The sequence below is a fragment of the Genypterus blacodes genome, unplaced genomic scaffold (genome assembly GCF_046128005.1).
Source record: "Genypterus blacodes isolate CSIRO-AG114 ecotype Tasmania unplaced genomic scaffold, CSIRO-AGI_Gbla_v1 ptg000021l_1, whole genome shotgun sequence".
Classification (NCBI taxonomy): domain Eukaryota; kingdom Metazoa; phylum Chordata; class Actinopteri; order Ophidiiformes; family Ophidiidae; genus Genypterus; species Genypterus blacodes.
Window position 1 is genome coordinate 6505397 of NW_027466834.1, and position 65412 is coordinate 6570808.

A 65412-nucleotide genomic window follows, 5' to 3' on the forward strand; every position below is an offset into this window, starting at 1 on the left:
CAATCATTCTCAATTCACTTTAAAAATGGATACCAAGTCATTAGAAATGTTGTATCTAATGATTCTTTCAAATGAGTCACTACAAAGCCTGTACTGTCTGTGGCTGATGATACAATGACATTATTAGTTAATTGTTAAATCAATCGAAAAGACTAAACAAATAGAATCACATGCTTACGAAAGAAAAACTAAATTAGGACCATAATTTAGCCTGCTCAGTGCAGTCTTTGTTGGACAGTTTACGTTCTCCACCCCGTTACTGACCAATGACAGGTGAGATACGATCGCGCATGTGCAGTGCAATGGCAGATTTCTTTAAAAAGATCCCTTGCCTAGCAACAGGAGTGTTCTGTGAAGGCTCTGAAATGTACACTTTGGAAGTGAACACAATCCTATTGACAGACTGGATTTGTGAGAACACTGAGCAGGAAATACACATCTACTAAGTATGCCTCGATTTAGATATTTTTATTTAGACTTCAGCTTAATATTTAAATACATAACAAGAAAGCATGCATGTCAACATTATGGTGGTAGTTGCATATTTCTCACCTTACTAGGCACCTGAAAATGCATTTCTGACAATCAGATCCAGATTATCCAAATCCAAATCAGATATCACCTGTTGAAAGTCTGTCATGGGACAAACAAGTCTGGTCATTTCAATTAATGTTGACATTTTACTTTTGGTGAACTGAACTAAAATGTCAGAATTGTGATCTGCTTCAAAATCCAAAAATCCAATTTTCATACATATATGTCAGTAACCTAACTATGTCTGTACAGATTGGGAATGAAATTGTGTTTTTATTTCCACAATTGGAACAAAAGTGAATCAATTTCACCCCTCAACAGTCTAGTTTCCCATGTTTTATGTCCTGCTGTAAATGCTTTTCACCATTTAACCTTTCCTCATAATAACTAATTTGATTTGTTGTTGTTTTTACTTTGTATTTGTCATATTTGTCACATATAAGTGTCTCATGGATCAACAATGATACTATGTACTCTTTCTTTTTTTAAATGACACACAATGTGAGAGAGAGGAAAAGGTAGTGTGTGTTGCTTACACTAACCTGCAGCTAGGGTCTGACATTTGTAATGAACATTTCTTTGGCAGAACAAGAGTGCAGGAACTACTATTCACTCAGGCGTCTGCACTCTCATTCCTGACTGGTGACGTGTAGACAGGAAAAACAGATTACACAAGAACAGGTTGGTTGTGTCCTAATGTTTGCTGTTGCCTAACTCATCCTTCAAAAAATGATGCCATGAGCTCTAATGACCCTGCTCATGATAACACACATTCAATGAACCAATATTTAGAGATAGGTGGTAAGTGTGTGTAGAACTGAAAGCAGGTATTTGAGAACTTCAATATCAGTAAAGTGCCATGGCCAGTGTGATTTAAATGAAAAAGAAGAGCTACTTAATGAACATGTATGGTTATGGTTTGTGGTTTATAGCCTTAGAGCATAAACTTGATTTTAAAGAGATCTATGTTTGACTCTCAGTATATCAAATTGTGATTATATTATTTGATGGTTTTGTGTGCATATTAATTATGTTGTGCATACCAAAATTGATCTTCTAATACAAAGCTGGCTGTTATGTGTCGTTGTGTGAACAGATCCCAGGCACAGAAGCACTCTGCAGAAATTCTACGAGTGTAAGAACAGGGCAAGCACTGTTGTTAATGAGTGCTGCCACCTGGTGGGCTTTGATCAAATTAAATACTTATACTTATACGTATATCTATATCATTTAATGTTGCCCAAATCCTGTGCAGATCTCACCGCGAAGTTTGTTGGAAAATAAGCTGCAAACAACTGGTGACAATTACAAATTGTTGTTTTTGTCGATGAGAGAGATACACCCAGAAAGAGGGAGGAAAGGAGATAGAGAGGAAGATTGATTATGTGTTCTGTTTTTGCCAACACATTTGCAGAAAGACTATCGAAAGGCGATCAGTTGACTTCTTATCTCTGTGCTGCCAGGTTAAGATTTCCTTGGAATGCGGTTGTGACCTGCTGGTCTGCTGCCCTTGGAAAAGTGTGACTGCAATCGGTAAACAGAGAAACGATGCATTCATGTGCCGTCGGAGATTTGTACTCAACGTCGACATTTAATTCAATCATAATTTAATAAACGCATTTAGATGTTCGAACTATGGCCTAGAAGGGAAAAGGCTAGTATGGACACAACTGCTCCCTAAAATGTCACTAGTAAAATTAATGAAAATGAAGGACTGTTTTTTTTTTAATTGTTTTATTATTATTATTATTTTTTTTGCAATATTTTAATAGTTGAAGAATTAACCGTATATGTTATATTTGTGCTATTTCTTCAAGGTTTCACAATACAAAAACCAACAAAGGAATAACAATAACACAACAACACTAACACATAATAACATGCAGTAGGTTTTCGCCCAATTCAACACAATAGTCTCTGGCTTGATTGTTTCATCTTGGATGGAGGAATACATAGCACACCTATTTCCCTGTTTTCTCTGTTCAAATATGTCTTCAGTTTTGATTTGTATACTTGAACCAAAAACAATCGAATAGTTATTTCCTGAGAGTACGCAGTAGCGAACGCGTGGGAGTGGGGCGACGTACGAGGAGGCTTTGAATGCATCATCATTCCAGTATCCGCTCCTCTTCAGCAGCAGGATCAACGGGCAGCCTGCAGAGCTCTTCCGGAGTTGGGTAATCTTCATCCTCATTCAGACCAGGATCTAATGCAGCCAGGAGGGAACTGTTTACAACCCACATCAGAGGAAACAAATGCAACTTATCAACTAGAGGAAAAGCGCGCACAAAGATGGACATTTGCTTCATGGTGTTTATTTATTGCACAACTAGCTAAATGTGACGTCGATAAGCGGATCCTGTATAATGTGACAGCTGTTACCACAATTCCTTTAATTTACCACTGAAAGAAAATCTACTTCATATTTTACCCCAGCATCATGTCGACATACAATCTGGTTTTAAGTGTAATTATTGCGACGGTTTGGCGGATCAGTGGGGAACAACAAACTCTTTCTTTACCAGCGACGCACTTAAATTCAACATCCTCCATCCTCCACGGTGATGAATTCAGGAATAACGTGACAGATGCATCCATAGGATCCAGGATGTCATCTCTAATGACGAATCTGACAACTCTGAAAAACATTGTTATTTTCGTCTGCGTGCTAACAGCTGCTCTCATCATATGCCTGGTCATCAACGTGTTCAGGTAAGCAGCGATCGACTGATTCTACAACAAGGCCTTTAGAAAACCTCACAGTCACAGTGGGATCGCAGCGTTTATGTGCCTCGTTTGAAATCTCTCTAGTTAACTCGTGAATTCATTAATTGGGAGCTTGTGATCGTGTTAGACTCCATGTTACAGTGGAAACAGTGGAAAGATGTTTCTAAAAAAAAGCCATATTGCTCCAAAGGGGAATTATTTCCCAACCTGGTTTAACTATACAGAATGTAATCTGCTTTCATCCTATACATGAAGTAATTCTATGTTCCATTACAATCTCTGACAGTAAGTGCTGAATTTGTGGGGGCTTAATTGCTCTTAGTCTACCTTTTTATGCCTCAGATCATTACAGATCTACCAGTGATCTCCTGAGGGCAACGCCAAAGGTGACTGTAAAGAAGTAATCCTAACCCTAATGTTATTATATAGTTATGTGTAATATTAGAAGTTTATGAGTTAAATCTTTTCCATCCATCCAATCGTATTGTTCAGCCTACTCAGTGTTGCTTTATTTCTGTTTGGACCAGATCTGGAAGGCGGATTAGAAAAACACGGAAATATGACATTATAACAACACCTGCAGAGCGTGTGGAGATGGCACCCCTCAATGAAGAGAACGATGATGAGGAGGATTCAACCCTCTTTGATGTCAAATACAGGTTGGTTCATAAATGAAACTTGATGAAAAGTTAATAAACCAGATACTTGTATTCTGCAAGCCCATAGGCTCCCTAAGTTTCCAGTTTACCTACCAGCTACCAGGTTGTTTTAGACTTCTTTACTACAGTAAGATTGATTGCTTACAGAATTACAAGGAAAATGCTCCATACATAATAAAAAATGTATGACTTTCTTCATGAAGACTGTAGTGGTAACAGCTTTCACAGCTTTCACAGTTTCTTAGCACCACTCTGTTTACTTAGTACCACATATTATACCACACCCCTATATTTCACAGCTATGTTTTTATCTACACAAACCCACATATACCTGTATACAGTATGTACCATAAGGACATATAGAAATTATCCAGTATTTATACATAACAGCTTCTCACACATCTATTTAACATCAAAGCTTCATTCTATATGACACTTAACTTCAGAGATAAGACTTCAAAATGTGAACCCATAATGAATATAATCTTTATGTTCATTATTTTGGTCACTTTGTCTTGAAAACATAAAATATTTGTGTGCAATACAAAGTAACATTAAGAGAATATGCATGGCTTTACTGAACTACACAATTACAAATAGTATTTTAACTGTTCTTGAAGTGACTCATTGTTTAAAGAAAGAATGTTTTATGTTAAATCTGGTGTTGACATAAGGTTTCACCCTTCCGTTCTTTCAATTGTGTTCCAATGCAGAACCACTTCCTCATAGGAGGAAATGACCTTCTGTTTAACTCACATTCTTGACTTCCAACTTAAGACAATGCATTCTTAATTCCTCCTTCACCATCTAGACACTACCAACAATACAGTTGGTTACAGTCAAAATTGTAGTAACTTTGAGTTTTCACTTTTTTCAGGTGAATCCCAGCATGGACGTTGATATTTGATTTTACGGCTCCTTTGCTCGGGACAAGTGGCTGAAGTGATTTGTAAATGTTCTCCGATGTTTTTGTGTCACCAAGTCTTATCAAATCATCAACGTCATACATTTTTTGTCTTTGTTCGAAGGACATGAGAACCATGACTGTAACTGCTGGCTGCATTACTGAGGCTTCTATCTCATGACCCACTGGTTTCTATTATCTAACACTAGATTGTTTCATGTTGTCATCTTGATAACATTTCTTTTTCCACATAGAAAGAATTGCATTGTTTCTACGTTCTACTCTGTCCCACAGTTGTCATTTATATGTCATTGATACACTCGGCTATTTGTTGGGTTGAGGCATGAATCAATGCCTGCATCAAAACTATGATCGAGGCATATCATAGTACAGGGTTCACCATGATGTCACATATTTTGGGAAATGAGTGAATAGATATTCTTCAACTACTAATAATACTCAACTATATTAGTCGAGAAACTCTGATGGCCACAGAAGACCATCATTTGGCACATAGAATGCTAATGTTTTGCCGTGAGCAGCGCATTCAAATAAAGACTTTGGACACTATGAAGTGCAGCTATCCAATGATATAATTAATATTTTTAACTAGACTTTTATACAAAATATTATCTATCTACTAACCACTCTATTGTGCATATATACTACTGTTTGAGGCTTAATGAACGGAGTGAGCATATATTTTTGTACTGTGTTGTAGACTTAATTATTGTGCTGCTATCTGAGCTGAAATTTAGATTCAGATTTGATTAAAAGCTGTTCATGATTTATTCGCCTCCTGTGCCCACCGTTGTCATGGAGGATAGCAATCACTACATCTGCCAGATGATGGAATTCAGTTTTATTTAATGACTACTTTAAAACAGTATATATTGACTCTAGGACTTAAGAGTTGCCATGCTATAAGAGTTGCAGCGAGTATTAATTTGTTCTTACTTTAAACGTTTCTGCATGTATCTCATACTTTGTTCAATGTGAATTAAAACATGCCTTTGTTTATTTCATGGTCTTGGCTTGACCTTACCATAGTCACCACTGCAGTTGAATTTTGTGAAGACATTTCTAATTTAAATGTGCGTATTTATAAGGTGTTTATGCAATAGGCCTCCATGATATGAAAGGATGTAATTTTTGACAGAAGGCTGTGATCGAGTATGTTAAAATGTTTTATTGAATTAAGTTACAGAACAATATAAACATCAGGTCGTAGTGACAGTCACTGACACACACATTGACCCTGTTAATTTTCTAAATGAAATCAAAACAACACTCAATATAATGCCTAGTTACAAAGATATGACAAAAGACGTAAAAACTTTTCATGCCCAGATGAAATGATTCAAAGTTTGGTATGTCTCGACTCCTTAACTCCTTATCTGCTATTATGTATAATCCTAGATTAAGTAAAGTCAACTGTTTTCTATGAATGGATAACTGACTCTTGCCATGTGTAACTTCATGATTTGTCGCTATTGAGCTATTTGAGCTGCAGACTGCCTCTCTGTTTAAATAATAATACTATACAATGTGGCATACTGAAGCAAAGTAGGACATGCCCATCAAATGTCTTTTTTTCCACCACATTCAACATTTAATCCCTTAGCAGTTGACCCTTACAAACCCTGGTATTGCTCTCATTGGATGTCATTCCTCATTCAGCTCTGTAATGTATTTTATCTGACATTGAAGTAAGGAAGTGGATTTGCAGGGAAGCTCACAACAATCTCCTTGTTTTTGTTTCTAAATATGATTACAGCATATTAACAGCACTGCAGAGCATAATTAGGTCTATTTTGTGCCAGAAATACAAGTTCCTGTATTCAAATGGAATGGAATACATTTTATCACTGTATGGTAACTATGTATGGTTTCTGACATGGTTTTTTAATCTATATTTTACAAATTATGATCTTCAGTATACATTTTGTAATGGGACATAAACAATACTGGTAGATTGTTTTTCATTAGGGAAAAGTCCTAATCTTTTTGTGTATGCAGAGACTTACAACAAATGCAACAAATTTGTTCTTGTTAGTCTGCTAAATTAGTCTCAGATGATCACCATTGTATCCTCCTCCATCTCAGTGGTTTCTCTGTTTTATCTTTAGTTTTGAGTGCAACTGTGAAAACCCCTCCTGGTTTATGACGCTCATGTGGGACTTTAATTAAAAATTATTCAACTGCTGAATTGCTTTCCTCCTAATCATCGTGGTAGTTATTTGTAGACTGTAGCCAATTTCCCTAATCCCACATAAACGCTTAATGTTCAAACTGTTTTTGGAAGTTTATTGCGTACATGTTTCTTCTTGGTTTTCTGACACAAAGTGCTGTTACTGTTGAGACGTTATATTTATCCATGGCTGGTCCCAGTTTCCATTCCTTTGTAATACAATTGAATAAAGCAGTTTCCTTTAAAGTGAATACAAACACCTTTACAGGAGAGATTTGGTGTGATTTTTTTCCCTTATTTTAGCTTCTTTTGGGGGGGGTGCACTTTCAGCTATACAAAAATACATTCATTACGTCCTAACTGCACAATATGTCGTTGAATCATTTCATAATGAATGTTTGAAAAAAACAAAACATGCAATGCACTTAAATTGTTGCATTGTTTTTGCTTGGAACTTCTGACATTCAAGGTTAACATACACAGTAAACATGAGATAAAACATTAGCACACATTAGTTTCACATCAGAATCAACATGTCGGTAAAATGTTTTCCAAACTGGCAAATTCCAGATTCTGGGTAGATTAGTTTTAAGTGTTATTACGGAGCGTTTTCATTTTTGCCAAACACAGACAAGCTTTTACAAATGAACCATAATCAAATCATTGCTTCAGACTGCTGACGTCAATCTTCGTTGTCTATTCTTAACTTAATTGGCAGTATCATAAGGCCAATATGCAAGTCAACATCATTCTGTCAAAACACAGCTTTTTTTGGACAAATCACATGGCTGAAAGCACATGAGAAGCGACTTGTTATTGCTGTAGAGCACTTTGAATATCATGAATACTTCTGTTCATTTATATCAACAGAGGCAGTTTCTTGCAGAGAAATAGAGTATACAAAGTACATGAGAAAAAGAAGTGGACTTAGAGACGGATACAAAACATTCCCCCCAAACTAGGGTTAGACAAATACATTAGTTTGCTGAATATTCAATATTGGTCTTTTATTAAAAGTTGAATATATCCACCTCCAATATGACAGAGGTTCTTCCCTGAATGCACTCACGTAAAAAGCTGCAGTCAAGCAATAAAACTGTATTTTGTTTACACATTCTTTTCAGTCATTTCAGTGCTTATTCATATGAGAGATTGAGAGGAGAATGTAAGTATTTACAACAACATAATTCAATCCTGTCAAGAAGAACATTCCTGGATATTCTGGGTACGGGAATGGTCAAATTTGTAAATATTGATTATAGGCACTAAATATTGGCTACTGGCAGTTTCAATTCATCCACAAATATCTCTATGAAATTATAATTTAAACATCATCTCAATCGGTTTACACTAAAAAGGCATACGTTGCTATCCCCTGTGTGTGTGACACTGTGCTGGAAACCGTTAATGGTGACCTGAAATTGTGGAATTGTTGAAATAGGAATTGTTATTTACACATACAAGCACATTACAGGCCTTGTTTCTTACAGCATTAGTAAGGAAAATACAATACATAGCAATACATTCATTAAAAAAAGCTAAATTCTTCTTACTACCATGATACAACAACGGCCTGACCTCGGCAACAAAAACCAGAGACGTGCTGACTCTCTGTGAGAAACGTTTACACAGCGAGATGCCTGTTGGCCGAGTCTATGTGAACAGCTGCTGCACGTCTTATCCTTAGAGACATTAAACACTTTGACGAAGTTTCATTGTCTCGTCTGGCTCTCGAGGTAGCTGATCATTATTAAATGTCAACTTGGATTTAACGCGAGTTTGAGTTCTCCTCAAGTTTACACATTATTCAATTCGACACATGAAACGCACAAGATTATTCTAATACCTTAAAAGAATAAACTAATCTGATATCTAAATCGCTACCATCAGGGCAGAATCTGTCCTTTTTTTTTAACCTACACTAAGGAATGTTTTCACCCATGTTTGCCATTTTGACGAATTTGACAAAATGTGGTGCAGAATTTCAAAGACTTCTTAATATTGTGACATAGGACATTTGTCAATCATTTGGTCCGTTTTCTCAAAATCAATACATCAATCTCAATCAGGCAGAATTATCGCATCATAGACGACCAGTAAGTGCAATGTGGTACAGATCCAGAAAACCCTTCAGATCTGCTGGGCTAAAATACAAGTTTGGAAGGGGGGGGGGGGACAATAATGGAATGGCTGTACAGAAACATACGACAGAAACATGCAACACATATCAATTTGAACAGGAGGCGATGCTGATTCAGTAGCATCCAAACATTCTGACATATGTTTACTAGAGATACATTTTTTTAAAAAGTCATTCATTGTAGTATAGTTCTTTCTCTTTGGGCTAGTATATAATTACAAGAAAAACTGAGCAAATTTTGTCTCATCCTGTTCTGTCTTGGCGGAGGTATTTGCCCCAATGGATGCCCTTCTAGTTTCACAAGGCAACCATATCAAACCTGTAAAGGGTCTAATGACAACATCGTAAGTGTTTATGGAGCCTGACAATTAAGTGCTTCCATCTTGTGGCACAAACGGTGACTCACACAAGCCATAATTCATAACTGCTCCACTCCAACAACAGCATGCACTTAATGAAGCCCTGTCGTAAATTGGGAAGTTAAATGATTATTAAATTAAATGAGGCCAAGAGACAAACATGACAATATCTCTGTGGTCAGTTTGGTTACACCAGGATAAGTGAGACGATCAAATTGGCTCTCTCACCACTGTAAAGGCTTAAGAAATTAAAGGTTTGTTAAAGGTAAAACACATCTTATCAGAGGCAATGAGTCTCTAAAGGCGCTCACAATTGAAAACATACATTCTAAATACTTGAGTTCTAAATAAGTTAAGATAACTTATGTACGATAAGAAGACAGGTGTACAGTCTGCTCAGTGTGTCATGACTAACTTCACTGCAGCTGTTTCCGTGGCGCCTTCTCTGCGCCACACACTCCAGTGTGAAGCCGGAGTGCCCCCTGTCTGTGCAATGTGTTCAGGGTCCTGAACTCCAAAGGCATGGTGTGTGGACTGGACCTGGAGGTATACTCATATTTGAGAGCATCATAGTAGTGGTATTTGACCGCTTTGCCTTGAGGGTCGAGGTGAAAGGGCCAGAAGCCATAAAGATGAATCTCGTCGCAGAAGCGAGTGGCCATGGTGTACATCAGGAGCCCTGTGGTTGGACGCTTAATGTGGACATTGTTGGTCAACCAAAACCTAAGGACAAGGAAATGTGTTATTTTATGGTAGCTGGCTATTTTATGGACTATAAATACACCATACAAAAAGATTGAATAAGAGACTTAAAACACAGCTCAGTAGTAACTCCACTACTGACACTGCTGGAATAACGCCATGACGAAATAAAGGGCATAACTGAATTATTTTACAACTTTTGTAAAATGTGTACTTTAAGGAAAGATAGCGGAGCCTATATTGGATGGATGGATATTTCCTGTTGGAAACCCTTTCACAGTAACTCCAGACTAGGTTTGCTTATGACTGAAATGTTGTCCTCCGGTCCAATTTCAGTGAGGCTTGGTGAGGCATTCACTGTCCTTGCACTTGTTTTTCCCTTTTCAGTCACTGGCCAATCTTTCTGGCCTTCAGGCAATCATCGCCTCCTCTAGCACTCTGTGCTTAGCGTGGAAGGGCATTTTGAGCTGCAGAGGTTGTGCTATTAATGGAAATAGTCTCCCACATACTTTGAAGTCCACTAGGTTTTTTAACCAGAAACCACAGCAGCTGATTAGCATGCAAACCAAAGAACCGGATACGTGCAGACCATCCGTTCTCTATCACACAAATGGCAGTCCACACTCAGAGGTGAACTGTATGGAGCAGTATGATGCTTATGATAATGTGGACGCCTGCGAAACACCATCTAATATTATAGAGAATTCTTTCCGACAGAGCTCCTGACTTCACAAAACAATAAAATGAAAGGAGCGAGTGATGCACAGAAAGAAAAATCCATAGCTCACATATCAACATCAGACACCATTATAATGCCAAAAAGTGATTGGAACTGTGGAAATTTCCTCGCCTTTTTTGTTTCCCCCCTATCTCTCCCCCCTTTTGACCCTTGCCACAGCCCATGATGCATTTTGCAACTACTGGTACGGTGGAATGATGTTATCATGTTACAACTGCGCCTATGAGATCATCATTAAAGCAACACTGATGTCATTTGAGTCTCCACGGTTACATTGTCTCCTCATTTCAACTATCTTTTCTGGTTGTGGTTGGTTGCTGTCGATGTGCTTGTTATCCTTTTGCCTTAATGGCTGTGACTCACATGTTCTACCTCACACATTTTTGCTCTCTACATTGTTTTGTCTTGTTTTCTTCCCTTCTGTATGAAGAAAACAATCTCAAAAATTGTCCCATAACTGAATGGTCGTTGTAATGCCTGATGCTGTCTCCAATAAAAATATTTAAAGAAACCTTGACGGACCTGCAGCTTCAAGATATCTTTAATTAGGTGATAAACTTTCCCTCATACTCCTCTGGGGATTCTTTGATGAATTGCTGAAGCCTGGAATGTAAATTGGACAAAGTCTGTGTGTGTGTGTGTGACGAGCATCCACTGCTGAGGCTCGTTATTTGAGGTTCGGGTTTGGTGGTCGGCAAACATGTAGCTCTGCAGCTCTGTCAACAAAAGCCCGGGAAGGACCCTGAGACAACGCGCAGTGCCGGTCCACTCAGGAGCAGCTTTTTATTACTACCAATGAATCACTCACACTCCTGGATATATAGCAGCATGTCCCTGCACTTCTGAGCATAAAACACTGATTAGCACCGCATGTAACTGAAGCGCTCCACCTGTTTTACAATGACACTCAAAAAGAGCATTCTTTATGAATATCTAATAAAATGTAATACCATTTTCTTGCTTTAGGAAGCTGATATGTCAATCAACATGTCAATCAACAGAGTATTAAGCAGTTCATACACATATATTGATGTTTTAAGCCTAGGATGTCCTTTTCCTGTTTTTATTGCTATTCTAAGTCACTGTGTCAATATTAAATTTAATCCAAATAATACATTTCTATGTAAGGATAAGGACATGTGCCGCTTCTTGGAGAAAATGTTGAGTTGAATAATTTTCTCTTGTAAAACACTAAGTTTATAATCTTCAAATGAAATCCCATGGGAATCATTTTGTGCAAGCTGCTTAATACTTAATTCTAGTTGGGGCATATAAAATGGAATAACAGTGAGCAGTGGTGGTTGGTAGACTTTTAATTGTGCGTGTAATGTTCAAAGCTACACGTCTGGTTGTGATGAGAGCCACAGGCAGCACAAGAGGATTTAATAAAAGCATGAAAGCACTGCGGGCTGCTATCGCTAAATATCCCAAAAAAGTATTCAGCAAAAACAGTCTTTGACTTCACAATTCTTTGCAAATGTCTACTTTGAAGACCAAAACCCTGCTAAAAAAAGACCAGATTAAACCACAAATGGAACTGACACGCACTCGAGCTGCCCTTCATCTTCCCTGTCAATAACCTGATTTCAGAGTCTCGCACACAAAGACACGTTTCACAGTCGTGACAGATTTGGTGAGCCGACTTGTGAAGACAGACTGTAGAACTTTCTCACACCGGCTGGCCACGGCGATCGGCTTTAACGCTCTGTTTAAAAATAGCCTGCGCGGCTGCAGATTAGACTTTGCCAACCTCTTGATTACGGCGCTCACAGGTGTTCTAATGAGGCACAGCATGGCCAGTGTGGCGGTTTGTGATTGTGAGCGTGAGCAGCATCTTACCCTCTGACGGCGTGGAGAAGGCGCAGTGACGGGAAGGCAGTGCGCACGTCCACGGTGTGCCGCAGAATGAGACGGAGGGCCCACTCCACGCGCTCCTCTCCCCCCTTGGCCATGAAGGCCGGGATCCACAGCACACTGCCGCTGAGGCTTTGCAGCCGCTGCAGGAAACGCTCCCTCCACTCTTCACTGACCAGATCCTGGAAGGCTCTCTGCACCACCGACGGGTTCATGGTCACCAAGTTGGTCCGCAAGCCCACATCCTGAGAGTATTCCTGCACGGGTGCCAGGTTACACCTAAGGACAGACAGGCACACAGCATCTAGTCTGTGAAATCTGCTCCTAAATATCTGTTCTGTTTGGCTATACCAACTCCAATAATACACATCTAACAGCACATTAAGGCCCCACTAGTTTGATTTGGTCACTAAATGGTGATTCCCAAAACCAGCTGACTCACACAGTGCTGATGTATTATGTTTCCTGTAAACTTGTTACGGTTAATGTGTTTTAAAAAAACGATCTACCAACGCTTTGAACTGCAGACACTGAGAAACACTTAGCGGCCGACTGGAGTCGTGTTTCTGTCCACCCAAAGTCCTATTCACTCTACTTCTGGCTCCTTTTTCATCCCCTTATCATCCCAACTGCAAAAACCGTCTGGATCTTTAACTTTCTATCGTTTGATACTGATCGGGAAGCATCATCTTATCACAGCTTTTTGTAAAGGAATCAAAACCAAACGGCTGCCTAACGTTGGAGACTGGGCTGCAAAGATTCCACTACACAGTACAGGCGCCAAAACACAAGCTAAAGCTGCTAAAATCTCAGCAGAAGTGTGAAATAGTATGATTATTCCGTGTGGGTTTTCTTTGACATTGGTTCATTTGAGTTAAAGCTACTACCAAATATATTGGCACTGTGACCGATTAGCACAGCTCCAGTTGCTTCCATGTGGCGTTTTAACTGTAGTGAAAAATGTGACTTACTATTATGACTTTGAATTTCAACCCAGTGACTGATGAGGCTGTAACATAAAGCCGTTTTAAGAATATTTGGTGATGAAATTTGATTCTTCATCGTACCCGGGGAGGAGATGCTCTTCATAGATGGCGACCTTGACCTTTAAGTAAATGTCAGAAAACACACAGCCCCTGACAGTCTTCATGCTGTCTGACGCATACTAGGACAACACACACGCTTCATAACCTGTCCATCTGTACTCAAGTATTCCCTTCATCCATGTCCATTCACAACAGATGTATGCTTGGTCAATATGATATAACAGCTAATAAACAGCAAGGCAGCGGCTGACTGTGTCACATCAAATATAAATTTCACCACAACATTCAGCTGATGCCCCAAACAGTAAAAAGCTAATTGGTAGTTTGGCTTGTGTGCTATATTTAGCAGGGACATTATCCCTCGTTCTAATATGTGAATGCCAGTGCAAATTCCTCAGCTCCTCAAAATGCCAAATTCCTTGTTGCCATAGGCCAACCATTGCAGCCCAGCCTAAAAACGATGACCTCGCGCGACAGCACAACGCCTAAGAGAAAAGAAACCGATGACTTTCAGGATGAAAGGCACACTGAAGGATTTCAGAGCTATTCAGCCCTGCATGAGCTCACTGATGTATTGTCAAAGACAAAGTCTTCCTGCTTCATTTATACTCTAACTTTCAACACATTGATTTATACCAGATCTTGCCAAAGCCTCTGCAGACAGAACCCTTTTTGTTGAATTGGATTTAGGCCTTCATTTGCACATGGACTGTCAAACTAAATAGCCTTCTATCTCCCACTGCAACATTACTACAAACAGCTTCATTATCTCTCAGTGACACGCAGATATGAGAAACTGATCAATACAGCACTCAGCAACTCCTCTGCTCACACGCAGGGACAAAACAGAACGGACTGATGGTTGTTCATGCATAATTCTCCAGTAAACGATTGGGCCCCTCGACAGTGCTGCTTCTCCAAAAGTTGGTGGAATTTCTCACTCATGAAAACTCATTTTAAAGGCAATTTCACATATAAACATGCATTTATAATTGCCTTCACTCAGGCTGTCCACTTCCAGCTTTAAATTCTTAAAAAGCTTTGACAGCGTCTTCAAAAGGGCAATTACTATATTCTCAGCTGTGAGAGTCAAAGTGCAAAGCTGAATTGAACTAACAATTTGAGGTGAATGATTTATTTCTATATGAATTATGCTCTTTAGAAATCATGGTCCACTATATTTAAAAAATATACATTACACTTCATTTCAAGTGGAAGACTTCTAACACTCAATCGATTTATTTTGTTCTGATTAACAGTGACTATGGAAATACCTGATGACAAAGTCATGAGAGTCAATCTCTGGTCCACAGCTGCTGTTCAGCAGGATACCAGAGTTTCCCACGATGGCACAGGTTCTGTGATGTTGGTTCTTCATGGGGGATACAGTTGGCAAAAGCCGATACAGATTTTCAGAGATGTTTGTGGTGCTGTGGCGATCAAAAACATAGTGGATGATATCTCCCAGTTTAAATGTGCCTTTCAGGATAGAGATGTCCCTCTCTGGGTCCAGGAACTTCAAAACATTCTTCCTACAAAAGCAGAACATGACATTTAATCATAAAAGACTTTTCTTAGTCGAGAATACAATCATGCTCAGATAATCATGGTCATACCTGATGATTTTGGAGAGGGTCCTGTTGAACGTCCAATTATCCGGATATACTTTGGCAGTGTTATTGTTACGGTTATGATGATTTAAGTCCTTGCCCAGTCTTGGCAAAGCAGTAGGATCCACTTTTGCTGCAGCCTTTCTAAAAAAGAATATACAGTATACATGCAGAGTGAAAATCGAGCAGCTTACACACATTACTGATCACTGAAATGTGAAACCATAGGAAATGAGAGCCTTGCTTTTAAGATTGATTTAACAAAATGATATGGGGGACAATAGAAGTAAAATTGTGGTGTTCTAGGTATTTGCAGCAGATTTCTTCTGCCGTCAAAAGTAAAGACACTCATTAAGGCTTCACTGAATTACAAAGGTGTGAAATTTTACAAAAACTAAATCAGAGTGATTTGACCTAGAAGTGCCAATTCACTTCCCAATGGTGGTCTCTTGGTTTGTGTGCGTGTGCGTGTGTGTGTGTGTGTATGTATGTAATTGGATTTTCAGACCTGTGTGGTTTGGGGATGAGCTCGGGTGAATTCGTCTTCCGTGCATGTCCAGTGTTCCTAGACAAAAACCATTTAGATTCAATGCACAATCACATTTTGCGAGGCAGAGTTCCTGAGTGCATAATGCACAGACGCTTCTTTCACTTCCCAAAATCATATTATATCACCATAACGCACCTCCCGTATGGGGTATACGACACACTGTATGCACTTTAAGAAGAAGAAAGACATGGAGGTATTTTTAGAGCAATACACTGTGGGCCCATTTGGTGATGTAATGAGAGGTAATGTGGCCTTAACGCTAACACTATTATCCTGAAACGAGCCTTTCTTCTCACAGGATTGCGAGAAACCGTTGGAGTGGTGTTGAATATGCCAGTCAGTGAACGTGCATTGTATACATTTTAATTTTGAGCATCACCTAGAACCAAGACCAAGATCACATCTGATATAAAATGTGATAACCCCTTCAACAACAGTTTAAATGTAGAGATGACAAAGTGATCAACTCAAAATGAAGAGAAGTCCTTGAAGAGAGAGATTACTGTGGGACTATGGGAAAATTCTGCAGTCATTGCAGTTTTAAATATATATGTATGTATTATAGTGCTCCTTTTATAAAAAAATATTTCTGTCTTTAACTAATATGACATCATTACATCATGCACAAACTCTTTATATCTGTGATTATAACGCTTGAAAATATTTGGCCCTGGATGTTCCTGGATGTTGCACAGTGCAGCGGCTGTGAGTTTACATTTATTTGAAATACTTTGATGCTGAATTATGACCACGATATACATGAAAGTATTTTCTCACAGGTCCAATGGAAGTGGGACGCATTGTGTTCGACTTGAAACACTTCGAAATCTGCAAAATGAATAAAACAAAGCAAGCCTTCCTTTGTCTACAATCTGTTGTCCCCTCTCTCCCTCGCTCGCTCTCTCTCTCTCACACACACACACACACACACATACGCACACACACATATACGGTGTAAATGTATCCCATCCCGCATGCAGGCTGCTGCTGCTGCAAGACAAATATCCGAGTCCTTGGAGACTCGAGCAGGCTGATGTCTGAGCAGCTGCTACTGCTGCACTCAAGTGTTACAAATGTGGAAACAAACTACACTCCAGCATCCACAGCCAGACTCCAATTCATTAATTAATCAACGTATTCGCTTCTTTTACTTTACAGACGATGAATTAGATCATATTGGATCAGCTTGGAGGAAATATCCCTTTGCGGTGATGGGCAAAAAGAAAACAATGGGGCTGCGGACGCGCAAACACACAGATATCAGATGGATGGAATGATAAGAATGGGCTACTTACGCAGTTTTTCTTTCCACTTCTGCGATATCGTCAATGATCAAAAACACCACCAGCAGCGTTACAATGCCGAACAACAGTGTGCGTAAGAGCAGCGGCATGGCTGAGGGAGGCTGCAGCCACCGTCCCTCTTTCCTGCAAACACTCCTGCATTCACCTTCTTCTTATGCAATTAAAACACCGCCGATCGGCTCACTTATCCCCGCTGCGTTCGTTCCATCGCTCGGGTCGGCGCTGGTCCACGTGTAGCGGCTCTTTGTCCGAGTGTTGTCTGGGTCCGCTTTGCTGCTTTTGCCGGCGGGTCGGTGTAGAAACGTCCCCCCCACTGCTGGTTCTATTCCCCAGTCAAACTTTGAAAGCGTGCACCTCTATACAGCGACTGGCACGGAGCAGCAAAGATGAAGAGCACATGCAGCCTTAAAGGGGCAGACACCCGGCTCTCTTCCTCATCCTCTCTTCTTCGTGGGTTGTCCATCATTGTCTCTCCGCACTTTGTCTCGGATGGTCTTTTCCACTGGTTTACTCCACAAAATACACGTTTACTTCAAGCAACAGTCAAAGTAATGGGCTTTTAATGACCGATTTTACAAAATGACACGATATTCCAGGTCATTTAAATCCAAACTAGGTCACTGAATTTTTTTTTTTTGTAAGTTGGACTATGAAAGACATGTGAATTGACTCTTATCGAGAGTCAAAGTATATGATGAACACCTCCAAAGCCTCAAAAAGCTCCTCTACATGAAGCTATGAGTCTAGTTAGATACAAATATGATCACCATTGCTTTGGAAAGTCTTCTGACACTGACAAGATGAAGGAAATCATAATAAATTGCAACCACATGTTACTTAAACTCAACAGTACTCAAAACAGAAATACTGTACATGTCTGTCCAATGGTTACAGTTTGAATCAAACCAAATCATAACATAAGGCTCACCTTTTTATTGATCACATCAGTGTCATCTGTATCTTAATGTGTTTATCACAAATTTGATCCGGTCATAATCTGATGATGTTCTGTGATCTGTAATCTGTCCATTTTTCTGTTTCATTACTTTTTACTTTCTATTTTAGTCCAGTTACTACAGTTTTATTATTGTGTCCAAAGTGTGCATAGTATCTATTCTTGTATATGGATCCATAGGTGTCCATGTAAAGGCCTATAGACCTGATAACTGAATGCCAAATAGCTCCAGAATGCTTTAAAAGTCAATGACAGTTTTTGATGTAAGTGACCAGAAATCATAAAACCTTGTGATCTTAAAAGACCTTTGATGTAACCTTTTACATATTTATGTCTTCAATAATTTTCTTATGCCCCCCTTGTGGCTTTCAAACACTTCTTCCCAGCTATTGGAGTAAATGGGGACATGTATTTATAGCTGTGGCTTGCTCTCTACACTAGCAAACTCTTGATCTATGAGGGTAAACATTTGAACCTGCACTCTATACAGAGTAGAATTGCAGTGAGTGATTGTTTTCATTGTCAGCTGATTGTGGCCAAGTCTTAAATGGTCTCACCAAAAAGCCCAGTGAAGATTTTTTTTTTGATTTATTAGTTTACTTAGTTTCTTAACAGCTGTGGTTCTCAAACTTTGGTATCCTGTTTGTGTCTCTGGCAGTACTTGAAGTGCCCCCTGGTGGTATACAATACAACTTTATTATCCACCATGGTATATGACAAATAAGATGTGGTAAATGCGTTAAGAAGTTCTATTTTCACGGAATTATGCTCATTTAAGGGTGTTGAAAAATAGCTTACATTGTCCGTTGTGTACACTATGCATATGGATGTGTGTACCTTTGTTGCTCATACTGCAAACTTTTCACTTTCAGTACAGTACAACTGCACACAAGATCTTTTTCTGAGTTTTCTCAAAATGTTGTTTTGTTTAATTGACCAGTTTTTCTATCACGAGCGTCCACCAAAAGCGGTGAAGAAGTTCAGTAGAAGTACATTTTCAACAATCTGCAGATGTCTTCATAAATGTATTGGCAGTCATTCCTTTTTTTTTGCTTTTGGATTAAGGTCAATAAGTAAAGTTGTTGCCTTCCCTCCAGCACTGTTCTAAACCTAAACTCCAAGCAAACCAAACCAAACCAAAGCCAAGGGAAAATCACAGAGAAGCGTGTGTGCTGAACTGGAATCAATTAGTATCGATCAAATTCTGTACTTGTAGAAAAAAAGTTTCTTCCCAACACAGAAATGTCAAAGGCCGTAAGTGTTTTTTAACCTGCTAGAAATGGTTTTTGGTTTGGGCCATTAGCTCAGTATTTTCACTGTAGATGAGCAGATTTTGTGTCTCCATGTTGCCTCAAAGTCTGTGGAATGATCCTGACACACTGATGACAATGAGGATGAAGTTACATCTTGCAAGAATAGCTTTATTCCCTTGATTGCCAGTGTCATTTAGTTTGACAATCTCCAAACTAATCGCAGCAGAAATGCTAGAAAGCATCTAAATCCAGTAGAAGAGTAAATAATGAGAATTTATTTGGCCTTTTCTTTATTGCAGTGTACGAATTAACCTCAGTATCTGATAGATTTGCTGACAAACAGAAGATTTTGTGTTTATCTGATATCTTGTTTTGGTCCACCAAATGACATCTTACTGATGTCTTAATATTTCAAGACATGAAAACCTTAAATGTACAACGATCTTCAAACAAAGACAGAAATGTGTGTTTTTCTGAAAAATAATTTATTACCAGAGTAAAATAAACGATATGTTGCCATACAAAAAGTGTAAGAAAAGTGACACTGTCAAAACTGGAACTGTATAGAAATCAGTAAAACTTATATATGCCGAGTTGCAGTAACCAATTCTTCAGATATGCTTAAAAATGTTTAGGAATAAATTCAGTGTGTTGCTCGAGTTGTTCGTCACGTTTGACGCTGTGCACGCACACACATCACACACACATCCTCCTGTATCATTCTGTAACTCCTCCTCTAGATATTACAGTTCAAATTAAAGTACACAAATTGCTCGTCACTGCTTCACTGCTACAAATTGTCCCAAATCTTTAATATCAGATGCGCACATTTCATATAATTCCATTATATATACTGTATTTTTCTTTATACAAACCTTTCAAATACAATCTAATAAAAAAAGTCTGGGCCTACTGAAGCAAATATATTACTCCTCATCTGTTTTACTCAAAACACAAAGATATTACTGTTTTTTTTGCTATTGCAACAGGTGCAAATCAAAAGAAAATATAAATAACATTCTCATTTGAATAATCCCTTATTAAGACAAATTAGGCTGATTATTCTGTCGATGTCAGAACAAACATAGATATAGAACAAACTGCTATGATCGAAAACACACCTGCAGTCTGCGACCAGGCAAGTGATGAACAGACGTATGAAACGTGAATTGCACAAGTTTGCACCTTGCAGACGAGACTTCAGTCTAGTCTAAACAGTATTAAACAGTGTTTACGATGTAGCACCAGTTAAAATCTGAACAGTGCATGATTACATGAAAACACGTATTTATTTAAAGTTATTAAGTCTTTATTTTTTTGGACAAAAACATCTAATAGGCCACTATCATAACCCACTGAAAATGATTCTGTTCTCTTTTACAGTTCTTTCTCAAACAACATTAACAAACGAACTATTAGTTTGTAAACACTTGGCAACATTTAAATATGAATAAATGAACAACCACCCAACGATTTCTTAAATAAAAATCTTATTTCGCAGAGGAACGTGACAGACAGAACACACAGTGCACTGACTGAAAGGAAACTGTCAAATCACCGGAATCATGACAGACCTACAGAATATGGCAACTACTGTATCGCTGTAATGGCATCATGTCCATACACTAATAATCAACCAGGACTGAGCCACACAGCACTGCAGTTGTCTTCTACCACCAAGTCAAGACAGGAATTTACCAGCACTGGACAACACGCGCTGATAAGTAAACGTCTGTAATGGACCCTTTCAAAAGTTTACCAAGAACAGCAGCGGTGGTCTTCTGTGACCTCAAGGGGCTATTAAATAGATCACCTATATCAAAACATCAGTTTTATATGTCAAGAAAAAGCAAAAGATATTCCTTTGAGACAATATGAATGTAGCACACTGTCCTTCTCTTGCTTAGCAAACTATAAAACTGACTCCATATTTTCGCAAAACTCGTGGTCCTCTAGGTTATATATAAACTTTGTCCTGTCTACGAGTTTGGGGCCATCTGTGAGAGAGGGGTAGAACTCAGTAGGCGTCTTGATGTACTTCTTATAGTTCCTTCGTAAGCAATACCATGTAGTGGCGTATAGAAGGAAGGCGATGCTTTTGAGAATAATGGCGAGGCTCACGTACAGATGCCTGTAAGATACATTGTCATACAGCAAGCAGGCACCCCTCTCCCCGCAGTCTGAGCTCCAGAAAAGGCATGTTGAATCGATCCCAGCACCGAAGATCAGAGGCGGGGGGATGAAACCTGTAAGACAGAAAACAAAACATCAGCTCTTTGTCATCAAGGAGAAACATCCTTACATTAAAATATGGTGTCCGTGTCTGAATATGTTATGTGGAGTATGACATGTGCTGTGATAATGTGATGATGGAGCATCTCATGAAGGTGTGATACTATACTATCAAAGCCCTGATAGTATCGTTTCATAGGCCACCTTCATCCATTTTGTAATAACTAATATAGATGTAGAAGTAGAGTATCGTCGTATCATTTGTAATCTAATAAAAGGCTCTCACCAAGCAGTCGGAGCAACAGAAACAGAACTCCAAGTGCGTATGACTTCAGCTCGGGCCTCACAGACCTTCAAGAGAAACAGAAACGCATTAAGTCATACGTTGTTGTTGTAGTTTTCCAAAATGTGCACACCCATTGCCCTACATCCTGAGACATACCTGATTAAGATGATAACAGAGGGAGTCTGGGCCATGGCTCCAATCAGGCTGCAGGCGCAGATGACACACAGGAAGATGAGGAACGCTTCCTGACAGCCTGGAGTGGGACATTTACCTGGAACCGCCGTGGCAAATTCACTCTCGGAGGATATGCACGAGCATCCTGTCAGGTTCTGTGAACATCAACAATAGGAACATTTAATATTTATGTGTAAAATTTTAGGTGTGTTTGACCATTTTGTCTGATCAGATAGACGTAATAAATATCGACATCCCATTTTAGTGTTCATCTATCAATGCCACAACACAGACAAAAGGGGGAATGCATGGGGGAGAAATGAAGTAGAGACAAGACCTGAGTGATGGCGGATGAGGTTTTTGAGCTCACTTTTCGAGTGCAGCCAGCAAAGCAGGAAGACAGGTAGGTGACACCGTTGGAGCCGCACACAGGACTGATGGAGGAGGTGAAGCAGTTGCAGTGATTCATGCACTGAGCCTCTGGTTTCTCTCCCTGCCGTAGCGTCCTGAACAAGGGGACACAGAGAAACCTCAACATCCATCTCAGCTAAAAATATCAATTATATCTATGACGGGAACAAACAGAATAAAAGGAGCTCGGAATAACACTCTCGCTCGCAGAGGCACGGCCCTTTATCAACAACTCTGACGGTCCCTGGCTCACTTTTAGCGGCATAGATCTCCATGGTAACTTGCACTGCGCAGCTGCTCTGAATCAGGTTAAATTTCTAAGATGAAGATTAAGATTAAGTTTATTCATCATGTTGCATGCAATTCACGCACAAATTACATGCAATTGAAATTTATCTTGCACCCCCTCTTACATATCACACGCACAAACACATGCATTTCAGAGGGGGTGCAGGGCAGCCATTTTTCAGCGCGCATGGAGCAGGTGGGGGTTCGGTGCCTTGCTCATGTGCACCTCGGCGGTGCTCTGGAGGCAAACTGGCAACTCACCAGCTACCAGTCTGCTTGCTTGGTCCACACAGGGGACTCAAACCGGCGACCCTCCGGTTCCCAGCTGTCGACCCAGCAGACTGAGCTACTGCCGCCCCGAGCGGTGTGATAGAAAAATATGAAAGTGGCTCTTGCTGATAAAGCTCTATCACTATGAGCACAGGATCCACATATAAACACAAATATTGCATTTCTATTCAAGCGACTAGTAATCAAGTCGATCTGGCCAGGGCGATGTGTTTACAGAGTGATTATCATAGCAGAGATACAATAAGGACATTTGTCTCTGTGAACAAAACAGCAATTCTAACAAGCAGTCAGTACCTACAGTTGTCCACTGTTATTTAAATTCTTTATTAGCACTGGCAATTGTTTGTGCCTTTTGCATTCATATGAGGTCATATTCTCAATTGTAGCTTCAGCAACAGAACACTGCGGCAATAAATAGCACAACAGCAATGATATTCATATTCATTTACACATTTACACTGTTTACCTCCAATAAATACCTTCAGCTTTGGCATCACCTGTTAGTTTTTACTTCTGTACTGCGCATAGGATTCCTAACACTCGCTTGTTTCTAATGAACGCTGAACAGAATGGACATTAAGGGATATAATAGTTGCACCTTTATTTGTAGTCATTGCTTTTAGTTTTCCTCTCAGTTATTCATTTGCACTCCAGCTATGTCTTTCACGCCCGATCTCATTAATCCTCCCTCCTGTTGGACTGATCAAGTTTGCCTTATCTTATCTCAACTAAAATACCTTCATGATTTGTTGTAGTAGCGCCAACACTAAATTGAAGGGTTAGTCGTTACAAAACCTGCGTTTCATAAAAATGATCATCTTAAAATGGAAAGTACCAGACTATAAGTCGGATAACCAGCAGTGTTAGACTGGTTATTCAGGAAGTTTGGAATGGTTTGTGAAGTCAGATAAAGTTGGGCGAGAATGTTGAACTCATTTCCTCACTGTGGCCAAAAGAACCTTGTCACCATTAGTCTTGTCAAAGGTCTAATCAATGGGAATGAAATGATTGTGAACAGCCTGACGATTTTAGGATGTCCTTACGTATTGCTGTAGCTGACTGTCACTCCAGCGACAGGACCTGTGTCACAGCCAAGGAAGAGGAAGGAGACGTAGCAGGCCGTGGAGATCAAGTTGACCATCATTGCCATGCGGATGGCTCCCAGCGCCGTCAGGTTCAGCTTCTTCACCAGCAGGCCGCCCATGAAGATCCCCAGGCATGCACACGGGATGGCTGTCATACCTGCAGAGAGTGGACCAAGACTTGTTAATAATACTGAGATAAAATAGGATGATGTTCAAGTGCGTGTGTGCGTGTGTGTGTGTGTGTGTGTGTGGTGTGTGGTGTGACTGTGTTTGGTATGAATACAAACCTAACAGCTGGTTTGCCGAGGTAGTGGTGAGGTTGAACTGCTGCTCCAGGTATTTCCCCAGAAAGGCAGCAAAGCCAGCAACCACCGCAATCTCCATACAGGCAGCCAGAATGATACAGGTGAACACCGGGTTTGACAGGAGGTGCTTGGTCACCTTAGGGATCACTGGAGTACATGGAGGGACAAGAACAAAGTTAGTCAAGGAGTAAATGTAATGTTCGTGTAATCAGGAGAAATTGTCCTGTTCAGAAATCAATCATGAAATCAGAAACATGATCATGACATCGCATACTTATTGTTCTTCTTCTCATTAGATTACATTTTTAAATTAAAGTCTACAAGCAATTGATAAATGTAGATAATCCATTATAAAAATCAGTAACTTTTGAGAATCAATTTGATCAGACATTGTGAATTCCCATCACAAAAACCATGGAAACGCTGCACCGCATCCTGCACTCTTACCCCTGAGTTGCTGACAGCAGGTGGCGTTGTTGGCAGGCTCATAAGTGAGGACCCCGTTGCTGGGCTTTGGAGTCTCAAAGTCTGAATTGAGAGCGGGAGGAAGCATAACTTGCTCGCTCTCCACTCCCTCCTCCTTCTCTCGGGTAGGCAGGGACTGAGGGAAACCAAACATGAGGAGAGACGAGAAGAAGAGTAAGGCACCGCACAGTAGAAAGCCAGCCCACCAGGCGCCGATCCAACGAGGGTCCTCAGGAGTGATGTCCAGTATTTCTAAGGAGAAGCAGAGATGTCACTAAACCACACACACACACACATTTCACACTGCAGAGTAAATCATATTTCTCTTACCGCTGTCGATGAAGATCGCGTCCACGTAGAACTTTGTGCAGAGAGATCCAAGGATAAAGCCACAAGCAGGACCAAACACCAGCGTGGAAAAGAGGATCCCTGCAAGGACAAACAGAAACTTTAAATGAGAAAATGAATAATACCAACAACTTTGAAGACATTTTTTTTTAAATATAGTGTAGGTCCAAACTCCACCACTAGGAGGCGAAACTGGTCACATCTTTGTGGCTTTTCCAGAAGGCACTGCACAGCAAACCCCTCATTTAGGTTGCCACCAAAGATCAAAGCGTGCAACCTAAACCACAAGGCAAACGCAGCAGCAGTGGAAAATGCACACAAGTGTACTCGTATCAGTCACATGGCTCTCAGATACACACACTGTGGATGGAGCCCTGATGACAGAACCAGTTGTTTGGTCCCTGTGTGTTGTGGTGGGCAGCTAGAGTGTGTGTGTTTGTGTATGTAGCTTGATCCAAAATCTTAATGAACGTGAACCCCTGGCACAGTGACCGAAAACACAAACACACACACAGATGACTGGCTGTGATATGTGCTGGTCCACTGCAGACGGAGAGTGTGGGAGGGAGGGTTGGGTGTACAGGGGCCAACCGGATCTGGATCTAAGTTTGACTTGCCATCCTATCATCAAATTACCATCAAAAATAATTTTAGTGATTTAAAGTACAGCGATATAAAACTCGGTTCTATTACCGGAACACCGCTGCTCTGCGTCTTCTGTATGTTTGAGAGATTTAATTCAATTCTTAATGAACACCAGTGGAAACTATGACTAATCTTTGTATGTGTGTGTATTTACAAATCTATTTCCTGACCCAGACCACCCACATAGGAAGGGAGTTGACACGTTGGCATCACTGCAGCCTCATTCCCATTATCCCTCGTGTTTTCAGTAAAGGAAACGGCACATTGATTCATTAGGTGCGCCCGAGTCTTTTGTAATGTATAGTCATTCAGGCAGTAAAACAAAAGGTGCCGGAAGGGGGAATGTGCTGCTTTCAGTCGTGCGTCGAGCTGAAACTCTGAGCATCTTTGTGGTTAATGGTCAGGCCTGCACGGAAATGAAAACAAAGACAGATGTTTCTTTGTAGCATTTACTGTTGCATGCTGGTGAGATTTTGTATTAGGGACAGGGGGAAAGGAGGGACAGAAGTCCATTAGTTGGTCAGAAAACATTAAAAGGATAATTTGTTTGTCCTTGGTTTGGGATCAACAAAAGTATCTATCCATCCATCAAAATACCTCTAGTTCCTACTTTTCAACGTAACAATTTCAGTTTTAAGTTTCAGTTTCATATGAGTGGAAATGAAACACAAGCCGTTTGGAAACACACCTTTGCATTTTACAGAAAAGAAATGATTATTTTAATCATCAAAACTATAGAACAATTACTTGAAGCCTTAAAACTGCTTCAGAGAAATTGAATACAGTATAGAAACGATTTAACACATTCAGCTTGAGCAGCAGCGCTCAATTATCAATGCACAGTGTGGACAGATGGATGCAGTCCTACACACACACACACACACACACACACACACACACACACACACACACACACACACACAGAAGTGCTATTGGTGCACATCAGGGAGTGTGTGTGCACTATATTCTCACAAAACTGTGCAGTTTTAACAGCACTTTCATGAAGATGAGCAGCAGTCACTATCTAACTAGTAAATTTGCCTGTGGCGTGGCAAATGAGGCCTGTGTACATTCTGATTGGAGTGTTCCCTTAGAAACCGAGTGTTGTCTTCTCATAGCAACAACATCCGATTGCGTTTGCCACAGGAAACCACAATGAGGAAATTCAGTTAGTGAAATCACCTTCTGAGAGATGGCGCCTAACTCGAGCCCACAAGCCGCTGCGAGGATAAATGTTTCCATCATCCGTCTCCACCTCCAGCTGCTCTGAGAAACACTGTCTCCTTGGTGATAACATCCTAAGCCTTGCATGTGGAACAGATTTCTAATCTAGAGGAGAACGTGGCTCCTTATCAATCTGCTGCTTTGGAACAAGAAAGGAGACGCACACGTTTGAAGCTAGCGATGAATGGAAGAGAGATAGATTCAAACGTGCAGGTTGGTTTGTAGTTTTTGTTTTAAAATAAGGGGCAGCGCATGAGTAGCTACATGAGTTTGCGCCCTCTGACCTCGCACGGCGACTCTCCCAGACATTTAGCTCTTGTTAAAAGTTAATTGGCACTCCCACTGTAGTCAAAACACAAACTTAATATCACTCCAAAATTGCTTTAATCTAGTTTCCCTCATTCCTTTTCCTCTGAGGTTTCTTGCTCAGCAGTCCCTCCATCCACCAAATGGGGCCTAATCTACTTAATGTGCAACAATCAAGATAAAACTCTTTTCTCTCTCTTTGAAGTGGCTACATGATGGGTTCTTTATGTACTAAGTAAGTAAGTGGAGGCAGGCAGGGAAGTAACAGACATGAGACAAGCTTTCCGCATCTAGATCTTTCAAACACACCATCCAATTTAACTGGAGGTGTACCAAGGGTGGAGCACAGACCTGAGATAACTGGCACGCAGCTATCTGGACTGCTTCATGGGAGCACTGACACACAAGGTGACACACTCTCTGCTTAATCTCGTATAATAAAACGACGGTGTGACAGACCTTTACGCTTAGGTCAAAGATAAAAAAAAACACTGAAGCGACAAATTTCACATTTTTCATTGCAGGATTAAGGGAACCTAAAAAATGAAAAAGTTACATTAAATCTCCGTGAAGGACAAAACACAACCGCAGCCACGGTTAACAAACTACTCTCCTAAATCCCCTTCTCCGACAGTCCTGTGGTCTTATCGTTTGACTTTTAGTAATTATCCTCTCAGGAGAGCATGTTAGATGTTAACAAAGCCCAGTTTGAGTGTTTCTGTCTTGCTTTAATTTGTTTAGAGGACAGCAGAATACGCCAAAAAACCCTTACGCCAAGAGACCGTTATTCTTAATTGTCTCTTAAAGATCACACAACTTTTAATTTCAGATATAGCGCAATTGTTACGTAGCGATCATGAAAATTGCAATAATTACTCTTTTACAGACTCCCACAGTGTTCTGCCAAAACACAATCCAAAGATAAAGCCAAAGTGCGAGTTGCTGGGCTGCACTTTTCATAAAATCACTCTAGAGATTACAGTGGAGCCAGGTGAAATCCAGAGGGAGTCCGATTTAACGGCATTCGACACAGATATAAAGTCCTTCACAGAGATAATGAGCATTTAAACTCCCCCAAGTCATAAAGTTAAGTTCTTTGGTTTGCCCTGGCCAAGGGGTTATGATTATAAACCAGCACAGTGTGAGGTTAAACAGAAAAGCTTGCGGTAATCGAAATGTCAAATGCGTTACGCCCGACCGTCCTCAGTTCATTTCCTGCTCTCACTGTACAAAAGGAATTCCTTCTACTTCTTCTTTTTCTCCTTTATTAATCCTGCCCAACTTGGCTATGTAATCCCCTGAGCTAAATCAGAGTGTGGGGACGCCAAACAGCAGCGTTTGCCACTTTCACAAGAGGTCAGAGCAGAAACGACTTGAACGAAGTAATTACTGAAAGACTGAGGGCCAAACTCGGAGGCCAACATACGGGTCAATGTCAGAAGCCCCGAGACGGAAAACTGAAATCACAGACACAGGACAGAATTAGACTCTGCATAGTTACTTTCATATCTTCTGTACATGTTCTTCACCTAATCACAGGCATGCTTGATTCTGGAGGGTCTGAAGAGCCCAACACCAACTGGCTGAGGTCAAAGCTGGTCGACTCGCATGCAGAGACACGGACCCCCTCTCCTAAAGGGTGGAGGTCTTGAGCTCTTTTGCGGATTTGACATGAAAATGTTTGCTTTCACACCAGAAAAATCTGTCCAAAACTTTGCTAAACTGGCTCTTAACTATGCAGCAGCTCATTAACAAGGCAGTTTTCATTTGGCTTTTACCTGAAACACCCCTGATGAGTAATGGGAGAGACACCAGCACGCTAACAATTATAGTAAGCATATTTAGCTTGGCGCCGCGTAGTTACCAGTTTTTTTTGTAATTATTACTCTCCACATAGTTTTTAATCTATGAAGCACCTGGACTGAAAACTGCTTGGAACCGACAAATCTGTGATATTCATGACATTTAAAATTAACCTTTCATTGCTAGAAATGCAACCTCGTAGTTAGCAAACAAACTAGATGGCAAATAGCGGAGAGGCTAATGACATAACGTGCTGCCAAAATCACCAATAACAGTCAGGCTTGTATATGGTGAACTGACAATAAATGATTTAATCAAAACTACAATTTGAAAGGGTTTGGTAATTTAATGAGTGAAATGCTTTCACACCTAACCTGAATCTGAGAGATTTTTTTTTAATTTGAAAATGCTCATGATTTGCAGAAGCACCATATTTCCTCTTTGATGTCTCAGTTATCAGAATTCTAACTCAGCTTTGTTTTACACCGTGACCTTGTGAGAAATTAGGTGTGAAGTTGTGAATGAAAAAAGGTGCAAATAGGCAATAAGCCAATTCAGAGGGAACAGATCCCATTAATGAGATCAGGAGACCACAGACAAGAGTTGACATTTTGTGCAACACTGTTCAAATAGTAGAAATGACTGGAGAACAGAATCACATGTAAACAGGCCATCTCACACATGTTGACGGACTAATGAACGAGCAGTTAAGATGTACAAACGTCTCTTTTCATCATCATCATCATATGAGTCATGCAGTTACTGATAGCAGGATCTTTACCTGTGGATACATGTTTACAAGTCAATAAGTGCTAAGTACTGTTCATCTGTGCAGGTTTAAAGTGTGAAGTGTTTCAATAAATGTCAAGAGCGGTTAGTTGTTTACCTCTACCCTACATTAACTGTGTCGACTATGCACAGCCATGACCTAAATAACGAGCCAAAGCTTAAAGTAGGCTCTCAACTTACATTCAAATACCATTACATCAGGATCATCCTGCTTTAACTTCCGCTTGCGTCACAACATCTAAAATCAACATCCGAAAGTAGTCGTCACACACGTCCACTTCTAACGCGTCTCTCTCTCATATCAACCTTCTTTCGAATCAAAGCGTCCCAATGTTGTTGGTTGAAAGCTGAGTTCTATGTTACACAGGGATAAACAAGTTTACATGGCTGTGCTGATGCCATATGGTTGGTATATAAACAGTCCAGCTTAAGGACACGTTTAAAACTATTAGCATTTTGACCCCAGGGATGAGCAGTGGGGTTACTGCTGAGCTTCCTCCAGGCTGCGGCTGGCCTCCACACCAGCTTCCCGTCACACTAAGCTGTGCTCAGGCTCGGTCTAAAGCCTCCAACAGGTCTCAAACCTAAATAAGAGGTCAATGTCAGGGATGGCAGACCGCTTCACTCATTCATTTGGGCCGTTAATGTCACATAAGCTAAATTTCACTGAGCACCACTCCATCTGAATGAACGCACAACACATCAGAGGTTGGTTCTGACACAAAATATTACATAGAAAATGCTACAGGGAACACATTTAACACGGATAATGATGATGACGAGGACAATGATCTTCTGCTTATTTTGTAATTGTAATTGTTGTTTGGATAACAATAAAAGCAAAAACACTTAGGGTAGAAGCATTATGGCTGGACGGGGAAAAGAAAAAAGGTTTTATTGAGGGGGACACATGGCAGAAGAGCCGCAGAAGTGCTGTTATTAAAATAAAAGGCCTGTATAAGAGAATATAAAGCCATCATATTATTTCTTTGAAGAGAAGTCAGCAGTAAAGATGTATATAATATTGTAATACATGGAATGTGATTATATGCATAATATGACATGCATATTGGTTTGATTGTGTAGACAGTATCTATTACATTACACTACACCAGCACCGTGTAATGAGACGTGGAAAAGATTCACATGACTTCACAAATTTGGTTTTGGAGGATAATCTCTCATTCCAGACGAGCAAGCAATGAGACACGGTGTTATTATTACACTATCATGCATCATACAAAGGGCTTTCTGTTGGATCTGTGTCTAATTAGCTAACGTCTTCCATTTTCATGAGAATGAGATTTTATGGTTTGTGTGAAATGGAGATATTTACATTGTGTAGCTTATTTAAACAGTGTCATTCAATATATTAGTGTTAAAGAAATTAGTGTTTTAATTGGAATTAGTTTGTGTTATATTCGTCCATCTCTTGTGCTTGAAAGGAGGACTACAAGATGACATGTGGTGCGTTAGATTCACTAAAAAGGTCTAGGTGGGGCTTTACTTTTCATACATACTCTAGCACTAACAGGAGAATGCTGGTGATGTCATTGTCCTGGACTTGTTTTCTCATCCTGAATAGAGCACGAGTAATAACCTGACTCACCTTTGACGAGTAAGATCGGTTTTAAACATCACTGACCGTGAAGCTGAAGCTGTGCTGTACCTGACATGCTGTGCATTTCTTGTCAAACTACATTAAACTAAACTCTCCCATATTTTGTGTTTTCTAGTAGGATGTTAAACTGTGCTTCACCTGTCTGTCACCAATTTCTATTTCTACTCAGTAGGCCAGCGGTATTAGTCTACTTTAACCCGACATGCAGTAACATAATCTTTGAGTCCAATTAACCTTTCGTCTTCACACACGATTCCAGGAAGGAGTAAAAGCTCTCATTAACCTAAATGGCGTCGGCAACTAAAACCTCTTTGTTTTTATTTCATGTAATTACAGTTAATGAGATTTACGTGCTAATTTAAGTCTCCTTAATAACGGAACGATCTTCATTGAGAGTAACCATAAGGTAAACTGCATGCGTCATTACAACGGCAGACTTTTTAATTCACTGTGGTCCCTGCTGGTAAATTAGAGCACATTTTTTCTCTGCAAAGCAAGCAGTTCTTCCAATATTACAGTAATGCACGCTTCAGCTCTTATATCAATAATAATGATGGTGTTTCAGCGCCTTAAGATTACATAAACAGACTGGGCATGTTTTCAAACAGGGCACTGATGTCAGCGTACTGCCAACTGTGCCAGCACTGGGTCAGAGACAAAGAGGAGCTGAGGGGAAGAAGGGATGGAGGGCAGGAGTTAATGTGACAGAGCAAAGCCTTGTCACTGCGCCTCGCTACAGTGATCTGTTTGTAATCCTGCCTCTGATGTTCGCCTCGGGCCGCAGTCTGACTTGCACACAGCCGCCATTATTGGGCACTGGGCTGGTAGGATGAAGGCATGGAGGGGAAAAAGGGCACAGGACCAGAACACGATGGAGCAACTCAGCTGAGGAGCCCCAGCTGCTCCATTGACGAGCAGCAGCAAGCAGAGGTTTGAGACGCGCTGACAGCAGCTGGTGGCGGCTCCTTCAGCAGGTGGCTTGGCCTAATTACGAGGACAGAGATGCCAGCAGCCTTTTACCCCTTCCTCCACGAACATGACACAAAACACAGCCCCTATCTGTGCTGCATCCTGAGGAAGAGGAGAAACAGTGCAGCAATCCAAACGTGGAGGGTTTTCGGGAGAAGCGACAAATTTGTTAAGGACAACAGATTTACAGCACATGCCTCAGCCAAGCCTGAGTAAACGTCCCTTTTGTCTCTTGATGATGAGTTGGTTGGGTTGAGACTAAAATTGTAGGTGATATGAAAAAAACAACTGTCTAAATGCTGGAAAGATGAATGCAGATGGAACAAAAGAATCCAGGAAGAATTTTGATTCCGTGACTTATGGATCAAAGGTTGAATGCCAAAACATAAATGCCCACTGTTATTTAAGTTGAGATATTTCACAAACAGAAACAGGACAAAAGCCATAGCCTCTTTGGCAGTGGTCAAAATCAAATCATTGGTGTTATATTTATCAGTATAAAGCAAACTGTACAGTGGCAATCCTTATTATAGTGTAGTGGCATTAGAGAAAACATCTCACTTATGTTTGCCCACTGAGTAAATAAAATGAGATTGAATCCAACAGTTTATTATAATTACTGCCCACCTATTGATCAGAGTCCATTTAATTAGGCAATGTTATCCTTCACACAGCGCCATCAGCGATATGGGGATTAAGTGCTGAACATGCTTTTGAGTAATCCTAGGAGCCTGCAGTGCAACCACTTACACACCACTCAATCAATGAGGCTCAAGGATTTGTGGCAAAGCCGTGAGTGGAGTGTGAATCTGTAGGGTCTGAGCAAAATCCTTGTCCAAGGTCATCTCAAATTCTGAAAAAAGTGAGCAGGTAAGTGTCTCATGTCGAAAGGCCCGAGCTGACCGGCCCCTGTGCCTTTTTAGCCCTGACGCTGTCTGGCCAGTTTCACAGCAAACATCGGGCGCAGCAAAGCGACAGCTGCATCCTCCACAGCAGGACTGAGCATCACAATCCAATAGTAAAAAAAAAAAAAAAAAAAAGGCCTAACAACCAGGCATTTCTGTGGCAACGGCTTGCTGCTGCTGCTGTTTATTATCTGTCTCCACCCACCGCTTATCCCCATGCTCCTCCCCCCGCTGGACTACAAAAAAAATCCCTTTTTTAATCAGCGACAGCATTGCCTGACCCAGATTGACTTGAGAAGGCCGCATTGTGGCTGAGGTTTGCCTAGTCTAATGGGACAAGTGATGAAGCACAAGCACAGCTCAGCCCCAAAACACCGGCCACGGCAGGGGCCGGAGGACGCAGCAGGATACGACATGCAGCACCTTAAAACTGAGAAAAAATGCAAACAGATGCAAACCGATGCAAACAGCCAGAAGCAACAACATACGTGCCCTTCGTGCTCTTGTGAGAGGGCCTGCGGGGCTCATAAGAAGGTCTGTAATCCAACACTGATCCATTTCGTACTGGGGTCTGACCTATTTACTGCCTAAACTCAACTTTCACTGTTCCCCTAAGGTCCAGCTGAGTGATGAAAGGTTCATCGGGCCAAGACGAGCGGCAGCCAGAGTCAGTGAAAGTTTAAAATGTTCCTTAAAGGGGTCGGAGTCTGCAGATGAGCAGAGGCGGACTCACAGGAAGCAGCATGATTAAAGCTTCACTTTGACAAGACGCCGCCAGCGTTACCAGAGGCTTGTCTCCGCTCACTTAACCATTACGACTTCATTCATTAGAGCAGAGACGAGTGCAGCTACAGGTTTATATCAGTGACTCACACACAGTAGGAACATTATCTGTACCAGTCAGGATCTCATGGACAAATAGGATGTTTATAATGAAATATGGGTAAATAATTATACCTGATATATATGAAAAGTATGATCAGATCCAATTTTTGCAAATTTTTCCTTTGCTGTTTTGTACTACAGACATGTGTCATCCAGACTCGATTCAGCATTCCTTCATAATTCATTTAAAAGACAGTGAATCATAGCTACTGATGCCGAGTCGAGCAATTATCTCCACAAAGTAGCAACTAGGCTCCATCACACACACACACACACACACACACACACACACACACACACACACACACACACACACACACACACACACACACACACACACACACACACACACACACACACACACACACACACACACACACACACACACACACACACACACACACACAGGTTTTGATGTACTGGTGCAGCCATGGAAAGCTGTCTTGGATTTGAATATTTTCGTGTATTCAAATATAAAAACTGTGAAGAATAAATATGAAGTGTTTTTGAAAAATGTGGAATTTTTTGTCTATCTTTGAGGTTAGTTGAAATGAAATAGAAGGTAAAAGTGAGGATATTAGGGTTGAGCAGTGCTCACACATCTTCTATCCTCTGTACCTTTGACCTGATCCATCAGACAACCAATAGGCAGAAGTAGAAAGACTATAGACTGCAGTGAAACAGTTACAGTGTCACTGCATTATTATCCAATTCCCGCATTAACACCAGATTGACTGTGGGAGGCGAATGAGGCGGGCAGATGATGGCTCCTTATGAGGCTACTAGACGTCATGGCACGCAGCAACATCACAGCCTTGACTTTTACTAAATAAATAGAAAAATCACCAGTGTGACCGCCAAGAGGATATTTAACTATCAAGATATCTTTGCTTGTCCACCCCAGGAAGCTCATCAGATCTGCAAGTGGACAAACAACTCTTCATACAGTCAATCTGCAAATACTGGCAACCGAATATTTAAAATGTAATAACAAATGACAATTGACTCTTGTGCGTTCTGGCTCATCACAGGCAGGGCTGATATATGAGCTTATTAGATTCAAGGAAGAGCAGCAGACTCCAATCAAATAATCTCGGCCCAAATTTAATGAAACTTTCACTTGGGGCGATCACTAATCAATCACGGTGACGTACCATTTACCAAAGTGGGAGTGCAACGAAGTCCAAATTGGGTGGTCTCTCTATTTGTGTGTGCATTAGGTTAGACCGCTTCCTTTCTGATTCCTTTACATGATTTGATACTGAGATTATTTGGAGGTAATTGCTGATTAGCTTGGGAGGCAGCGCTGCCATGTTGTTGACCAGCTGGATAGCAGATAATCTCATGTTTGCTGCCTTCTGTACCCTGCAGCCTCAGTCAGAGTCTTTCCTCAGGTAGGAGGCGGTGAAGCTGGGGGCATCTGCTGCCGCGTGGCCCTGCAGCCTCTGGGTCACAGCAGACTACTAGGCACAGGCGTCCTGTCAAACATGGCGGAATTACAACCCCACACAGTTCACTACGCAAATGCAGAAGAGCGACGGCTGGCTGATGAACATTTACCGCAATGTCATTTATCATCTTGAAAATAAAACAAACTGGTGTTGCTAGGCAAACTCAGCATGCAGCTTATGCCGGGGACGGAAAAAGCCATTTAGAATCTAATCCTTCAAGACGACATTACCATGCGCTGAGTTTAAGTAGCTTATATAAACGCCCTACTGCAGCAACTGTTTGGAGTCAGGAGCATTTTTACAGGAATTTTGACAAGTCTCTCGAGAATAACAGACCTTTGTCACTGCAACTCCTCACAGTTGATTTTAATCCTGCAGAGCTCAAGTCAGCCTAATATATAATTAGAGTACAGATGAAATACGGAGGTTCAAAGAATGAAACAGTAGCTCTGGTGGAAGGACGGGAAACAGAAGAAAAGGTCCTACAAAAGTGCTTTATGTGTCTGAAAGATTAATTTTACTGTGACAAAATATTCCACTTCATTTCATGGAACTGTATGGGAGGAAGGAGGTATAAAAATTATTTTTGTACTTTTCCATCTGCAGGCACCAGCGGGTAAATTGGTGCAGATTGTAATAGAAAAAGGGACCTGTGTGTGTGTGTGTGTGTGTGTGAGAGTGAGAGTGAGAGTGAGAGTGAGAGTGAGAGAGAGAGAGAGAGAGAGAGAGAGACTGCTGCTCAGACAAAACTTGCGGCAACTTTATCCAAACACACCCTCTACTCTTCTTCTTTTGGCTGCTGAACTTGAGCATGTGACTGCAGCCAGTAGAGGACAGTTAAAGCTCCAGTGTGTTACTTTTCAAAAAGCACTTTTTTGTGAAAATGTGCCGAAAACCTCATTACACTCCATATCCAAATGCATACATGGGGTGTTCTGCAGTGCCTCCCACTGATGGAACCTGATTTAGGAAAAGATGACATCATTTACCAGAAGGGGGGCTAACTGCTTCACCTGTCAATCATGTCTCATGTTGTCAGATGGGGGGACAGGTACAGGACAGGGCAGCGAGAGGAGGACCAAGTTCAGATTCAATCTTACTGACTGTACTTCAGGTACCACTGGTGGTCCGCATAGTACAGTTTGGGAACCTCATTGTTTTGATTTAAGTTTAGTTATTTTTCCTCTCGTTATGCGCTTTTTGAAGCAAAATCCACATTTTCAAATGTAGAGAATTTTCTCCAAAAAAGGCACTAGAAGCACTGATGAATTAATTAAGGTCATTCTCTCAGTCTCCATAACATAAACTCCATGCTTTACAGTTTAATGAAGTAACCTCAGCCTGTATACAAGCTGAAACCTGGAGAGACAGCTGGGTGGAGTTTCTGCTGTATAATGTACACAAGCCACCCTAAACTCTTCTCCCCATGTCCTGTACAGTAGACTTCAGTAGCCGGTGGTCCTGTGGGAAGCGCCAGATTTAGCCGCGGATAGCGAAAGGTCATAGAGCAGCTGGAAAGGAGATCCTGTTGATGCAATCCGTCCAATCATATTTATTAGCTTTGGCTGGAAATTACGTCTCGACATGGGAAACAGAAATGGGCGCGATCTTGCGAAAAATCTCAGTGACGGTGCACTGGCAATGAGAGTGGCTGTAAGCGAAACCGCCTTTAAAAACGGCAGGAAATGCGACAATACCGCAAAGAAACCCTGTTAAGACTCAGAGCAGATGTCTCATTCGAATAGTGTATTGTTCAAACTGCAGTACGCCGTGTCTGGAGGAGTACACACAGTGCAGCGGGCCTCTGGAAGGGTTGTTTTTCACAGGCCTGTGTGGTATGCATATGCGTCTCCCAACCCACTCAGACCCACCTCATGGCTGGCTGGTTGGCATTCCAGCCGTATTCTGTAATTATGGCTCTTCTCCAGGACTGCCCCCCCCCCCGGCGCGCTCTAACAGGGTGGGGTCCCGTCTCTGTTCGCACATTTCACCTGGCTATTTAGCTCAGCCTCTAATTTTAACAATAACACAGTACCGGTGGAAAATGCGCCGTGGGTTACACCGTGGGTGTCGTGTGTCGCAAATCGGGTTTAACCGCGATGTTGACAGCAGAGGGAATCTTCCATTAATGTGTTCACACAAAGGTTTTAATGTTTCTAAATATCTCTGTACGACTGCCTCATACATTCCCTCTGTGACTGATGCACACAGGGAGGAAAACAACGAGTGATCAAGATGATGGATGGGTGATATTTACTGTGCGCTGTGGAAAATTCCAGGATAATGCTGCATTTGTCTCTTTTTAAAGTTTCATTAACTTGCCATGGAGACACAATCAGCCGTTCTGTGCCTTTACAATGACAAACAGACACCAAAACCTACAGGAAATAAACAAATATTTGCAGACGTCTAAGTGCTTTGTAAGCATGCCTTTGCGTCACGGCGACAACAATGTGGAACAGTTTACATAAATAACTGAATAATCAAACTACATTATCAGTATGTGAAAGGAAATCTCAGAAAATCAGACAATCTGCTCCATTCATGCTGCTGGGAGCACATGACATGCCTGCAGCATAAGGATTAGGGCAATCAGCTGAGCACAACTCAATACCACATTGTTCCTCGCTGCTCACCGCTTGTTTTTCCTCCAGCTCTCCTTGCAGCTTATCGGAGGAGGACAGAACCAAATCTCCCGCCGACGCCTGCCAAACTTCAATCACTGGGAGTCCACTTCCCCACTGTAAACTGCTAAAACGCTACAACGGCGGTGTGAAAATGTCAAAGCCCTCTGTGGTACTTTTTGTTTGTGTTGGACGAGAGCTTGAAGCGCTCGGCTCAAACTGAGAAATGCACACAAGAAATGGCAATTAAGAAAATCAGTTTCGGGCCGGAGATTACAGAGCACACTGAGGCCTTTGTTCACGGGTCACATCTGTATCTGACTGACAAAAGGCTGCCACGCTCTGTGAATGTACCAGAAAGAGTGTGTGCCAGCCTCAACTTATCCTTCACTCAGGCTCTCATTGTCTCTGCTCTTCACCGATAACAAACCACACACACACACACACACACACACACACACACACACACACACACACACACACACACACACACACACACACACACACACACACACACACACACACACACACACACACACACACACACACACACACACACACACACACACACACACACACACACACACACACACACACACACACACACACACACACACACACACACACACACACACACACACACGTCATCAAAGGCTTATGTGCCAGTCTGGACAACAAAATACAGGCAGGTCACCATCGAAACTGCAAACAGACTATTTTAAGGATTTGTGGTTGCGGTTTCTTCATAATAACGCCATCATGACGAGCAAAGCTAAAGCAGAAAGGATTAACCTGCAGGTAAATATGAGAAGTTGCCTCTTTGTTACTATGACCACTGTTGGTCATCGAAGTAAATATTTAAAATACACATGTGTTTAATATCGTATCACTTGGTGGTCTTGCATTGAGAAATGTCGTCACAGATATTCAGAGAAAAATCCAGAGGAAAGCCTTTATCGCTCAGAGTGTGAAGTGATAAACCGAACAACTCTATACCATAATAGCATTAAAACGCCAGGTAGTGAACCTCAGCAAATACATATCCCAGAACAGTCATTGTGTATGTAGAATATGCACAGAAAGCGCTTTGAATGCACATTTAAACCCTGCAGAGCTGCATCAGCAGCATCTTGCTTTTGAGAGGATTGAGTGGAGGAGAGACCTTTAACCCTTACATGGCCTCTTCCTCGCTGTGAGCACTGTGAGCGAGATCAGAGAGCTCCTACACCTGCTCATCTGGAGCTCACGTGGACACTGCCTGCTTAGGAACACAAAGATGGAGTACAACACACACACACGGGTATTGACTCAAACCCTAAGCACACATTGCACCTGATGACAAAGAACAAACACCACGATTGACTTAAGCTACAGGTACACCAGTTTAAGTTTCATAGGGAAACCAGTGAGTTACAACAAATAGATTTTCAAATGCCAGTGTGATTATTCTTCTTTTTCCTGAATACCTATCAAGCCACAGCTTCTCAAACAGTGCTTCAGCAGCCCGTTTCCTTACTAGATCCATATGACATCGGTATTTTTGACAGCGTGTGTGATTGTGTGTCATAATGATTATGGCTCACCTATATAGAGGGAGGAGTCTTTCTTCTTCACATGATCATCGATGTAGGACACGCCCAGGGGCTGCACTGGAGTGGCTCCAATCCCCAGCAGGACCTGAGCTCCGATCAGCAGTAGGTACATCATGTTAGTGTTGGCCTTGTTGGGGCACACGATATCCTCGGCCTCTGTTAACTTGCTATTGTTAGAGCACACATCCCGACCCCTGTCACTCCTCCACAGTTCCTTGATTTCATACTGTTTTGTAAGAAACTCCGGCAGAGCAGAGAGAAGGGCGCCGAGGGCCATGATGATTCCGCCACAGCCAATGAGACGAGGCCGATGAGCTTTGGCCCCAAAGTAGCTGACGAACAGGATCAGAGCCAAGTTGCCAATCTCGAAGCTGCTGGCTATCACCCCCACGTCTGCGCTCTGCAGGTTGAACCGCCTCTCCAGTGTGGTCAGAACACTCACCTGTAAAAGCAAAAGCACACTAATTCAAGCAGGGATCGCAGAGTATAGCACAAAATGTAGCACAAACACAGAGCACAAATTCAAAACTCTTTTACTCATGGACTTCATCTATTATATCTCTACCAGTCACTTGTAATTGATGCCTTTCCATTGGAACATCCTGACTCATAAAACTGTTTTAAGATGTTCCACATGGAGGCTCCGCCCTGCCAGCAGGCCTCTGTTTCTCATTAACTGGACAATATTTGCTCCAGTGGCTCCATGAGAACAGCTCATCACAAGCTTCTGTCTCTTTCAGCCACAGTAGAAGTTTTTAGGTGAAACAAAGTGTACTGGCGATGATCCAGACGACAGGGAAATGAATACCGAGACAGTATTTCTTTTCAGGATACACGTAGAGACAATGAGGACACTTCAAGCTTTGTTTGTTGATTGTACTTCGTCCCACAGTGTCTCAGAGGAAAGGACTTAAATCAAGCAATATGAAAGCATTTTGGGGCACAAAGTGGAGCAGAGCTATGTTTACTTGTGATATATGGGAACAATCTTCTTGGCAGGAGCCGCAGAGACACATTTAAACAGTTGTGCTATTTTCAGATCTGTTACAAACTGTCCTTGAAAGGGAATCATCATTTTCCATTTCCCAAATGGCTGTTTAGGCATTTTGATTGCTGCTCTAAAAAAGGAACCCTATAGATAAAAGTATTTTCTGGGAAACGATTTCCTTGCAAAGTAAATCGTACATCTTTGACTTTGCTTAATTTTTCTGAATATTCAGCAGTAAAGTGGACAATCTTTTTTTATTCTTACTATGAGAATGTTGATGTTGTCCTATCAGCACTCTACTATTCCAAGTTGTTTTGATTATTTCCATTCATCATGTACCATGATCCAGCTATTAACCTTAGTCATAGTTTAGTTTTAGATGATTTATATGGCAGGGGAGTAGCAGCTTTAAATTAAGTCAACACTATACTACAAAGCTCCAAAAATAACCCAGCTCTCTCTGTTCTACGTAAATCTAAATAATGATCGGGCTTTGCTTCACATTTGGCAATTCTATGTGATTTTTACGCTTTTAATTCAGTCGTGGTCCTGTGGCCAGAGCTCATTTTTCAGGTTCTCTGTGTAAACAGGTGCTACAGGTGGATCATTGTCAACATAGACAAACGTGACAGGTGTAGGGGTCATTACAGTGGGACCTCCTACAGCTGGAACACAATTGGTCGTGGACTAAAGACATCTTATGTGACCTATGGGATGCAGAATTGACAGCAGGTTATTTCTGTAACAAAAGTTTGCAGCTGCTGTGAGGAAAGCTGCAGCGGCTCCTTCATGAAGGATTAAAGAGCAGAAGGTTGGGAACAGAATTGCTGGTAACAGGTTGTGCTAGAGTCCCTTTGTGGAGCCGAGCGGATGGCAAACTTCAGAACGAGTCAGGACGTTTCTGCTCCCTGAGCAGCACTTTCCACACAAATGTGAGCACACAGGTTGGACATTTACGCCTGGCTGAGTCTGTCTGGGATCTTACAGCAACATTCTCCATCTGCTTAGAGACGCCAAACCAGGTCCCAACAGCAACCTGTGGATGGTGCAGCAGGGGTTCTAAGCAGACATTAACCCCGACTGTGTTGACGGTTCACTGAGGAGTAGCCGAGCGAGTGAAGCCATCATCTAATCTAATTCCATCCCATCGCATTACAGCCGGCCTGAGCTGGCAGACTGAGTGAAAGCTTCTGCTCTCCGCTCAGCAGTGGAAACACTACAGGTGACCTAAACCCTCATCCTCAGGTCCAACATGTCTGCACTTTTACTCTGACTTCAGCAGGCAGCGCTCCAGGAAGATTAAAAGCTGAATAAACTAGAGGGAAAATCTTACACATTACAAATTGGTCAGCGGTCACAGCCGAACCCTGTTTGGTTAACAACCCAAAGCCAGCGTAAAAATGTGGAAATGTTTAACCTGTTGCATAGCAACAAAACAAACGTGTCCAGCTGTGTGATATTGAGTGGCCTAACAGGAGAATGAGTCTGGTCTAAGCACAAAGCATCACTCTTTCCAACGAAAAAAGTGCAGTGTTTGTGAGGGATGTACTGGCCGTGTCTGTTATCAAGGTGCAGATCAGCAGAACGCAGCTGTCTCAATATTTACTCATCACTTCATGTTTAGCACAGACAGGAAAATGTGAAGATGTAGCACCTGCTCACAACTGTAAACAATGGTGATTTAGATTAACAATTCGTATCTGATTTAATAATGTACAAAACATTCTAAAGGTAACAAATACTATTAATGCCCTAGCCAGCTTGGAAAAGAGTGCTTTGTGTTATAATTCATAAAAAGTACTTTCTAAACATTGAAGTCGGGTATTAAGTTAATGAACATACTTGTGCACTTGTATTCCACAAGAAGCCCTGCAGTTTGTTTGCAAACATCTAGGGAAATACCAAACCATTTAAGGGTTCGGAAATGGAAATCGGAAATGGTTTAATGTATGAAAACATGACTAACTTGAATGAATAATATGCTAATTAGTTGCTGTGGCTTCAACAATACATGTTGATTAATGTGAATGGGCTTTCCCCCCTGTGATTGCAGTTTGACAGGTTTGTTCAGTTGAGACCGTGTGACTCACACACAGATCAGGTGATAATTACACTTTGGAAACACATCTCTGAAAAGTGAAACTATCTCTGTGAAAGATGTTATTAGACAGGCAGAGAGACAGACAAGCAAGGGGCTGTTGGAACATAAGGGCGCTTTTACTTTGTAGTCAAAATGTGAAGGCTGCTTCAACAACTTCCTGAAGTTATTGATGAGTCAGAACAAAGTACTTTGATGACAGTTTAACATGGATTAGTGGTTAGGGCATCAAATGAAGTAATCAATACTCATGATTGGTCTGTAAATCTCTGATCGGTGAAGCTGTAACTCTTTCTCCATTATAAAGCTCACACAGTAGTAAAAGCTGCATTTGCTGTTTTCAAGAGCAAACAGGCATCCGAGTTTGAAATGGAACTCCCCAGAGGCTCCAAACTCACTCCTATCACTTCAAATCATGCAAGCAGTAAACTGAGAGCTGCACTTCTGACAGGTGAAGAAGAATTACAGAAATGTCCTGACATATTGTGCTTTATGTCCAGACAGTTGCTGGTGTTTCCAGAACGGCTGCTAAATAAGGACACACAGTGTGTTGCTAAGTGCCTTGTGCAGGTAATCAGCTCACAGAACCTAAGTGCTCCATGACACCTGACTTGTGTCCCTTTACTGTCTGCACAATCTCCAAGTCCCATCATCCAATCACAGATATGACAGCAGTTCAGGTCCTCAGGTTATCAGTGAGAACCAGGGGCTCAACATGTCTGTGCAAATAAGGCTCGGTGTAACTTGGGTTGGCTGTGCTGATAAACGAGGCCTAGTGTGTTTGAATAAGTAAATGTTTCCTCTTACATCACCAGCCGTCATTTGCAAGCCTCACCCAAAGCCTAGAGTTACAGCGCTGGGACAAATAGGCAGAGTTGTGCATGTGTTTAGACATGTATTTAGTTTACGAATACAGAGATGAAAGCCATATTGATTGGGGAATCTTAATGAATGACATCACCATGCCTGGCCTCTGCTCTGAACTATGTGATGCTTAGAAAGTCCGCTGGAGTGGAGATAAGATGTTCCACTCCAAATATGGATGAGGCATTTAGGTTTGGCCTGTCTGAGCTCAAGGAACAGAATAAACACGGTTCACGGAAGGAAACATTCCAGGTGGCCGCTTTTTTCTGAGGAGGTGAAGCTCCGAGGAATAATTAGGAGTCCTTTACAAATAATGATTAGCGTCTCCACATTAGAGCTTCAACTGGCAATTGTTTTCATAAGAATTTAGTAAATTAAATATCATCGCAACTCCCCTGAACCAGGATTAGATTCAGAGAAGAGTTGACAAAGTTGACATTTGAGGATGTGGAGGACTGATATGTGTTGCTCAACTTCCTGTCCCCCATGAAATCATTCCAGCACTAATTACATGTATTGCTCTTACAACTGCATAATGGTGATGACTCGCATATTAGTCACCATAAATCATGACACAATTCCATTCATCATTTCTGGATGGTGGACACATTTGTATTCTTATTTGTCCTACTGGTGGCTTTCATAATGAGGATCATCACAGCCTTTATCAAAGAAGTCTAAATGAAAGTGAGCTAAACTAATATGAAATGGGAGTGTTGGAATCTTTGACCTTGAATGACATTAGGGTTAAAAAAAATGAACCAATTACTGTCTCCCCTAATATAATGAAAGCTATCATTACTAAAACTACTCACATCACAACCACAGCAAAGAGTTGTTTCATTAAAATAGTCTCAATTACTGGTGTGATGCGTTCAAATGAAGTGTGTAAATCACACAGAGGCAACAAAATCCTTCCCAACAATAAATATAAAAAGTTGCACAGTGTAGAAGCTGTGCTACTGGCTGAGCCTCCATGTGTGTGTGTCCATGTGTCATCGCTGTCCTGTACGGCTCCTGCGTTTGATCCAGACCTGCTAAGCCCGAAGAGAGGCGTCCAGAGCGAGTGATACACTGCCGGTCCTGACCCAGTGGGTGACACCAGTATCCGGGTGTCACTCAGGGTCCGGGCTCGGTGTGTGTGCGTGTGTATGCATGTGTGCGACTGTGTGTGTTGGACTCACCAGGTACGCTCCGACGGTCCCCTGTGCCAACATGAGGGCGCATTCCGATATCAAAAATATCTTGATATTGGAGAAGCATGACTGGTTTTTGCGCTCCGCGGCGTCCGCTTCGCTCCGCGGCGAGTCCCGGTGCTTCTTCACCTGCATCCTCTTCCTCCCTGTCTCTCTCTCTCCGTGCGGGGGACTTTTCTACGGCTCTGAAACCGAAACAGCGGGAGGACGAGCGGCTCTTTTGCTGGTTCCCCCCCTCGGATCAGCACGTTACACGCCACCAGTAGTGTTGCGTTTCTCCTCTGTAGACCACATTCGGTGCGGGGTTCTTCTGCTCTGAACTGAAGCTGCGAGCGAGACTCCACAGATCTGTGCCGGTTCGCGGTTGTCCGGATCTAAACATCGCCTCCTGGCCGACGCGCAGGGACGTGTGAACTCCTTGTGAACGTGGTTTGCAAAGGCAGAAGTGAGCGGAAATCTCTGTCGAATCGCATCTCTCCGCGGCAGGTTTTGGTTTTTATTGTGTTTGGTTGTTGTTGCTGTCGATACAAGTGAAGGTTGTGGTTGGTCGGGCGGAAGAGCTTCTGCTCCGGTCGCGGGTTAACTCCTACAGCTCAGAAGTATCATGGTCCTGGCACACACACGCACAATGACTGCTCTCTCTCTGCGCTCTCACACTACTTGAGAGCTGATCCTCCAGTAGCGCAGGCCGACCACTAGAGGCGCTGTGGAGTATGTCCACAAAACTAATCACTACTATAGTCCTGTGGAGCCACGCGCGCTCTCTCTTTCTCTCTGTATATATACAAGACAATTCTTCCAAAATAAAAACAAAAAACTAAAACACTCTATTGTGACAATTAAAACTAATACATTGTGATATTATTGAAGTGGCATGTCTTGCTTATCTCTCAAGTATAGACTCGGTAACTCATTTATATTGTTTGACCAAAAAACAAAATTCCGAAATCAAATGTTTGTTGAAATACAAAGTCAAAACCCTGCGTCTCCTCTAATGTCACAGTATCACAGTAAAGCTACTTAAATAAACAAAAGTAATGTCATCAAACTAACACAGTGATCTCATCCATAAACTAAAGTGGCAGCAGTGATGTCACAACCAAATTGTTCACCTTTGGCTTTATGAAATACGTTATATACGATAAGAAACTGACAACATTTGTCTGGTCTTGTTTGGCCCTGCTAGTTTTCATCAACACAACAACGGAGACTAATGTGTGTGTTTCCAGTATTTGTAGATTATTATCTTCATGTTTCTTGGTGGTTGTCAGCAGTTTTAAGATGTGGCATGATGTAATATAACCACATAAACACATGTGCTGATGATGGGCTGGGAGTAGCCAAGTTGACAAACAGTCTTAACGGTTTGTGTAACTGAGGGTGTTTGCTCCTCAACCTGTTTGCCTTTAAGTTTTGCGGTTGGTTTCTTCTTTTGTCTTGTTTAACAAATAAATGAAATCTCCATGTCATATATTGAGTTCAGTTTCAGTAAATTACGGCTTACAGTTTCCCTATCGAAATGAATATTGACAACTTGTACCAAAATCTGTCACTGCAAGAGATCTTTAACATCATCAGACAGTGTGTGGTGAGTCAAAACCGACCAAAGTATATGAATGTTGAAACCAATACAGGAAACAAGAAATGCAAATGTGACACATGGGGACAGCAGAAGCCATGCAAGGATGAATGGGATCTGTGACTTGTACTCTTTCAATACCAAACTGTGTGTGTGGGTGTTTGTGTCTGTACAGTACTGAATATAGTTATTATTCAGTGGCAGTCACTCCAGTGAATCAGTGAATACATTCCTGAATAATAATTCCCCTAACCTTTAGAAAACTATCAACTAAAGTGTAATATTTGATTTATTTCTCTCTAGAAGCATAACTGGGATGATGAGAGTTGTTGGTTGTAGGTGTTCATGCACACTGAGCAAAGTCATTTCATTTAATGTGTGTTTTAAATGTCATCAAAAAGAGTTTGAACAGTTTTTACAACAAAACCTAGAGGCAGAATTAATCAGAATGCAGGTAATTTAGTCAAAAAATTGCTTGTAAAATAGATATTTGTTTATGTCGGAATAACACAGCTGCCCTCTGCATGTATGTACAGCAATCACAATAATAATTTACATCCGCTGTACCTATCAAGAGTTCCATACTTGTCTCATATCCAGACTTACTGGAATGGCTGGAAAAGAAATGTTATGAGTGTAAATGCGTGTGTGTGTGTCTGTCTGTGTGTGTGTGTGTGTGTGTGTGTATGCTGCTGTTTACATGAAGCAGACTTGCCAGGACATGAGTCAGGTAGTAACAGACAGTGGGTGGAGATGGCTCGGACTGGTGCCAGGAATGTACTGTATGAATGGAAAAGCCTGCAGTGTATTGTTCTGCCCTCTGAAACAGCTGCTATTTATAGGATTTGGAAAAGGGTGGACTGCAAAAATGGGACCCAGCCCTTCTGCTGGGAGACACTGGCAAATGGGAAAAGTCTCAACACACACACACACACATACACAATACACACAATGGTGTATTGTAATGTTTCCTGTCTTACTAAGGCCTTTGGTAGTTTGCTAATGTCTCGATCAAGCATCAGTTGGATGATGAAAACTATGATGAAGATACTGTATTCGCAATGTTGGGCTTGTGAAAAAGATAAAGGTTAGAACACAAATGTTAAAAAGGGAACAAAAACAGGATATCATGGGAATAGTTTTTGAGGAATCAATATTGAGGGAAAAATAGCTTTGGCATTGTGATCGGGATTTAGCGAGGCTACAGGGAAGAGTGATGCATTGTGGGATAGGTTCAAATGAGTAGCGCTGCTGGTGGTAGTGACTTGAGAGATCAGCGTGTGTGTTTGTGTTATGCCTAAAGTTCAGCAGCAATTATAACAGAGCTTGTCACTGACTCCCCCCTCACATGCTATTTTTGCCAAGTGACACAGCTACTCGCGGAAGAAGTATTAGCTGGAAAAGCTACAGTGTTTTGACAGAAGCTACACTACTGAAAAAAGTTGGTTTGTAGTTTAACGTAGCTTTTCCCCATGAATTGTCACTAAACATGAACATTCTTTCTTATAGGAATGTATCATTTTGATATGTCTGGTTTCAGATTAGTGTTACATAAAGTGATAGTCACGGAGTCCAGCTAGCTAATAGCAGTAGCTGTAGCTGTAGCTGAGTCAGCTGCTCTCGCCTGCTTGTTTAAAGCCACAAATCACAATCAGCTGCTGCTTGGCGGTTTGCCTCAAGCGACTTGTGACTCTCCTGGTATTTAACAGGTGTTTCTGCTTCAGGTGATGTGCTGTTGTGTTGTCAGCATTACCTAACACTGTACTTCCCTCCTACATTCTTGTTTTTCAGAGATAAAAAAAAGTTTGAGCCTAGTACAAATATCCTGTTTCCATTGATGATATGATGTGGAACAGACACATTCCTCAGTGTTTGCCTACTAACTGTCTGGTTTGACCTGTTGTGATGTGCAACTGGGCCGTCTGGTTTATTGATCATGGATGAACGAAATGAAGAGCTTAGTTTAGGAATGTATGTCTCTCCAGTTTTGTCGCAGAGTCTAAGTCAACTTGCAAATCTTTGTTGGAACTATGGAATGATGTCATCCTGCAAAGGTTACATCTATAACATCCTGGTATTAACAGCATTGATGTCGTCTGTAACTCCAGGGTTATTTCGCCATGTCATGGCCATAACCACATGCTCATAGTTATGTCAGATGCTTTCTTCAATAAAAATGTTCAGCAAAAAAATCCACAAATCTTTCCAAGTCCTTATTAAACATAGTTGATCTGTAACAAGATCTGGCTTCTGTCTCATACTGTAAACAAACACTTAAGTAGCTTTTAGACATTCTTGAGACTCTGTCCCACTCAAATAGACATTACATTACAATCATTTTGGCAGACGCTTTTATCCAAAGCGACTTATATTACATTACCACCCTTCGCAGAGGGGGGAGCAATTGAGGGTTCAGTGCCTTGCTCAGGGGCACCTCAGCAGGGGCTCAAACCGGCGTCCTTCCGGTTCCCAAGCGGAAGCTCTACCCACTGAGCTACTGCCTCCCTAAACCAAACTTTGTAATCTTACATTATCTAAGACCTATTTAAATTTTGAGTCTTGTCTTTGTCTCTGTTTGGAAAAGTCTGTGAACCCTTTCTATCACAAACCAACACTGTCTCAGGTTTTCATGGTTCACTGCACTTCTGCTCCCACATGAGGCCTCAGCTGAAGCTTCATGAAACATAGGACAGCCTTCTTTTTGTCTCAGATATCCAAAACTGCAGCTGTCAAGCACGTTGGCCTCTGTGCTACGACTGTAACCTCAAGAAGAAATACCGGGATGACCCACATATGGCAAACATCTGGGTCTGTCCGTCATTGCCTGTTTATTCTGTGAAGGTGATGTGTGTGTTTCATAGAAAGCCATTAAGTCAAATGAGAGCTTAACAGCCCTCATCTCATCTGTCACAAGAGCTCAGCATCCGTCCAAAAATCTTCGGCTCTGCTACAACAGCGGTTGCTATGGAAACAGTAGCGGGCGGGTACAGGCGGCGGCACGGTGCAGAACGACTTTGTGCTTTTCCTCTGAACTTCAGAACACAGACTTAATTGGAGATGAGACTCTGTGAGATGGCAGCTACGTTTACCGTTATCCTCTTTCTCTCTTAGCTTCCAAGGATATCTTCATTTATTTTAGGGCTGCTGTAAATAAACACAAACAAATTGTATTAATTTGTTTAACATCATCAGCATGTGGCAGAGATTATTTGTGTATGTTCTTAAGTTGGAATGAGGTTCCTTGAATCTACAGTGTTTTTCATCTGATTTGACTGTCGGAGAGTCTGAATGTGATGGGATTTCAGTCTGACAGCCCTCTGACTTACATTCAAGTGCAGCAATATGAAAGAAGTATAAAAAACACATACAGGGTAGAAACTTTAATTTTATATGACACCCCTAGTGTAATTGTGCCACAAATCTTACAATAAATATGAAATAAAAAATGAATAGTGTAAGACTATAGTCTATAGTCTGACCTATCTGAATCCTATTTTTACAATAAAAATATTGCAGTATCGTGCCTCCATGCTGACTGAGTACCTTTTACTAAGAACGGTGTGGGTTATTTTTAAGCGACGTGGCCTTAAATTGGAAGGAGTATGAATTCCACTGCATGTTCAGGCAATGAAGGTTTCCTCCTTCATCCTGTCTCCTTCAGAATGATGCGGGGCCAATCTGGCCTGAGGCACTACATCACCAAGCCATCCAGTGCTGCTGAGCTGGAATTTCACCTGGAGGGAGCTGCTGCAAAGGACAGTGCACTCTCTCTCTCTCTCTCTCTCTCTCTCTCTCTCTCTCACACACACACACACACACACACACACACACACGCACACACAGACACAAGCAGGATTCTTTCAGTGGAAAAGTGTGGAAAACCCCTTCCATCTATTTCTGCCTCAAAATGTCAGTTCCTGCTCTGTGTTAATTAATCCACATACATAACCTTGACGACTTCCCCACCTTCTGGCACAACTTCAACAATATTCTGTCTCATCATGTGCCAAGCAAACAATAATGATGCTGTTTCAAACCTCTTTGAGACAGAACTTCAGCTGGTGGAGTGTAGCCATGTAATCAGAAGTGTTAAGTGAGTTTTGTTTGACTTCGGGAATCGGCTTCATTCTGCAGCACTGAGGCTCTTTAACATGCTGTGACTGTTTCTTCAATAAGGGATCATAGAGCTGTGACAAAACAGACTAATTGAGGCGTCAGACTCACAAAACACAGCGACGCTCCGGCAGTTTTACAAAATTGAATGATTCCTGGGAAAATGAAACGTGAGCTCAGTCACTGATATTTGCTGTTCACTTACAGTTCCAGGTCCACAGACTGTAGAATGGAATCTCTTGGATCCTCATGCTATTTCTTGAGAAGTTAGAAGTTATTCTGTCCACCATCAAACAGCAGAAGTATCTTGTGGATTCCCAAATTGAACTGTGCTATGCTATAATGACCAAAAAAATCAAAATGTCTCTAACGCCCTTCATGAGGATCTCTGCCGCATTTTCTTAGACCAAATATGAATTCAACCCTGTTTCCTCTCAGCAGAGTACTTCAGGGCACATTAATACTGTATGATTCTGAGGACAGTCTACTGGCATTTGCACCTTCAATGGAAGTTGCTAAAAATGTCATGACGCACGTTTTCTGATTGTGTCCCAGCTAAGAATAGAACCCCGCTGTCTGTTCAATGTTCTCGGCCATTTCATGCCAGAGCTCTGCTGTCTATTTTTACACTGGGATCAATAGAGGCCATGCATGTGATGTTAAAATAGCGATATCGCCTGTACTGCTGGAGAGAGTGTTTCAAACATAGCACATGTGAGGAGAGATGGTCTAGTCCCCTCCCCAGGGTAAGTAAAGCTACTGGATACTGTTCTTATTACCAGAATCAAAACTCTGCCCAGTGGAGATAGAACCCCTGCTGTTCACTCAGACTCCACCCAGACACACATTCCTTAAACATCTGATGACATGCTGCAGTCTAAAACACCTAGGACAACATTTTACTCCACTCTGAGATGTACTGCACTACCCAACGCACTTGCTGACATTTGTGCGTATTTGCCGACATCTTTGCCAAGCCGAACCTGCTCCGCTGGGAACAACATACAATGTTTGCAGTTCACCTGAATGTGAACGTACTCAGGAAAAATGCAAAGCAGCTAAAACCAGATTAACGAGTCAGATGGCATTCAGAGAGTCAGCAAAGAAGAACTGTGAGAGAGCTCAGTATCGGGAAAAAAACAAGCACACAGAGAGAGTTTTGGGTTACGAGTTGGCCATGATGGGAACAATGGCCAGGACTTTCTTGATCGCCTTGGGGAGCCGCTATTAGTCCCGGCCTTTGTCCTGCCGGTGTCCATTCCTCTGTCAACACACTATTTGCAAACACGCACAATTTGCATCGAATGTGAGAAGCCACAGTGTGACTGTGCTTAAATGGTGGAAGTCAGTGGAGATGAATTTGCTGAGAGGTTGTAGGTGCGGCTTTGTTGGCTTTTTACTGCTTTAGTGTTGTCGTCTTCAGCAGTCACATGACGTAACCTTCGTGATCTCATCCAGCTCAGTTACCCTGAAGCCACAAAAGCCTCTGATACGGTTGTTTTCACATGCCAAATAGTGCTCTCCAAGACCAATTAAGTGAATATAGCTGTGTAAAGTTGTAGGAGTCTGAGTCGGTGTGTTTGTATTTGGTATTGGTTGAAAATGAATCATATTAGTTTTGATATGATTCTAGTTTTCTCTCGTTTCCACCAACACAGTGTTGGAAGCTGAACAAAGGACTTCAAGCTAAGATACTACACATAAACAACAACTGCATCATTTGCGTCCTGGTCCTGACATCATAGGTTTTTTTTCCTTTTTTGTGGTGGAGATACTCTGAATGGTTCACAATGTGGCCTCACAACCCTAAAAGAGGAGCCAAAAACAGCTGATCCCAACTTTTATGCACTGTAATATTCTATTCATCTTTCATCCTATAATTACATGTATTTATATTTCAGTACTATATGTGGCTGCTCCATGCAGTATGTACATATAGACACTGAGGAGATGATGTGGCACAGGGAAAAGAAAAAGCTACCAGGGAAACTACTAACTGCTGTAAGAATAAAGGGGACCGAGCTTTTACTGCACGAAGCAAATGTGTTTGTCATCTTGAATGAGAGTTAAATTACAACCGGCCTATAATCCCTTTAATTAAAGCCTCCTCGCTGTAGCTCCGATAGAACTGGCAGCTACAGAGCAGACTCATAAATCAAACGTCCCCATCATGGAAGTTAGAGCAAAGCCTTCTTTCAGATGGGTGGGATTATCTACAGGGTGGGATTTGACAGACGCCCTTAGGAGAGACACAAGCTGGCTCTACCTCTGCAATTTTTGTCTTAAAACAGGAACCAGTTTGGAGGCACAGCCAAAGCAGTTTGCAGACTTCATCACGTTTCCTCATTCCTTTTGCAAAACGACACATTTTTGTCTGGGACATTTTGATTGTCAGTGTTTGGCGCTTGCCGGGCTGATAATTCACTTTGAGAAGTTGACTAATTGGACCCCATAAAAGCCGCTCTGTCTCTGCAGGCTGCTCAAAGTTTAAACTTATTCACTGTGTTTTCTCATCCTAGCACAAGATATGCATGTGATTCTTCTGGCCTCAGTAGTATAAATAGTCTCAGTGGATCTCTGGTGTTGATTGCTTCAACTTGTTCATTAAGATTGTTTTGGCTATGTTTGTTTTAATATAACATCTGAAGCTTATCTGAAGTTTAAAAATAAGTTTTTTGCTCTCAGTGTGGCTTAAAATATGGATAATACTACAAGACATCTGGTGACAATCTCTCTCTCTCTCTCTCTCTCTCTCTCTCTCTCTCTCTCTCTCTCTCTCTTTCTGTCTCTCACACTCTCTCTCTCTCTGTCTCTCGCTTTCTGGTCGTGTTGACCTGGTCTATCTCGTTCTCATTTGCATAAAGTTATGTAAATAAACAGGAAAATGCTCAGTGTGCACACAAATTCCTCAATCTGCAGTGTGACGACTACATTTGTGTCACTTATGCCTTCTATAGTCAGCAATTACCCAGACTTCTATAATGTGCAGTATATCTCAGTGAAAACACACAAAATACCTTTAGCGATAATGTTTTGTCATTTTAGTTTAAGCTATTTTTATAACAATGTTTACTCTTAAATTATACAACACCGACGTTGCTGCAGGGAAACTCTGGGATACGTTTGGGATCGGCAACCATGAGACGTTTGATTTGACACAACACTGAGAGAAAACTTACAAATGAATATGACAAAATACATATCAGATGGAAACATTGTCAAACGTTATGGTTTCCTGTTTTGTGCAATCTTGCTCTTCATGTCCTCTTGCGCTGTGTTGTCTCTAACCATAATAAGAGTGGTTTAGGTTAAGACCGTCTTCTTCTCTCCTGCCCCGGAGCACAAAGTGAGAGGAAACACGGGAGTGATGGAAGGGACATTATGAGTAATCCTGAGGACCCTTTAGGGACCATTACAAACCACTTACCATGTTTATTCCATTAAATATTCATGCAGCGCTTTTCCTACGCACACACTCATTCCTCAAGCCGAATGCTACCAAACTAAAAGCAACATGTGAACATATGGTGGCTCTACAAACTCAGCCGCACTGGGACGTCAGCCTGGAAAAGTGAAGATGTTGGTTTTTAATGACGTAGGAGGGACTAAAGCAAGTTGGAGTAAGAAGAACACCAGCTCCAACGCGTCACATTTTCCTTTACATGGTGGAGGCCGAACACAGTGTTTATCTGGAGACATGGTGCGGGATTACTGTACATATTTGCTGGTTTTGGTTGGAGAGGTTTCCTTTCCTCACTGGCAGCTAGGGAGGAGGAATTATTTTGCAGTATTAAAGCCTGTGTGCTCCTGCTCCTCTTCTTTTCCTCATCCTGTAATTCTGATGGCGCTTGACTGAAAGCTTCCTTCCTGTCTGGGAAATGACATGCTAATGGCCTGCTCGTCCCTCTTTTGCAGCTCTGTATCACAGCTGTCTAATGAGTGCATCAGTGTATAAGTGGCTTGCCGATGATGGATGCCTTCAGTGCTATCAGCTGGAAGCAACTGATATCAGCAAGTCTTTAAAAAATTATATTTTGCCTTCAAATTGAAACGCTTCATCTGTCTTTGTCTATCGCTGTCCAAATATAGATTCCTCTGCACTGCATCTTTTGCTGGTATTTAAATTGAATTTGTCTATAAAATGCATCATTGTCTTTGGTGTCCACTATCAGCTGCAGGGAAATCAGTGTGTAAACATTGAAACATACCTGTCTGTGCAGCGAAATGATGTGTGGAAAGTGTATGGTTGGTATGTATGATGGTCTATCCTCCTGAGACCTCAGCCCTTTGACTTGTGAATTGCAATTGAAATTTCCTCTGTAGTGGACATTTTGTTTACATGTATCTCCTTCTACTCTTGTGAGCTACTCTATCAATCCCTGCTGCATTGTACAGAGAACATCCTGGGACATCATGGGACATCCATTTTGTCTGTCTTTTCACATTAAAATGGTCTTCAGGTCCTCTTCAGTGGAATTGCTGTAAATAAAAATGTAAAAAGCTGCCATGAGAATCTTTTGAACCTATGTAATATAAAGTATTCTTACAGTATATTGGGTGATAGTCTTGAAATGTGAATATATGATGGAATGTAAACATCTGTGCAGAGTTGAGCTCCATGCTGCTTTGCTTGGTTCAGGTTTATCCTTTTTCCTTTTGAAGTTGCATATTTCAACTGGAATTGCAAACCAAATGTAAATGTCAATACCCTGCCACCCTGTGTGCTTTACAGAGAGGAGAGTTTTCAGTTTCTTTCCTTATCACACACACGCACTTCAAACAGAGAAGAGGGGAATTATCAAACTGAGAGTGTGTATATTAAGTCCATAAGAAGATTTATTTGCATAAGTACACACAGTGGGAGCAGCTTCCTGTAAACCAGCTTTTTGATGGAAAGCTGAATATTTGCACAGAACATTCTGCGGATCATATCACCTGCAAGTTCCAACAGAAAATGTTTATATGAATATTTAGATATGAATTAATATTTGTGGCATTTACTTAAAGGAGATATGCCAAGTGTTACCTCCACCAAGGAGAGCGTGTTTTCACCTGTTTGTTTTATTCAAGCACATTCTTAAATTATTGATTATGATTCTTGACATTTAGTATAGAGGAGATGCAGATGGTGACAAAGAATAATACATCACAGTTGAAGGATGTAAATCATTTAATTTGCATCAACTCAAACTCTGTTGTTGCTGTTAGATGTCTGCTGAAACATCAATCAAGCGACATACATTAGTTATGCCTGTCAGACTAAATATTCCACAATTGAGGGTGTTGTCTCTTCCCTTATTGGAATGCATTTCCAGAAACCTCACCATACTGCATGTTGAGATGCTGGTGAAAAGCTAATTTAAACATTTATTGAAGTAATAAAATTACATTAACACATTCATTTAATTTGATTAAGTTTGTTTTGTTCTGTCACTTCTCACATTGGTGCAGCGATGATGCACATTATAGATTCTGACAGCCTGGGAAATGTGACAGTTGGTTTCATACATCAGTACATCACCAAACAGCAGGACTTCATGATAAACACTGATTTATGCTGTCAACAATGAAACGTTACCCACACATTTGTAAATGTCTTTTCATTTTTGAATGAATGAGGTGTGTAAGGATATATAAATATTCACGCTCTCACATTTCACATCAAGAGATTAATTATGATGGAGTAATTCATAGTTTAACTAACATCTGCATATATTCAATGAATGTATTTGCACAAATCATGTTTCATTTATCTCTTAGTGTTAATGAGAGCATTTACAAAGGTCAACCCTGCTGTAGAGACACATGTAAAGAAGCCAACTTTACATTACATTAGTGTGCCCGATTTTAAGTTTAACATTTTCTGAGCGTTTAAACAAATAAAGGACTACTAACAATAAATAGTTTGATACAAATAGTTGTACATGTTGGCAACAAACTGAAGAGAAAGTGTAGAAAGAGCATGCATACTATCTAATGACTACCATGTAGTTCCACCACTGTTATCGGCTTATTTCCATGAAATAATAGAGAAAAAATCATATCAGTGGCCATGTAAAAATGTCCTCTTATCTGCTTAGTACTGTTGCAGCTTAGACAAGAGGCTGCTGCTGCTACTGCTGCAAACTCTGAGGTCATTTTATTGAAGGAGCAAATGGCTACAGCACTAAAGTGAAGCAAGACAATAAAGACTAAACAAGCCAGTAGTAGTGGACATGTATTAACAAAGGTACATCTTAAAATGACATTTAGTCCTCTGCTGTGTTCTCCATTTATGTCAGTACTTTATTTCCCAGCTGCTGAAAGCCGCTAAGTCATAAACCATAAAGAGGAAGAAAGCCTGATAAGATTACAACAGAAGAGGGGGGGGGGGGGGGGGGGGGAGCAAAATAAAGAAATGCTCAGGTTCCTGTTTGTGGTGACTTTAATTAAAGTCTACTGTCATCTTGTGGTTACTAGTAGTATCGCAGCAGGAAGTGGAAATGGCTTAGATTACAACCACAGTTTTGAAACCTGCTGTCACTCCCGGATCCACTATAAAGAACTGATGGGGTAACATAGGTTGATTGATAAGTTCTGACCCGGACAATAACGACAGTGAGCAAGAGAAGTACTTTATTGGAGTTTGGCGCTTGATTTGCTTTAATTTGTGCTACGTGATTATAACACGCACCTAATTTGTCCCCATTAGACTTTCACCAAACATTACACAAATTCATCGGTAGTATCGTATATCGGAATCTTTGTTTTACATCCGCATACAAAAATCAAGGTCGATCATTTTCTCTTTCTTCTATGAAAGTTATTGCAAAACTTAATTAATTGAATTAAAACCCAAAAAAGACAATAATGAAAAATAAAGGACAAAATATAAAGGACAAAAATATATGATAGATAATGTCATTCTTACTGTCATTCTGTGATAAATGTTTATGACGTCATAATAGACGTATAAATCGGACAAGAAACATTAATCAGCCTACAATCAAGTCACGAAATTCTTCTTCAGTTTAGTTTTTTTCAACCGGCTCGGTGTGTCGTCATGGGACGAGACGCGGCGATAACATTGTTGTTGATATGATGAAGATGAAGATGAAGCTGTGCTTCCCCGCCCCTCCTGCTCTGCTCTATATTAACCTGCTCAGCTCGGACTTCGGCAGCGTTTTCTCCTCTCATGGAGCTGAGCACGTCGCTACAGCTCCTTCACTCAACATGGACGCAAACATTGTTGTTATGGGGACCGAGGGCGTCGGCAAATCAGGTAAAAATGTACTTTTTGATATACTGATGTCCTAAATATCCTTTCTGATGCATATAGTAACTGTACGAGTTGTTGTTGTTGTCTCTCAGCCTTGACAGTGCGTCTTTTAACCCGGAGGTTCATTGGAGAGTATGGAGATATTGGTAAGTGTCTAATCTGCTTATTGTTAAGTTATTAAAATGCAACACAGGCGATCATCTACTAAGTTTTCATTGTTTCCTTACAGAAACCATCTACAGCCACAATTTTAGTGCAGACGGGAGGGAAATCAATCTCAATATCTGGGATTCACCTTATTGTGAAGTAAGAACATACCTGTGACCACATGCTGGCAGTTTCAACGCACAATATCTCATTTTCTCAATTAACCCGGATGGATGTGTTCATTTGACAGGATTTGTGTCTGGAGACGTCCCGGTATGAGAAGAGGATCCAGTGGGCAGACGGTTTTGTTCTGGTCTACAGCATCTGCGACAGAGCCAGCTTCAACACCGTTTCCAGCCTTGTTCACACTATCAAATCCACCAAAGTCTACCTAAACACTGACAAAGCGCCCATAGTGATTGTGGGTAATAAGAGGGACTTGCACCACAGACGGACAGTGCTGAGCGAGGAGGGCCGGGTCCTGGCCCTCACCACAGACTGCCTCTTCTACGAGGTTTCAGCAGCTGAGAACTATCACAGTGTGCTCATGGTTTTTCATGCACTGGTGGATAGGATGAAGGACGCCAAGGTGGCCACAAAGAGGCCACTGGGACTTAAAGGCATCGTGAAGAGCATGTCTGCCGTGTTTGCCAGAAGACGGACAGAGTCGGTATAGTAAAAGGAGAAGAAATCGTCCATTCGTCCAGCAAGAGATGTGACTTGTTGAGGACATGATGGACGTTTTGGTCTGTTAATGGGATTTCATTGATATTGTGCCAAAGGAGCAAAAACATTACTGACATGAAAAGATGCATTAAGACTGAGGACATTTGAGTGAGATCAATAACTTCAGAAACTGTGGAGGCCAAACGTCATTAGCTTCACGCACTGCCATAGAGAAGTGATGAAATTACATAAACATGCATAAAACTTAGTTACTATTCTGTGCAACCACAAACTGCATGTCTGTTGATGATATTTATATGGAGATATTACTTTTCATCTGCATTTTATGTCCATATTCTACCAGATGGGACTTTAGATGAGAAGAAATTCTATGCACAAATGAATGTGCCTACGATGCCAAAGACACCAAAGATAATGTTTATCATTCTGATTGTCATTCTGTGATTAAATCACAGAAACCACAGGGAAACTGAATACGCATCTGTATTTATTAACGCCTAAGCACGGTTAAATAAGTATTTATGAGCTGTGCTTTGATTGTATATAGGTCATGTTGTTCTGTTGAATTTGCTGTTGGCCTAAATCTGGTTTAATGAAGCAGGAAACTGACAAAAGTTGAAGCTTTTTAGCGGCATCAATTCTGCTGAAGTCATTTACGTGTTGCTCCATTTGTTATTCATTGCTCCCTGTGGGGAAATAAAGGAGATGGCAGTGACTCAGCGTCCATGAATCGGAGAATCAGTGTTGTCCGTGAGACCTTGGCTCATGTGAACCTGCTGCTGGGGCTTAGTGGGCCTCAGACCATCATCTGTCTGGGCAGCAGGGCAGAGGATGGAGCATGATCAGCTGTCTGGATCAGCCAAAAAAATCATAAAGTAGCCACACGTCCTCTCAGGGCTCCATCTGCTCAGGCTCAGCCCTCTGACCAGCCGCTCATGTTTGATACGGCACAAGCCTCTGAGGATGCAAAGTAAATTATAACAAATACATGTGGACAAAGCTCGACTCCAAAGGATTTAGTTCGACATATTGTCTGTCTCAGTGAACAGCTGATGCCACACACATACACAGATGCTTGCACATGGAGTCTGTGTGCGATTAATTAAACAATGCTTTTCAAAATCTTACCACAATCATTACATAATGCTTAAAACTCAAGATCACATGTTACTGTGAAACTTAAAACAAACTCACGTCTACTTAATACTGATAAGTCACCCTCTCTCTCTCTCTCTCTCTCTCTCTCTCTCTCTCTCTCTCTCTCTCTCTCTCTCTCTCTCTCTCTCTCTCTCTCATTCCTTCCTGTATATGTGACATCATATATATGTACATATATATATACATATACGTATATAAGATACAAAGCTTGTGCCACTAGATTTGGTGACACATAAACAGGCGTTGGATTGCATGAAGTGCAACGCTCAGCAAGGGTGTATGGAAAAGACACTTATCATTTCAAAATCATTTTCTTCCTATATGGGCCATAATTACATTACATTACATTACAGTCATTTAGCAGACGCTTTTATCCAAAGCGACTTACAATAATAATGACATCGCATGGTGTAAAAATGGCACTGCCTCGGAGCATTTTGTGTACATTGCAATATATTTATGTTTTGTGTGTCTCTTGTGAGAGATGCAGCGGTCAGCACGCAAGTGTTTTCCATCAAGCACTCAGACGAATCCTCAGGGCAAAAGCCTTCCTCACACCACCGCTCTCCTCTCCCCAGCCGCTGCCATCGACCTCGGGTTAATGCTGTTCAGAGGTTGACCCAGCATGTTGCAGCAGGTTATTTTTATACCTCCACCATGCAGGTTTGATGCTCACGTGCCTGATAGAGAGCAGACATCATGTTCTACCTTCTTGCATTCCCTCTATTGCTCCATTCTATCTTGTTTTCTGACCTGCAAATCGACCCAGCAATCGAACAGGCTTTTCTGCTACTTTAATGCATCTTTGTGTGTCCTTCTGCAAATCATTAACAGGCATCGAGTTGTTGCTTACTAAGTTGAGGCCTGACTGTTATTCTCTGTATTCTCACTACTCTTCTCAAGGCTCTCAATTCAGGTTTCACACACATAGACTGATGTTTGGATGTGTACTGAACTGTGAACACACACATCAAAACAGAGAGGACATGGGAATACTGTAGAACTCCAGAAGAAGACCATCAAAACATGAATTGACAATGAGACTTGTGTGCCAGCTCAGGCAGTAGATAATCTGTTAACTGAAAGACATGAACATATTTCTACATTGTGTTGTGACTGTGTATGGGAGAATGGGATTGAAAAATGAATTGAAAGTGACCAAAATGACCCACTTTTACTGATAAATAAGTTATAAAGGATTTGTGCAGAGGCCGTGCGACATTTACTTCAGGTCAGAGGTCACGCGGCCTCTGAATACGACTTCCTGTTTACCCAGGCAGTGCAGTTTCCACAGACACAATCTGATCAATACAACAAGATAATGTAATTGTATTTTGCTTTATTCAATACAAGCAGGCCTTATCTCATTGCTGGGTAAGACATGTAATCATGTTATGTGGGTTTGTAGGTCACCAAAGTTAGGAAACTGCAAAAAGAAAGCAAACAACAATTCTCTGTGACTCTAATACTCCATTTGGAAAAATATGCATTTAACTTCACATAACATAGACAATTATCTAACAGAGATAAGGGAGAACAGATCAATAGAGATATATGGAGTACTTTATGAATGCCAATGGGACGTTACAGCAGCCAAGACACGTCTGTAACAAAAACCCAAGAAACAACTGATGACATTCACGTGCAGGGAAGAAACAAATATCAGAAGTAAGAATATTTTGAGTAAATGTTTACCTGGTTGTTATCTTTAAATTATTTGGAATTTGTCTGGCGGCTGAGCTTTGTTACTGCACAGACATAAATGTACAGAATCAGTTTCACCTGGATTTCACCTCTTTTTGCTGTATAGGCTTTGTCAATTTCCCAAAGAATGATATGCACAGGGGGGGTCTGGAATGTGTGGACTGTAAAAAAAACAACTAAACTAAGGCATTCTGTGAGCTTTCACGTCCACGGGCTTTAATAAGAAATGTGTTAACTGTTCAAAAATGTCAACTATCCCTGTGCTTGTGACCTTCAGCCTCCATAAAGCTCCCCTGCACAGAATTACAGGCCCCCTGCTGCGTTCCACACCTCAGTGCTTTCCAAATAAGGCTCCGGCGTGTTCTGCCTAACGCACCGCCAGTGGTGAAAGTGGTGAAAGTTCAAAGTACAGTAGCATTGGGTGATTTTTCATCTTAGGACTAAATGGATTATCTCACTCGTTGTGTGGGGCGTGAACGGTGCTGTTGTGTAATGCGTACAATTTGCTGAACACAAGCACATTTCACTCGTTTTTGCATGTACAGCATATTATTTGAAGCCAAATTGCCTGGAGATATAAATTAATATTATGCAACAACAGAAACTTATTTCTTATTTCAAACAAAGTGATACTCTGGCACTCTCGCTAAATTTAATGTTCTTAATGTCGTCTGATGTTGGAGCATTTTTGGTGCCATTTTGCCTTCACTTACGCACGCACATAGAGAATAATAGGTTATTATAGATAATGGGTGTATATGTACTCCTTCAAATGGCTTTAGATAGACTTTAATTCATATAGAAACACAGTAAATAACCTTGGTGACGGCCCTGCTTACAAGCTAGCTGTGTCACGTGTACAAACTCCATTAGCAACGTGACATGAATTTGTAGCAGTCTCGACCAGAAGTTTATGGTAGCTCAGATGATATACCTCCTCTTCAGATCTTACATCATCATCATCATCATCATCATCAACATCTTAGCTTTTCAGTGTGAAAATACCACATAATGGCAGCACAGTGCGATCAGCGTGTAGGAGTGGTGCTAAAATAACATAACGACGAGATAAGGCCCTGTATTCCAGCTTTGCATCTACCCAACATGCACGTTGCACTGAATATAGGGTATAGGGTCGTATCTTAAGGGCAGAGCTGATGGTGCTTTGATCTAACGTGTAACGGGTGATTGAGTTGGGAATGCATTTCCTCTCACATGGGGGGTTCACATGGAAGGAAAGTGAGACGGATTTTTGCACGTGAGCCGGCAAATTAAATCAGGCGAGAGCGTGAGTGAGTCATCACATCATAATGGCCGATGTGAGGTTGATGGGGGTTCTTATCTGTAGCAAACAACGCCTGCAGTCACAGGCTGCATGTGCAGAGTGTGTCTGACAACAAAGGAGAACTTCATAATAACAGCATGGTTTTAATTCCAAAAGGAAAAATCCCTGTTTCATTACAAAGTAAATCTCCAATTCATAATCAATAAAGAGACAGATTTTGTCTCTTACAGCAGTTTTTGTTAGATTGGAGACCTGATTTGGTGCTTCAAAGATATTTGTGCATCATCACAAATATGACATACCTTTACCTGTTGCATGCCACACTATACTGTAGTTTACATGCAATGTGCTTTTCATCCTCTCAGAATCCATCTTAACAGCCGTGGTGAGGGGTCCAATGTTGGGCAACAGTCCCTCTGTGTGACATCTGTCCTGGGAATTAGGCTGTAAAAAGGGGAGTAGAGGGGAATGTGTACTGAATGTGAAGAATGCTGCTGATTTCATTACATGAGCCCATACGGGGTCATGCAGCAGGACATTGCTCCTGCCTCAAATATGATGTAGAACTTTGAGTCATCAGCGGTCAGGCTGAATAAAGACCATTAACTAAAAGGCACACGGAAAGCACATACCTCCAGCACAATCGAGGCTGAGTAGTCTGTTAATTCTGACTCATCTCTCAAAGAGGACATTTAATAGGTCATTGATTAGGCCATGATCAACCTCTCTCCCCTCTGACAAATCAACACAGTTTGATTCTACCATGTTCTGTTAGTTAGCAACCACATTTAACTCATGTTGTTATAGCGCCACCCTCAGGCCGATTGATGTTAATGGAATTCCCAGGGAGTGACTAATTAATTCATCCAATACAGCAATGCTATTGAAGAATGAGCCACATCGATGGCTGTAATGTCTCCCAGTGCTGCTCCTCATGAAGATAAACGTCTGTCACTTTAATCACAGCCAAACCTGCAGGAGGAAACACCATCATCAGAGCTGCAGGAAGCAACAAGATGGCAGGAGGGAGGAGTTTGATGTCAGATTTCTGATAGGAAACAGAAAGTAAGTCAGAGTCCCAGCAGAGCTGCAGTCAACACCACTAAAGCAGAAGAGAAGCGAGTGGATCTGAGGTTTGTCTCAGCCAAACTCTGGTAAGTCCACAACAGAATATTTACTGTTTAATGCTTTAAAGCTGAGCTGCACTCACACTCCTCACTTTCACTCCACTGCATCATTCTGAAAGCCTTCATGGTCACAGGTGATACCACAGTAGCAGCGTTGGATGGATTGGCCATTTTCCTTGCCGCATTTTCACTGTCAGAGCGGGAAAACCATGGCAGGAAGTCACCTCTTTCACCATGGCAGTGAGCTTGTCCACAGCAAACTCCACCCCTCTGATCATCCCATGCTCAGTCACATGATTCACCTGCAGGTGTTCTGAAGAGACGATTCGCTGTCATTTAATGCAACAAATGTTCATATAATAATGTTGCTGATCTGAAGTCTTTACTGATTCATGTAGTTTTGTAATGATGACATCATATTTGTCTTTGATGTTTCTCATTGCATCTTGCTGCGCAAAAATGTACCCACACTGATCTGATAACTCTAATACTCTACTGTTAATCAATAAATCAATGAGAAGCTTTTACTTAAGCCTTTCCATGTGTGTGTCGTAAATAGAATTCAAGCTTTTACAACCAAGTTCATTGGTTGTAAAAGCATGAGAATTAACCTTCCTTGTATACAGAAGAACCAGATTCATTTTCATCATGCAAGACAAACAATGTTAAACAAATAGTGACCACAGGGGAGGGATACTTCCTGTCACCACTGAATTTAATGAAATCCAGTATCAGTGAGCCCAAAGCTAATTCCCCACCAAATAAAAGGCAACTCGACTTCATTATCTAGTCATTTGTGCCCTTGGATGACTAAATTGTATTCAAATTACTTAATGGAAGCACATGTACTCTTGTTGCCTTTGGACAGTAGCAATTCACCTTAATTCCCACATATTTACAAAGTCATTTGTGCCCTCAAATGACTAAATTATTCTCTCAAATTACTTAATTCTCCCTCCCTCGTCTAAAGTTTAAACTCGAG

The 65412-nt window shown here is 41.3% G+C and overlaps 3 protein-coding genes across 4 annotated transcripts; 1 reads left to right on the forward strand and 2 right to left on the reverse strand.

The window, feature by feature from the left end:
- Positions 1 to 7800: 7800 nt before the first annotated feature.
- st8sia2 (ST8 alpha-N-acetyl-neuraminide alpha-2,8-sialyltransferase 2) lies at positions 7801 to 17626 on the reverse strand. The gene is made up of 6 exons (XM_076142274.1): positions 17311 to 17626; positions 15974 to 16030; positions 15472 to 15609; positions 15130 to 15387; positions 12795 to 13088; positions 7801 to 10237 (listed from the first exon to the last, which is right to left on the reverse strand). Exons 1-6 carry the CDS (start codon positions 17406 to 17408, stop codon positions 9931 to 9933), a joined length of 1152 nt encoding a protein of 383 aa, XP_075998389.1. The 5' UTR covers positions 17409 to 17626; the 3' UTR covers positions 7801 to 9930.
- Positions 17627 to 20855: 3229 nt separating this feature from the next.
- On the reverse strand, positions 20856 to 46031 carry slco3a1a (solute carrier organic anion transporter family member 3A1a). 2 transcript variants are annotated; one of them, XM_076142410.1, is made up of 10 exons: positions 45361 to 46031; positions 40218 to 40668; positions 25395 to 25493; positions 25047 to 25316; positions 24582 to 24746; positions 24253 to 24451; positions 22590 to 22725; positions 22202 to 22374; positions 22046 to 22110; positions 20856 to 21773 (listed from the first exon to the last, which is right to left on the reverse strand). In XM_076142410.1, the coding sequence occupies exons 1-10, from the start codon at positions 45505 to 45507 to the stop codon at positions 21439 to 21441; spliced, it is 2040 nt and encodes a 679-aa protein (XP_075998525.1). In that variant the 5' UTR covers positions 45508 to 46031; the 3' UTR covers positions 20856 to 21438. The 2 variants fall into 2 exon arrangements, with proteins under 2 accessions (XP_075998525.1, XP_075998524.1); XM_076142409.1 differs by having other exon boundaries at positions 22557 to 22725.
- A 12164-nt stretch (positions 46032 to 58195) lies between these two features.
- On the forward strand, positions 58196 to 59871 carry LOC142992031 (ras-related and estrogen-regulated growth inhibitor-like protein). Its single transcript, XM_076142293.1, has 4 exons — positions 58196 to 58325; positions 58415 to 58468; positions 58552 to 58628; positions 58720 to 59871. The coding sequence occupies exons 1-4, from the start codon at positions 58277 to 58279 to the stop codon at positions 59143 to 59145; spliced, it is 606 nt and encodes a 201-aa protein (XP_075998408.1). The 5' UTR covers positions 58196 to 58276; the 3' UTR covers positions 59146 to 59871.
- Positions 59872 to 65412: the final 5541 nt, after the last annotated feature.

Bases quoted from the DNA above. Each gene is read 5' to 3' on its own strand.
- LOC142992031 (XM_076142293.1), top strand. From the start codon at position 58,277: ATGGACGCAAACATTGTTGTTATGGGGACCGAGGGCGTCGGCAAATCA. The intron at 58,326-58,414 runs GTAAAAATGTAC...GTTGTCTCTCAG, and splicing joins CGAGGGCGTCGGCAAATCAG to CCTTGACAGTGCGTCTTTTA. The intron at 58,629-58,719 runs GTAAGAACATAC...TTCATTTGACAG, and splicing joins GGGATTCACCTTATTGTGAA to GATTTGTGTCTGGAGACGTC.
- slco3a1a (XM_076142409.1), bottom strand. From the start codon at position 45,507: ATGCAGGTGAAGAAGCACCGGGACTCGCCGCGGAGCGAAGCGGACGCC. The intron at 25,494-40,217 runs GTGAGCCATAAT...TTGTCCTTGCAG, and splicing joins AGACTCCTCCCTCTATATAG to GGATCCTCTTTTCCACGCTG. The intron at 24,452-24,581 runs GTTTGTATTCAT...CACTCTCTGCAG, and splicing joins CTCGGCAAACCAGCTGTTAG to GTATGACAGCCATCCCGTGT.
- st8sia2 (XM_076142274.1), bottom strand. From the start codon at position 17,408: ATGCCGCTGCTCTTACGCACACTGTTGTTCGGCATTGTAACGCTGCTG. The intron at 15,610-15,973 runs GTCTGAAAATCC...ATTCTTTTTTAG, and splicing joins CTCATCCCCAAACCACACAG to AAAGGCTGCAGCAAAAGTGG. The intron at 15,388-15,471 runs GTATGACCATGA...CTGCTTTTGTAG, and splicing joins ACCCTCTCCAAAATCATCAG to GAAGAATGTTTTGAAGTTCC.